Source organism: Arvicola amphibius, chromosome 5 (genome assembly GCF_903992535.2).
Source record: "Arvicola amphibius chromosome 5, mArvAmp1.2, whole genome shotgun sequence".
Classification (NCBI taxonomy): domain Eukaryota; kingdom Metazoa; phylum Chordata; class Mammalia; order Rodentia; family Cricetidae; genus Arvicola; species Arvicola amphibius.
The window spans coordinates 140113758-140183924 of record NC_052051.1 but is presented as its reverse complement, the minus strand read 5'-3'; the positions used below and the strand labels follow the sequence as shown (position 1 = coordinate 140183924).

The 70167-nt window shown below is 44.5% G+C and overlaps 3 protein-coding genes across 5 annotated transcripts in view; all 3 read left to right on the top strand.

Annotated features, from left to right (window-relative positions):
* Window positions 1–9927: 9927 nt before the first annotated feature.
* On the top strand, window positions 9928–29536 carry Lman1 (lectin, mannose binding 1). Of its 3 annotated transcripts, none has more exons than XM_038329869.1 (14): window positions 9928–10199; window positions 13918–14072; window positions 14152–14259; window positions 14945–15006; window positions 15784–15883; window positions 17364–17487; window positions 18167–18225; window positions 18596–18728; window positions 19933–20126; window positions 20226–20296; window positions 23147–23297; window positions 26052–26173; window positions 26432–26481; window positions 27582–29536. In XM_038329869.1, the coding sequence occupies exons 1-13, from the start codon at window positions 9962–9964 to the stop codon at window positions 26466–26468; spliced, it is 1554 nt and encodes a 517-aa protein (XP_038185797.1). In that variant the 5' UTR covers window positions 9928–9961; the 3' UTR covers window positions 26469–26481; window positions 27582–29536. The 3 variants fall into 3 exon arrangements, with proteins under 3 accessions (XP_038185797.1, XP_038185796.1, XP_038185795.1); XM_038329868.1 differs by having other exon boundaries at window positions 26432–26494; XM_038329867.1 differs by having other exon boundaries at window positions 26432–29536.
* A 6878-nt stretch (window positions 29537–36414) lies between these two features.
* Cplx4 (complexin 4) lies at window positions 36415–50502 on the top strand. The gene is made up of 3 exons (XM_038332214.1): window positions 36415–36581; window positions 39368–39455; window positions 50275–50502. The coding sequence occupies exons 1-3, from the start codon at window positions 36415–36417 to the stop codon at window positions 50500–50502; spliced, it is 483 nt and encodes a 160-aa protein (XP_038188142.1).
* A 17047-nt stretch (window positions 50503–67549) lies between these two features.
* Window positions 67550–70167, top strand: part of Rax (retina and anterior neural fold homeobox) — a 3780-nt gene continuing 1162 nt past the window's right edge. The window contains exons 1-2 of the mRNA XM_038329230.1: window positions 67550–67838; window positions 68083–68336. Of these exons, the coding sequence (XP_038185158.1) occupies window positions 67550–67838; window positions 68083–68336 (543 nt within the window). The remainder of the gene's footprint in view (window positions 67839–68082; window positions 68337–70167) is intronic.

Genomic DNA, 70167 nt, shown 5'->3' with positions numbered 1-70167 from the left:
AAAGCCTGAAAGCATTAGGAACGAACCTTCACCTACCTTTGCGGGAGGCTGGCCAGGAAAAGATCTCTCTGGTAACAGTAGACAAAAGGCGCCTGAATGAGGGAATGGATGGATGGATGAATGAATGAACTAATTAAACTTATAGATTCCCTTCTGACATATTCCTGGTGTTTTAGGTATAGCCTCGTACATCTGAGATTTACTCCAGGAATTGAAGTTATTATCAGATTTATAAATGTGGAGCGCTTTGTTGTGGACTCCTGGATTGTGTCCGAAGCCAGCAGACAAGCCACTGCAGGTGAGCTCGGCCTCCCGAGCAGATCCGATGGCTGTCTGTGCTCCCAAGTTTACTGCCTGCCCTAGAGTTCTAAATCTGTTTACAAACACTCAGAGAAAGAACAGATTGCCCCCTTCTCTCTGCCAGTTCCATTTCCCAGTGTAAACACCCTTCCAACGCCTCAGAGGTGGGTACACAAGCTTTCCCTCATCCCAGCCCTGAGGAGCACACGTGTGTCTCCTCACCCATGTGTTTTCAACAAACAAGTCTTCTCCATGTTCCTCTATGAAATTGGCATCTCTGTTTTCCTTTATTTTCTTTTGCATTTATTTACTTAGTGTGTGTGTGTGTGTGTGTGTGTGTGTGTGTGTGTGTGTGTGTGAATATGTATACCATACTGCTCATGTAGACATTAGAGGATAATTTTCAGAAGTCAGTTCTCTCTACTGCGTGAGTCCCAGAAATCAAACTCCGTGTTTCAGGTTCAGCAGTGTTTTACTTGCTCAGCTGTCTGACCAGCCCCCTCATTTTAACGTTTTACGGTTAGGCCAATGACTGCATGTTTTTCTGGATCTTCTCTGGACTGCCGCTTCTTGTTCAGTAATCCTATTTGGGTCTCAACTCCCCAGAAGCTTTGAGCTTTGCTGAACCAGACGTCTTTCCTTTTTCCTTTCCTATTAGTCAACACTTAAGGCTCGTTCCTGCCTTGGCCAACTTTTCGTCATCACAACACATACGTGAGGTAATTAACTTACCAAGAGAAAAACACAATTTCTCTCATCGTCGCTGGCATTTCAGGACACAAACAATTGTTCCCCTCCTTCTGGGCTTGCAGAGAGAGGCACACCGTGGTGGAAGTATGTGGCACACAACACTATACAGATTCGGCATAGCAGTGGAGAGAGCTTGCTGCTCTGGCAGAGGACTGGAGTTCTGCCCCCTAGCACCCATATCAGGAGTCTCAGAGCTGCCTGGGTGTAACTCTAGCTCCAGGAGACTGAACGGCCCTTCCTGGCCTCAGCAACTACTCGGACTCATGTGCACACGCCCACACACACCTACAGCTAAACAAAAATAAAATACAGCTTCTTTAAGAGGAAGCAAGAATGAGGCCCCGCTTTCTCCTTCAAACACATGCCCTCATTAGCTGGAAAAACAACCCCTAGACCTCACCCCCCAAAAGATTCCAGCACCTCCCAATGCCAAAAGGCGGAGCGCTAAACAGCAGGCACCTGGCCCTGAGAGACACTTCAGACCCAAACCACAGCAGTCCCTTCATCATTAGCATAGTTTACTCCATAAACATTCCATTTAGATGCCACAAGATCTAAAACCTAGGCGAGGTGGATGATGTGCGAACTCAGAAAGAGCACGTGAGGCTGGGACTGCAGTGTGGTGTAGCAGCGGCCAGAGAAGGGGTGTGAAGGTCTCACAGCAGTCAAGGGTAGCTTAGGGTGCAGAAAGGAAGACTGGAGTAGGTGCAGAGTTAACCTTGCCAGGGGTGGGAACAGCGGTGTTAGGGAGGAGTAGAGGGAGCACTCAAGAAACAGAGGGTGTTGTTTTCTGCTCCACCTCTTGGGGTTCCCTTCGCGGTGGCAGCTTTTAGTCTCCCCCTTCGTCTGTGGTGGCATCTCCTGGGCTCACTCACCCGCACCCAGCCACCTTTACCAACCTGACCTAAAAGTCTCACGCCACTCATCTTAATTTTCAATCTCCCCTGGGCTAATGGAGACTCTGGTAGAGAACACTCACTCCTTCTGCCTTCCTTTTCCAAGTCCCTTGGGCCACTCTCCTGGCCTGGGATGGTAAGTAAGGTGTTCAGCAGAGTAAACCAGGTTGTAGGTTTCAGAAAGTGCTGAAGACGAGATTTAGCAAGACACTTGACAAAACTCGTAAAGCTTGACCTGGATTGAGCCCACCGTAGCCTAAGTGGAGCCCTATAAGCCTGGCCTAGTGGAGCAGTGATAATTATCTCCATTCCTTAAATGTCTTTTTTCTCTCTGCTGGCTTTTGGAGGCATTTATTCTCTAACACTGAACTACTCAATAGCCGTCTAATTGTTGTGTCCATTTCCTTGGCTCCGCTGGGTGGGAGAGCCAGTTATCTTTCCCAGTTCATTAGCAGACTGGCCTTTGCATCAGCAGCCCCACCATTGGGGGGTTGCCTTGGAGACAAAGCTTCCTGTGGGTAATCCAAGATTATACAGCTCTTTGTCCCACATGTGACCCATAATTACTTGCTAAATTAGAATGGTTTTCTGGAAATCACAGGCAGAGGTTAATATGTTCTTCCAGAACTGGTCAAGCTAAGATGACACTGAATTCAGAGGGGATTCAAGCCACGTGATCCCTGAAGGCGTCTCTTTGAGTCAGAAGATGAACTCGCCCACTAGGAAGCAGGGCGCCCCATAAAGGCCCTGTCACTCATGCAGCCTCCCCCGCCTGCTTTTCTGGTTGTGGTTTAATCTCATGACAATTCATTATGTCAATATTGAGCAGACTCATTCCGCAGCCAGAGTCTGCATCCATTTGTCTTTGACTGATGCTTCACGCTTCGGCCCATAGCTCTCCGGTAACTGCCAGTTCACTTCGTGTTCGCACCGTTGTAATTAATGTCCCGAACTGGGACAAGCTAGGAACTAATAGAAAACACAGAAGGAGAACATGTTGGGCAAAAAATGTCTGGGCACTAGCATGTCCGCCCTAAGATTTTATAGGGAAGGTGGGGGGTAGAACTCTCCACTGAGAGACCCTTCAAACACTTTTTGTTGTGTAAATAAATACCACACTAGTGAATGCAAACGTAGGATGAGAATGATCATGAACATACATGGAACATTCTTAGATGTTTACCCACTTAGACTGTCAGGGAAGCTACTGGGGAGAGTTCTAGAGTTCTAGAAGGAAGATAAAAATGCTACCTTAGAACTTTAAATGAGCCGTTCTCACCACTAGAACCTCAAATTTGGAATAGTACAGGGCCAGGGATTTCATAGTCACCCATGCAAAAGGCATTTAAAAATCCCAACTGGTAGAATTTTGTGGGTCACTTATGTAAACTATCATATCATCAGCAAACAGTGAGAGTTTGACTTCTTCATTTCCAATTAGTATCCCCATGATCTCCTTTTGTTGTCTTATTGCTTTAGCTAGATCTTCAGGTACTATGTTGCATAGCTATGGAGAGACAGTGGAATACTACACAGTGGAAAAAAAAGTAATGACAACTTGAAATTTGTAACCCTCATGTTCCCAGTTTACTCAGGAGATCTTGTCTTTTTCTGCTTCTATATAGATCCATGTAAGTCTCTCAATTGTTGTCTAGGTTCTCTGGGATTGTGAATTGTAGGCTGGTTATCTTTGCTTTATGTCTAAAAGCCACATATAAGTGAGTACATATGATATTTGTCTTTCTGGGTCTGGGTTACCTCACTCAATATGATGTTTTCTAGATCCATCCATTTGCCTGCAAATTTCAAGACATTTTTTTCTGCAGTGTAGTACTCCATTGTGTAAATGGACCACATTTTCCTTAGCCATTCTTTGGTCGAGGGCCATTCAGGTTGTTTCCAGGTTCTGACTATGACAAACAATGCTGCTATGAACATAGTTGAGCACATGTCCTTGTGGTATGATTGAGCATCCTTTGGGAATATACCCAAAAGTGGTATTGCTGGGTCTTGAGGAAGGTTGTTTCTTAATTTTCTGAGAGATCGTCATACTGATATCAGACAGAGGACTTATCTCCAAAATATACAGAGAACTCAAGAAATTGGTCATCAAAAGAACAAATAATCCAATAAAAAAATGGAGTACAGACTTAAACAGAGAACTCTCAACAGAGAAATCTAAAATGGCTGAAAAACACTTAAGGAAATGCTCAACATAATTAGTCATCAGAGAAATGCAAATTAAAACAACTCTGAGATTCCATCTTACACCTGTAAGAATGGCCAAGATCAAAAACACTGATGACAACATATGCCGAAGAGGATGTGGAGTATGGGGTATACTCCTGCATTGCTGGTGGGAGTGCAAATTGGTACAGCTGCTTTGGTTGGTAGATTTTTAAAATAAAACTGCTTTTATTTCACTAGGAGTTGTAGGTCTGTTTAACTTGTTTATCTGATCTTGATTTAACTTTGGTAGGTATTTTATATCAAGAATATTCCTTTTCTTTTAATTTTCCAATTTGGTGGAGTAGATGTTTTTAAAGTATATCTTATTGATTCTCTAGATTTCCTTGGTGTCTGTTGCTATGCCCCCCTTTTGTCTCTAATTTTATTACTTTGGATCCTCTCTATCTGCCTATTAGTTAATTTGGCTAAGGGATTATATATCATATTGATTTTTCTCAAAGAACTATTTTGATTCTTTGCTTTTGTTTTCGGTGGTGGTGGTGGATTTTTTGCTTGTTTTTTGTTGTCGCTTTGGTTTTGGTTTGTTTGTATTTTATTGATTTAAGTCCTGAGTTTGATAATGTCTTGGCATCTATTCCTTTCTAAGGAACTCTAGCATAGCCATAAGGCTATTTTGCAGACCTTGCCTTGAGTGCTCCAGCTATACTGCATTTCTCAGAGCCTTCTGTAGTAGGGTTGCTGGACTATCATGGGTATATGTTGTTCTGATTAATACCATGTCTGTATACTTGTGTGCAGACATCTAGGTATTCTGGTTTAGGATGATTGTAATTCTAGGTGCTCATATCTCATCTTGTTTTGCTGTATGGGTGTTCCATTTCTTGGTTTCTGTTGCCCTGTTTCTTAGGAAGTTGTGAGTTGCCAGGTAGGAAATGCTTCTGCGATTCTGCCAGGTGTGGCCACTGGGGTTCTGGGTAGATTGTTTCTCTAGGTATTGGTTTCCAAGAAGAATGTTTTTCTGGGTATTGGGTTCCAGGTAGAATGCTTTTCGAGGTATTGGTAGAAATGAGGATGAGCTAGGACTGGAGGTTTAGGGAGTCCAGAGGATGAAGCATAGAAGTATGCTACCAGGATCTGCTTAGTCCCTTGGGAATGGAGGTAGAGAAGGAGAGGCCACACCAGGCAGTCTGAGATGACAATGGGAGATTGGTTTTGTGGGGAGAGGAGGGAGACTGAAGACCTAAAGATCACCTACCCTGCTTCGCTTGGTCAATGGGTTCCTGGAGTTGGTGACTGAGACAAAGGGGTAGGGTGGTAGAGAAGTATGTAGGAGAAAATCTGAGTGATTCACTGGAGATGGGAACAGAGAGGAAGGGAGACTGGAGCCGGTGGTCTGCTGTAGAACTGGGGATGAGACTGGGGGATTGGATTTGGAGGAGAGAAGGAGGAGCGAAGGTCTGAGGATTGCCTACCTGCTTCCATGATGACCAGCTTCCCTCCAGTAAGAGGGATTGTTGCCTGGTGATATAAACCTATTTGTGACTTGTGAGGTTATAGGTTCTCTAGAGGAACAGATCACTGCCACTCTCCTAAACCAAGTATAATTCCTAACTACATTCTAAATATTTATTCTTTTTCCAAAATACTTATTCTTTTTTAGTGTTTTTTTCTTATTTATTGATTTTATTGAGCTATATATTTTTCTCCACTCCTCTCCCCTCCCCTCTACCCTTTCCCATGGTCCCATGCTCCCAATTTACTCAGGAGCTCTTGCCTTTTTCTACTTCCCATGTAGATTATATCCATGTATATCTCTCTTAAGGTCCTCTTTGTTGTCTAGGTTCTCTGGAATTGTGAACTAAATGCTCATTCTTATACACACAGATAAGTATGACTCTTAGCCCTCATCAAACGTGGAAACTATTACAGAAACCCATTACTGGTCAGAATGCAAAACAAACAAACAAACAAACACCTGGAAAACAGACCGTGTTTTCCACAACCCCAAGTGTTACTTCTACAATGCAACCATTATATCCAAGACTCAGGTTATACTGCAGATATTGTAAGATACAGAGGACTAGGATGCCTTTTGTGAGATTGTGACTTCTGTCCATGAAAATCTCAACAATGTGATCACCTAAATAGGACCTGCATGAGGACATCTCCAGGCAACGCTCCAATACAGATGAGGGATAGCTCACATAGTCCCAAGCCTAGATGAAAAGCCATGGCTTCTGAGAAAGGGAGAATCATTCTTCTCCAGCACTGAGCCAACTGATAAATTATATAATCCCAAACAGTCAGTCATAAATACATCTACGTATGAACAACACTAAGTGGACTCACTAGGTTATACACATACAAATAGGTATATATATATAGGTAAAAGCAATAACATGAACAAAAGAAGTCAGTTATTTAAGGGGAGGACACAGGGGAGAGGAATGGTGTAAATACAGTACTCATGTATAAATTTTTTTAAAAAAGAAAAGCTTAAATGAAAGAAAAGAAAGTGCCAGGAATAGCTTATGCTCAAGAACACAGCAGAGGACTTACATGACTAGACACATACCACAGCCTGTGCAACACTCTGCACTTAAGACACAATCACGGGGGCTCAGAGAGATGACTCAGAGGTTAAGAACACTAGCTGCTCTTCCAGGGTCCTGAGTTCAATTCCCAGCAACCACATGGTGGGCTTACAATCATCTATAGGAGGATCTGATGCCCTCTTCTGGCATGCAGGCATTCGTGCAGACAGATCACTCATATGTTTAAAAAAAAAAAAAAAAAAAAAAAAGAATGCTTGGCAAGCCGCAATCACTGGCACAGTGATAAACAAACTGACCCGTGGAACTAGAGTCCAAAAATACAGTCATATGAGTCTGTCACCTGGCATTTGACAGAAACCACACCAAAGACCAGCAAGGAAAGGAAGATATTTTTACAAATGTTGCTCAGTCAACTGAATATGCACGTAGAAAATGCGCGTCCCTACAGAAAATCAATTTATAAAGAAATTTATAAACCAATTTATAAATAGAAAACCTTGACTAATTAAAGGAGGGTCTGTGTGACAAACTCATGTATATTAAAATTATAAACTTTTATTGATTAAAAGACAATATTTAAGAAAATTATCTAAGACAACATATATCCAAAGAATGACATCCAAAAGAAAGACCTTCTGTAAGTGAGTGAGAGAGAGTCAGGAGCTCACGTTCTAATAGGCTCCTGGTAGGACGTCAGTCAGTACAAATGCTTTGCAAAACCTGGGTGGCTTCTGTGTCCCAGCAACTCTGCTTCTACAGACGCACAAGGTAGAACTGTGTCCCCTTGCTTTTCCTTTTTAAGTTGAATGCCGGTTACCTAAGATACATTTGCTATGGGCGATCCTTTAGGCAGTGTTCTTAGGACCTAGAACATTAAAAAAAAATTGCAGCCTTACAGCATATAACTTATGTTTTGGTTCCTGAAAATTACAAATTATGGCTTGCATTCTTTTTTTGTTTTTAGATTTATTTGTGTGCGTGCGTGTGTGTGTGTGTGTGTGTGTGTGTGTGTGTGTGTGTGTGTAGGAGTGTTTTGTCTGCATGTGTGTATGATGTATGTGTCTGGTTCCCATAGGGGCCAGAAGAAGTCATAGGATCCCTGGAACTGCAGTTACCATTGTTGTGAGTCACCATGTGGATTTTGGGAACTAGCCCTGGTCCTCTGCAAAAGCAACAAGTGCTCTGAACCACTGAGGATTTCTCTGGCTCAGTTTGCATTTCTTGTACTTGGAATTTGGATCTCTCGCTGCATTAAGTTTAAAACTATTATAGCAGTAAGTTTAAAATACTCTGTGTATTTGTGGCCTAAGATAGAATGAGTTTTAATACTGAGTACTTTAATAACAGAATTGTTGAAATTAAAACCCGTCTCCGCTCTTACTGTGTGACACTGGGAAAATTTTGAGCACTTCATGCCTCCCTTCTTTCATCGTAAAGTGATGGCGCTAACAACAGCGCCCATTTTCAATACAGAGGATTGGGTGCAGCTCCAGCCACACTGTAAGGGCTCAGTAAGAGTTTGCCAGTTTTTATTAACTTCATAACTGCTCCATAAATACTTAAAGAGCACTGTGCAAATCTGAGTGATGGTTTCCAGAGATTAAAGACTGAAGAGGGAGAAGATGTGGAATTAAGACCCCAGAACATTCAGGGCAATGACTCACACAGCCCAAGCATGCACAGTTACAAATGTTTGTTACTGGTGTATCCAAGAGGGGACTAAAGAAGCTTATTTCTCTAGTAGATGAGAACTGTGTTTCCATCTAAATGATGGGTAGAAAACCTTATATGTGGCTACGTTCAGAATGAAGGTTTGATTGGTGCTCTAGAAAGAGAGTTACTAGTATTAGCTAGGGAGTCTGAAGAGGAGAAACCAAGAGGTCAAAAAAATACAGTCAAGCCGGGAGGTAGTGGCACTCAGAGAGGCAGAGGCAGGTGAATCTTTGTGAGTTTGAGACCAGCCTGGTCTAAAGAGTGAGTTTCAGGACAGCCAGAGATACACAGAGAAATCCTATCTAGAAAAAACAAAAACAAAACAAACAAAAGCAAAAAACAAACAAACAAAAATCGATCAGACAGACCTAAGAGTGTGTGCCCTTAAAAGCCCAGATAAACTAGAATTGCATGTAAAATTATTTTGCTGTTTCTCGGATTTGTTTTTTTTTTAAATCATAGTAAAATAAAACTCTAGATGACTATGAATATGCTAACAATACAGATGCTACAAAAATGTAAGGACCTGGTTTAACCCCAAGAACGGAATACACATAAACAGGAGAGAACCTGCTCCGTAAAGTTGTCACCTAACCTCCATGTGTGTGCTGTATGTGATGCCCACGCACACACATTACATACACACAAAATAATAAAAATAAAATAAAGCTGGGTGGTGGGGGCTCACGACTTTAATCTCAGCACTCAGGAGGCAGGGGCAGGCAAATCTCTGTGAGTTCGAGGCCAGCCTGGTTTACAGAGCTAATTCCAGGACAGCTAGGGCTGTTACACAGAGAAACCCTGTTTCGAAAAACCATAAAATAAAATAAAATGCAAATTATTCGTCAACTCTATTCATGGCATATAAGCTTGTAACAAAACTACCAAGTTTATATGAATGCACTGTTGTCATGGTTTCAAAAATTTGGAAAGTCTTTGAAATCACTTTTTGAGAAATGAGAGTTGATTTGATACAAAGCCCCCTGATTTAAGCACCTAAAAGATCCTAAGGCTTTTGTGAGATGTTCTCAGTGGGCTGAGACTGTTAGTATTCTTGATCCCGCCTTGTTTCTGGAAAGTTCACAAAAGGAAAGCCAGCCACTAAATAATGAGTGCCTTTATTCTAAATATAGTTTATTATGGGCTGGCTCCACAAGTCTTAGGGCTTCCAAGGTTTTTCTAAGTCACAGAAGGGAGACCGCTACTCTGGAGCTTGGAAAAACTGGTAGCAGGAAAAAGTGGGAATCACCTTCCCAACAGGCACTCTACAGCTTGGGACCCCTAGCACCTCAAGGTCCGATCTCGGCCCCCCACCCCCTCTTCTCCCCCGCCCCACGCGGCTGGAGTAGTGAGCTCCCAGTCTTGCCCCACCCCTTCCGTAGCCCCGCCCACAGATGCTCTGTCCTCAATGGGCCCCGGGATAGAGGAGGCCAGGGGCGGGGCTCACCCTTTGCCCTCGGGTCTCCCAGGTTCCACCAATCAGAGAGCGCCCTGTTGGCCATCCGCCGCTCCAGCGCCCCTCCCTCTCCCGCCGATCACTGCGTCCCCAAATCCAAGATGGCGGGGTCCAGACGGAGGGGTTCCCAGGCTGGAGCGCGGCCGTTCCTTTGCGCCCTGCTGCTGTCTTTCAGCCGATTCGTCGGGAGCGATGGCACGGGAGGCGACGCTGCGGCCCCCGGCGCCGCGGGCACCCAAGCCGAGTTGCCGCACCGCCGTTTCGAATACAAATACAGCTTTAAAGGGCCGCATCTGGTGCAGAGCGATGGGACTGTGCCCTTCTGGGCCCACGCGGGGAGTAAGCTGGGGCCGGGCCGGGCCGGGAGTCGGGGGCTGGGTTCCCTCCTTGCTTTCCGTCCATCTCCCCAATGCCCTGCAGGGCCGAGGGTCAGCTCCAGCTCTGCCCGACCCATGCGCTGGGCAGGACTCCCAAGGCAGCCCCTACTCCAGGTCCCCAGCACGCAGGTTCCCCGCGCGCCCCCAGTCTTCTCACCCAACTTGTCCACCCACTTCCCAGTCTTCCCTTTCTTAATCTCATCAGCACTTTGTTTGATTCGGAGGTGTTTTGTTACTTTCTGTACTCAAACCAACTTCTGGGTGTCACGTTACAGTATACCCTGATGCCACGTCTCAAGGGTGCACTTTGCCTGGCCATACCAATTGAGACCAGTGCCAGCAACCTCCTTCTGCATGCTTGTCTTAGCGAGTTAGCAGTGACCAGGTTTGTACCTTATTTCCCGAATGCTTCAAGATAGCATAGAGTCTTAGAGTGGTGTTTAGGTCTTTGGATGTCGTTCTTAAAGTGTTGTGCTTACACCGTAGAATCGCCTCTCAGTTGACGGTGTGTGTGGTCTTTGATCTTCACACTGTAAACTTCATGTTCGTGTCTTTGTTTAGTTAGTGCAGGAGATAGAGTTTTGTATTGATGGCTTCTGAACTTGGGACTAAGGATAGTCATAGCTTCTCAAAATGAGGTGGTTTCTGCTTCAGACTTTTCTCACTCTGACCCAGATGACAGGACTGTGAGCACCGCTCAGTGAAACGAAAACGGTGCCACACTTTAGTGCTGATGTGTCACAGCTGACCGAAGAGTATCGGCAGCACTTGTCCCATAAGCTCCTCTGTGACTCCGACACATCCAGGGAGTAAACACCGTCTACTTTTGTGTGTAATTAAGGAATCATTTATAGAAGGCCTTTTTATAATGTCACGAGATTGTCCAGTGGCTGAAACAAAACACTTCGTTGCTGGAAAGTAATTGCTAAATAGAAAGCACCCTTCCAGGAAGGGCCATTTTCCTCAAATTAATGTGCAATTATCAGGTGTAAATTTCATTGCACTTAATGACCAAGTCATTATGTAGTTGAAACAGGGCGCAATGCAATTAAGCTGTTACTCAGTTCGTTTATTATAAGCCTTCTGGGCTCGTGGTATCAAGATAGCATCGCCCCGCGTAAACGCAAAGATGATGGCGCAGGATTCCAAGCACAGGTTTTCAGATCTTCTCTTTCTGTTTTTAAGACGTTTGGAAATGGCGGTGAATTTGTGGGCGCCTCTCCGTCACCTGTCTGCTGTCCTCCGTCTCTTCCACCGCAGTCACGCATCAGCAGATGCAGAGCGGTCACCAGCTACCGAAATTAGCTATCACCACCCTTCACAGAGTCACAAGCAACAGTCTTGTGTCTAGTCTGCTGTGAAAGAGGTCGGGCTAAAGGGCTGGGACTGGAGCCTCGTGGGTAGGATGCTTGCCCGGCGTGCACCAAGCCCTGGGTTCACTCCATAGCACCCCGTAAGCCGGGTGTAGTGGTTCACACTTGATCCCAGTGCTAACGACACTGGGGATGGAAGCAAGAAGATCAGAAGTTCAAGGTCATCCGTGGCTGAGTTTAACTTCAGTTTGGGTGAAAGATAGGGTGTACAAGGGGAGGGTGCCGTCTGTTGTATCCCAGTGCAAGTGGGTGGCCAAAGTATTTTACTGTTTTCAGTCATGACTTGATCTGTTTACTGACTGACACTCGGGGGTATGGATGGCATGGAAATCCATTGCTTTTCGTGGTTTCTGTAATTTTTCATCTTACGCTATTAATGCTGTTGGTCATTTTTCTCCCTTCTCATTTCTTCTTGCAATCTATCATTTGAAACCAGAAAAATGAAGAAACTTAGGATTTAGTTTAAATACAGCCCATTACATTCAGCCCTAATTAGGATCACCCTTTTCTCTTTTTTAAATCTTACGTCCTTTTGTACTGTCGGTACATATCCTTAGGTTCACAAGGGCAAGAAATGATGATAATCTGTAACCATTCATAACTCTCAAAGCTCTCCTCTTCATTCTCCTATTTGAGCTGTAGTAGGTAGCCAGGCACCTCCTGTATAGATGGAGCAAGAAACCACAGAGAGACGAAGGTTCTGGGACATTTTCTCAAATCTTTGGTTTCTCTGTGCAGGCCTTTTTCCATAGTGTTCTCCCCACCTGTGAGTGTTTGAGCCAATGAGTCCACTAAAGTATCCTAGCTCTCTTTACCTCCCTATAAAGTGGAGTCCTCACAGTCAGAACGGTTACAGTCTGAAAGAGTATGTTGTAATTGTTCAAAATGTAGGCCTTTTCACGTACCTTGGTAATTAGCCAATAGTAAGAGGATTGAAGGATTTATAGGCATGTTTGGTTTTTTGTGGCTCAGTTTATTGGATTTTGCAGAGCTTGTGTTTGATCTTTTACAGACTGGGTGTGCTCAGCAGTCTGTCTGTCTATGCTGCTTTTCCGGTGTCACCAGATGAGTCCTAACGGTTCCAGTCAGTGATGTTGGTTTTGTTTTCTGGCTTTGAGGTCCCGGGAGTCAAACACAGAGCCCTTGAGTGATAAGACATGCTTTTTCATTGATCCATGTGCCAACTCCTTAATGTATTTTAAAATTGAAGCCTGCGTATTGGTTGTTTTAGATATGATACTGTTGCACACTCAGTATATCGTATAGATGTAACTTTTAGATGATCTGGAAAACCCCAAAAGTTGCTTGCCTTGCTTTGCTGTGATTGTTTGAAACCAAGCCAGCTATATCCCTGTGCTGTACCTACGTGTGCATCCACATGCATTGTATACCAATGACACTCTGGAGATCCGGCAGCCACAAGTGCCTGGACTGGGACTTGAGCCGGCTACTCTTGAGAATCCCTTGTTTTCTCTGAGAGTCCACCAGAGTTAAAGAATTGCTTTATTTAGTTGGCCCTCTTCCTAGGAAAATGTATATATGCAGGATATTTTGCATATGATTTTGCAATGTTTAGAGAAGTTGTCAGGCCTGCCCCTTTCATTTTATAGATGAACATAAATGATGAAACTAAGAGAATACGGGAATGATTTGTTCAAAATCACAGCTGAACTTGATCCCTAGTGGTTGGTTCTCATGGTTTTTTTCTAATGTTATAACTGTGTATATACAGTTTGTAGTATATAACTGGTGAAACACGTGGACTTTTAATATTGGGGAAAATTTTATTAAAAATAGATTAGGAAAATCAAGTAAACAGCTTCCCTTTTTAATAAAAATTCATACAATATATTCTGACCACTGTTTACCCTCCCTAGATCCTTCTCACCTCCTCACCCATCCGTCTCTGTGCCTTTCTCTCTTTAGAAAACTAATGAAAAAACACAAACCAGAATTTAAAAAAAAGAATAAAAAAAAATCACAAGAAACATATACACAGAAACAAAACCCATAAAAACACAAAATTGGAAACCATAATATAAAAACAAAAGTTTGAAGTCTTGGTCTCTGTTTTTTTTACTGTGTAATATGGGGATGTAGGCTTGCAGGTGCATTTCTCTGTTCAAAGACAAAAGAGATACTGCTCCTTTAGCATTTCAAAGTCATAACTGTCAGCCTGAAACCATGTCTAACAAAGATTCTTGTGTATAATAAGAAGGTAAAATTTCTTCTTTGCAGCTCAGCGGTGATGCGTTGAATTCTGCATAATTATAACTGGAAGCTTTCCTTTTCTGATTTTTGCCATAGATGCTATTCCAAGTTCAGATCAGATTCGAATAGCACCATCATTAAAAAGCCAGCGAGGTTCAGTGTGGACAAAAACGAAAGCAGCCTTCGAGAACTGGGAGGTGGAAGTGACATTTCGCGTGACCGGAAGAGGACGAATTGGAGCTGATGGCCTAGTATGCCCGTTTCTGTTGTTGAGCCAGTCTAGCTGCATAAGCCACTGGTTCCTAACTGCCCCCTCTTACGTATTTTCAGGCAATTTGGTATACAGAAAATCAAGGTTTGGACGGCCCTGTGTTTGGATCAGCTGATATGTGGAATGGTGTTGGAGTGTTTTTTGATTCTTTTGACAATGATGGAAAGGTATATTTTTTGTTAAAACTGTTAGCCATTTTCCGTTTAATATATTTTTTGCAGAGTTAGGCTGTGGGAAGGTAGCTTGCCTGACACCTTAAATTTAATAATAAAGAACGTGGTTGATAGTCTGAGCATGGTCGTTAGTCTTGGTCGCAGAGAATCTCACAACTGAAAGCTGTGCAGACACGATTTTTCCCACACTAATTTACAGTCATTGTGGAGACGTAGCTCTGAGAACCTGTCAGTGATTCACACCCTGTGTGTGCTTAGTAACTGAAAACACCAGCATGAATCTTTAGATGGGGGGCAGTGAAGCCAATAGTGTTTAGGAAGCCATGGCGGTACTCAGGTGCTGGGTGTGACTGACCCTCACCCTCAGCTCTCCTGTGTTAATTACTTTTTGGTCAGATCGTTCTGATGACATCTGAAAAGCAAAACATACTTAGATGCTGAAGCATTAACCTGTGGCTTGGATGCTTTAAGGCTGGTCTTCCCTTTGGCTAGTTGTTACTGATTTCCAGAGGTTGCTGTCAGCAATTTAAAGAAATTTTGATGATGCATTGAAAGGTTAGGCCACAGTATTTCAGATTTTTAAGAGTCCTGGAATCTTAGCAGATGAGTTTTCATAGCACATGAAGAATGATGAAATTTACTATGAAACATACTAAAATATTTTCTCTTTATGTTTTAGAAAAATAATCCTGCTATAGTAGTTATAGGCAACAATGGAAAAATTAATTATGACCATCAAAAGTAAGTGGGATTTTGCCTTGTTTCTCATTTCAACTTTTCTTTGGCCACCTCATGAAATCTATTGCTTCAAATCTCAACACTCTCCAAACAAAATAAGATGGTTTGTTTCTTGAACTGTTATATTGTAACTCACTGGAAAGTTCTACTTTTCCTTTCCGGTCTTGAAGTTCTTTCTGTGAACCAAGCTTTCCATGTTCATTGAAAGAGATCTTTCAAAAAATAGATTTAGCTTTCACCCAACTAACGAGTCCCCAGGCATTAAACGGGTCACCATTTTCAACACTAATGTCACTTTACGACTGTCGGTGCCTTACAGCGTTCCAGGTGTTGAGCTCTGTCCTGTCTCGGTGGTGCTATGGTGGTGGTTCTTTGCCATCCCTGGTGGACTGGTCTAAACTAGAGGTGCCTGGCCGGTTCCTTTAGATTCGGCTTCAGCTGGCTCTGGTGGAGGTGACAGACGCCAGGAGTTACTGGGGATGCAGCTCAGTTGTAGAGCCCTTGCCTAGCATGTGTGAGACTCTAGGTCCAGTTCCCAATACCACAGAAATAAACAATGAAATCCCCGAGTGATTTGAATGCCGTCCTCTCTCCTAGTAGCACATCCTCCTCCCTTCAGCACCCAGTGGCCTTGGGACTTCCCCTCCAGTGTCTCCAGAGTTCTGACAGGAAAGGCCCTGGCTGACAGGGGCCATCATAAGCTTCGTTGTAACTGATATTTTTGAATCTTCCTGAGTCTTAAATACTAAAAGCCTTCTTTTCTTCTCCCTCCCCCTGCAGTGATGGTGCCCCTCAAGCTTTAGCAAGTTGTCAGAGGGACTTTCGTAATAAACCCTATCCCGTCCGGGCCAAGATTACCTATTACCAGAAAACGCTGACGGTGAGTGACAGTGACCAGATAAGCAACACTCTAGCATGACTTTTCTTTTGAGTTCTTGACAGAAGTTAATGTACTTAAACATGGATATCCGCACATCTGTATGCGTTGCCCTGAGAACAGAATTAAGTGTGTCATCTGGTATGTTACTTTCTGTAGTGAGCTTTGTCAGTTTCTGTTTGGTCAGAGGAGATTTAAGCACCAGCTTGAAGATATCGTAAGAACATATCCAAGTCTTCAGGATACCAATATGAGTAAGACAAAGACCTTTCTCCTTGAAGAGCTTGCAGGCCCTCGAGGAAACACTAGTGTCACTGTGCTGTGTGTCAAGGGCTAAGGAATTGAGATAGCGTTAAGGAATTGTGACCTTGGAAACTGGACCGTGAGAAATGACCCTGGGAAAAGTCCAAAAGTGATTCAGTTGAGATGCACCTCAGAGCAGGACCGGAAATATGTGTATGTTCCAAGGCACGGAAAGCAGATAGGGTCTCAAAGAAGCAGAACATTTGAGAGAGCAAGTGGTTTGCTGAAGTGTGAAGACAGAGACATCCCGGAAGTGGGGTGGAAGGCCTGACAGTGACCCTCCTGTGAGGAAGCTTTAAGAGAGCTGGTGTTCTCAGCAGGAAGTGGAATTGTGGTGTAGGCAGTTTTAACCAGTGACTTAGCCTGGCGCTTTGTGCTTTAAATGCAGCTTCGCAAAGGGCTAGGCTCTCTGGAGAAACTGAACGTGGGAGGTTTTAAGTAACTCAGACAGAACTACAGTTTGAACTGCTTCGCCCTCTCCACGGGGCTGCGCTCACTACCAGACCTGAGGTGACAGGTGCCTAAAGGAAGACAGAGGAGAGATGAGCAACACTGTCATTTGCTAACCCAGGATAACCAGAGCATTTGAATTCCTGCTGTGATCTCTTCAGAATGACCATGACTCCCTAAGGCTCTGCAAGAGAGGAACTTACTTCACTGTAGAAAGATTGTTAAACTATCAACATTTTCTCTTTTTGAGCCTTTGACAAATGATGGGTTAAAAAAATGAAGTGAATGATCTTACTGTGTAATGGTGGTTAGTAAGTGAGTTTATCGCAAATTATCCTGTGTAGGGCTGGGGAGTGGATAAAGACGGCTCAGTGTAAATCTGAGAGGTGGAGCTCAAATCCCGGAAACTATGTAAAAACTGAGAAGGGGTGTGGCCACCTGGAATCCCACCACTCAAGAGCCAGGGCAAGATGGCTTGCATGTCTAGAGAATCACTGAGCTCTGGGATCAATTTAGGGACCCTGATTCAGTAAATAAAGGGGAAAGTGGTTGAGGAAGATACCCGGTATCAACTTCAGGTCTCCACGTGCGCACCCACATACAAACACAAACACACACAATATCCACATACAAAAAGAATTATAACAATAGAAGGAAGCAAGAGTAAATACTATCACAAAATGCTAAAATTTATTTTGAAATAATCTACAACTGTAGTATGTCTTCCCAGGTCATGATCAATAATGGCTTTACACCAGATAAAAATGATTATGAATTTTGTGCCAAAGTGGAAAATATGATTATCCCCCCACAAGGGCATTTTGGGATATCTGCGGCAACAGGAGGTCTTGCAGGTAAATCTCACCATCTTTTCATATTGAAAGCCTGTGAATGATTCTTACTGTTGATAGTATGTGTAAGGAATATTGACTCGATTCCATTTCACTTCCCCATCTCGTTGGAGCCTTCCCATGGCCCATTCCTCCAGTCTTTGGCTGTGTTGGCTGCATGGATGTATGTAAATCACAACATTCATTTAGGCACATTTTGTAGTGAAGGGGACATATTTCAAGTTGAGGATATAAAAAGTTAATTCCTAAGTGTTTTAGGACCCTTAAAAATTGCTGTATCATATACAAATGACTTTGGAAACCTAAGGAAATATTATTAGGGCAAACCTTAAATGAAAATAATTGCTGTTATTTTCCATGTATGTTGATAAATGAAGTTCCTCCACACCAATACTGCTTTGTACTCAATGACACATTACCATATGAAATCCTTCCCAGACTGTAGCTTGTTCTGTACAACCCAAGCAAAGAGGGAACAGGGCTTTTTCCATTCAGGAGCATCCTTCGCTGTCAGGCACTCCCCATTCACTCCAGTTAGACCCTGCTGCACTGCTGACCTAGGGTTAGGTTTCGAGTAGTTCTGAAGTCAGGCTTCCATAAGTAATATATACCTGCCAAGTAAACTCACAACTATGAACAATTACTTACAGCATTTCTTGAAACTTTTTTTTTTAATTTGTAGATGACCATGATGTTCTTTCTTTCTTGACTTTCCAACTAACTGAGCCTGGAAAAGAGCCAGTAAGTATACTTTTTTCCAAGCAGTTAATTTCCAGTTTTCAGTGGTGTTGCCCAAACTGTAGGTTTTGAGTAGACTGACGTCAGTCTGGGTCCTGTATGAGTTCCTGAACCTCTGTAGCATGCTTGATGCTTGTTCAGTGGCAGCTTCTGGATTTTGTCAGGATTAAGTGAGACCAGTGTGTGTGTAGTAAATGCTCACTATGGCAGTCGTTACTGTGATTTTTGGTATTGTTAAAACCAAGAACAAATTAGCTGTAGTTTAGGTAAGGGACAGCCTTCAAGCCAGTGATGCTGTAGTGAGCTTGAGAAAGACAGATGCCAAATGTCTCACCAGTTCCCTTTCCTATGACCTCTTCTTCCTCTGAAAAAGCCTACGCCAGAAAAAGACATCTCAGAAAAAGAAAAGGAAAAGTACCAAGAGGAATTTGAGCACTTCCAGCAAGAACTGGACAAGAAGAAGGAGGAATTCCAGAAAGACCACCCTGACCTCCAGGGGCAGCCAGGTGAGTTGTGGCTGGGCCGGCTCTGCGGGGACACCTGGGTGTGCACTGTCTGCTTTATCTCTGCTGTCTCAGCACACTCAGAATTGCTGGGAACAGCAGGAAAGCAAGTCCTGAGTCTTTCAGGGCCTGAGAGTGTGGCTTGTAAGGTGCGCATGAAGAGCACCATAGCTTTGTGAGTGAGCATGAGCCCCTGTGTTGGAGCCCGGTGAGGGTGGCATTGACATGTTCACCACTGTGTTCTGTGAACCAAACAAATGAAAAACAAGAGACAGTGCTGGCCTCATGGATGACTGCTAAGTAAAACTATTAAAGGGGGGGGGAGCTCTCTTTCTCCTTTATGTGTTACACAATGGCTTTATTGAAAAGTTTGGACAGTTTTATGCACGTATACAATGTATTAGAATTATATTGCTCCATTTCCTTTGTTACCTTCCTTTCCCTCTGAACCCTTTCTTTCTGGCTAGTCCAGTAGAGACCATAACATTGAAGAAAATGACACCCTCTTTCCCAGTACCTCCCTTACTACTGAGAACCCTGGACTTTAATGATGGGAACTTTAAGTGCTAGTGTAAGCCAAAAAATACTAAGGCCTTATATGTTGTTACATTGTCAAAAATGTAACAGTGTCAAGGCCAAACTGACTGCTTCCTATCTGCTAGTTTTATATCTGGCCTGTTCCCCACTTGAATGATAGAGACTGTGCTGGGTAAAGCCTGTGTCTAGCATCTGCATGCTGTGTGACGCACAGTTCTCAGTGGTATAACTGGCATGTCATTTGTGAGCATACCCTGAAACTGCTTGAAGTAGGGGTACAGTTGGTTGTTCTCCACCTAAGCATCACTGTGTCCGTGCCTGGAATGTTTTTTTTTTTCCACCCCAGAAAGTTCTTTGATTCTGTAAACCCATTCTCCGCATAGCCTGTCATTATTTTGATTTCTGTTACTCCCGATTAGTTCTCCCTTGTAAAATTACACAATATATATAAAACAGAAAATTATTTTAAGTGAAAAGGTTCAAATAGTAATTTGTAATATTCATTTAGTAATTACTAAAATAGTAATTTAGTTATGACTGAACTGTTGGAAGTTTGTATCCCGTATTAGTAATGTTCTGGTTTTGGAATGTGTCAGCACTTGGCCTCTTAGTGTTTCAAAGCTACAGGTGTGGAGGATTGTAATGATTGTAATTTGCCACTGCTTTACAGCGGATGACATATTCGAGAGCATAGGAGATCGCGAGCTCAGACAGGTCTTTGAGGGACAGAATCGTATCCACCTGGAAATCAAACAACTTAACAGGCAGCTGGATATGATCCTTGATGAACAGAGGAGATACGTCTCTTCCCTGACAGAGGAGATCTCCAGGAGAGGAACAGGGACCCCAGGGCAGCCGGGGCAGGTAAACTTTCCAACGCAGCACCCCGCCAGAGACAGTCAGAACAGTGCTGTGCTCACATGACCTGTAGGTGCTAAGCTGTTTTGTCTTGCTTCCCTCCAGGTCTCTCAGCAGGAACTGGATACCGTTGTGAAGACCCAGCATGAGATTTTGAGACAAGTGAATGAGATGAAGTAAGTACACAACAGTCACGTGTGACATCTTGTCCCTTGTCCTAAACAAGCTGTGTGCCTGCTGTCCTGTGTCAGTGTCCTTCAGGGGGGTAGGCTGCAAATGTCTAAATTTTAAAAACTATTATAAGCTGAAGAGTGGGGGGGGGGGGGAATGCCAGTATTAGTGTCTTTAAAAACAAAGAGGTTTGCTGTGGTGAGTGGAGACCAGGTGCGTGCCTGTCTTTGGAAATTAGGGGACTGGAGTGAGCTGTCGCAGCTCTGAGAAATGCTGGGGGTGGAAGGACATTTACTGTGGCAGGCCTGGAAAGCAGGCATGCTTGCCCAGGAACAACTTCTGATGCCATCTTCTGCCCGTGACAGGCTGGGCAGAGCTGGAATAGACAGTGTGAACAGTTGAATGACATATCTCTAATGACAATGGCTGACTCACACAGATAGCCAACCTTCTCAGTGTCTGTGATGGAGAACACAGCCCATATTGTGTTTTCGTAAGCTAATGTGTCAGTGTGTTCCCACCCAGTACAACCCCTGACAGGAGGTGTCAAAGTGAGTCTTTTAAGGGCCGAACAACCATACAGGACCAGGTTAAACAGAAGATTAGAAACTACAAGGACTCGACTGATGGCTGGAAATTTGTAGTTTGCTCCTTAGCATTGCATTTAAGAAACATTTTTGTTGTTGGTTCACAATTCCAAAGTGAATACTTACCTTGTTCAAATAGTTTAGCTAAATGAATAGATTTATTTTAGAAGTCTACTGGGTTATATAATGTAGTACTTTTTATTTTGATACTATTTTTCAAAAGATTTATTTATTGATGTAATTGGGTGGTTTTACCTATATGTATGTCCATACCATATGCATACAGTAACTTCAGAGACCAGAAAATGGTGTTAGATTTCATGGAACTGAGGTTAGAGATGGTTGTGAGCCATTATGGGAGCTAGGGATGAAACTCCAGCCCTCTGGAAGAGCAGCTGGTGCTCTTAACCAGAGCCATCTCTCAAGCCCCTTGTTTTCTTGAATTTGAACGTTAAATGCTGTAAATTGATACATTAAGCTTCCACGTATCTTTCACCCATCTTTTAATGTTAATATTTTGTATAACCAACATGTAATTGTAAGAACCAGGAAATTAACATTCATACTATATGATCAACTAAACAAATGACCTAGTGGGCCCTCCATCATTAGTGAGCTGCATGCGTGCGCGCGCGCGCGCGCGCGCACACACACACACACACACACACACACACTGTATGTATTACCCCTTTCAGACCTGCTACCTCCTGCTCCCACCTCATCTGCTTATCACTAGGGCGTTAAACCCACAGATAGGAAGTGAGCGCCATGTCTAGAAAGAGCCTTATTCAGACAGGCTTATGGTTGAAGGTATTTTCAGGGAATGGAAAGAACAGAGTAGGAGATAAAGTCAGAAAGGTGCAGAGACTCTTAGTGATTTATCTATGGGGGAAATCACCAGACTTGAATGGATTTCCTACTGTCTGTGGTGGACACACGGTTGGCTTACCATTCACAAAGCTTTGAAAGTACCACTAGCTAAAGTACCTTCATCAGTTTTGGGTACATTCATCCCTTTATGTAAACAAGTCTGTTACGTTTCTTACATTAGTAGAGTGCTTATCATTTTTTACTGTCGGCTGTCACTCACATCCACAGGGCTCAGTGGCAGTCAGTGTGTAAGAATGGTGCATAGGATCAGTGACTGTCACACATTCCTTCATAATTGAGTCTACAGTGCTGCTTGTTGACTGGCTTCCTGGTGACGTCTGGGCTCGTACCTGAGGGCCATCTGATAGGAGCACAGAGATGTAGAGGCACAGTTCGTGTCAGGAGTCTCTAAGACCAACAGAATCTCTGGTTTGCCAGAGGCACTCAGAGAATGCAGGAAGCTACTGTGAATCTGGCCATGGTTTGTTACAAGAGCAATAGGGTCATCAAGGAAAGGTGGGTACGGAGGAGAGTGCAGGAACACCGGAAGCTCCCTCTGCCCCTCCCAGCAGTCGCCCACTGCACACAGGGCTTCAGGGCTTGAATTACAAGTTTTTACTTTACCATGATCTGAAAGTGATAAGCATGCATTAAAAACTGTACTACCGATTTTGAGCTTTCTTCCCTGGGCTGTGATATGGTTATTGGAATGACATGGCTAATGGCTATGGCAGGCCGTGGTGTCTAACCTCAAGTTTCAGTCAGCCACTCTGTTGTGAGGGTCAGCAAGCAAACCTCTGCTGAGCTATGTGCTGAGCCAAAGTGTCCTTCATGTGCTAGAATTTTCCCTAGAGAACATTCACGTAGGTAGGGGTCCGTGAGCTGACCTTCAGTACATTTCCAGTCCCTCTGGAGGTCAGTCCTTTGAGGTTCCGGGTGAACAGACAGGCATGCTCACTGCAGTGTTTGTGCAGACTGTCCAGACCTCCCTTGTGTCTCAGAGTCAGCCAGGGACTCAGGTTATCTCCTGGGAGCTGGCGTTACCTCAGGTCCAGCTGCACTCTTCTAAGTACACATTCTTTCCTGAGGCTCTGTTTCCCCCTTTTCATTTCCTCTCCCTCCCGTCCCCTCATGTCCTCTCCTTTTAGGCAGGGTCTCTCTGTGTAGCCCAAGCTGGGCTTGAGCTCCCAGTCCTCTGCCTCAGTCTCTCAAGTATGGAGATTATGGGTATGTGCTACTATGTCTGGCTTCCGGTTCTATATTTGTTTCTTTGGGTTTTTGTTTTATTTTTTTTTAACCATCTGGTGTGTTGAGCTTAAAAGGGAGTAACCATTTGAAATGTGTAACTGGAAACAAAAACCAAAACCCTTGTGATTTCAAAGGGCTTTTGTGTCCCAGGAACTCTATGAGTGAGACGGTGCGGCTGGTCAGTGGCATACAGCACCCTGGGTCGGCGGGCGTCTATGAGAGCACTCAGCACTTCATGGACATCAAAGAGCACCTTCATGTCGTGAAGAGAGACATCGACAGCCTGGCACAGCGCAGCATGGTAAGGTGGTCCCCTGTGCCATGGTTTTGAGCTATGCTCATGTTCTGTCCTAACTGTCCCATAGGTTCTGAAAGCCTCTGGATTTGGATTTCCTAGGTAGAAAGCAGATTCAGTGTCTGCACTTGTCATTGCTTACTAGGCAGGAGCAACAATGAGGGTTTGGGGTATGGGATTTATATTACCAGGCAATGAAAATATTTGTACTCCCATTTTAATATCCTCTGTAATCCATGTTTTTGAACTTGCTTGAGAATTTATACATGTATATGAGGTGGACTTTTTCTTTTTTTAATTGATTTTTTTTTTTTTTTAGTATAATATAGTCTGATAATAGTTTCCCCTCTCCGAACTCCTCCAAGATGCTTCATTTGGTAACAAGAAATGTCCAGTTGGGGCTCTGTCTTCCCAGTTATTTGTCAAGCACATTTAGATCACCTTTGTATTTTTATATATCTTAGGAGGCTGCTACTGTACTGGGTTTCTATATAAACCCTTCAGGTGGCCCTTAGTATCTTAGACACTTCAGGACTTTCATCCTGAGAGTGTTACATTTTGTCAGAGGCTTTGTTTGCATCTTATGAAATATCATGTTGTTTTTGTTAATGTCATTCCATTCCCATTTGTGTTTCCACAGATTTCATTAGTGGACTTTTTTCATATTCTTTATAAGGACTCCAAATAAATTCACAGTAGCCATTTTGAAGTCCTTGTCTTGTGTTTCAGCTATATTGCATTTCTTAGGGCCTGCTCTAGTAGGTTTGCCAGGCTCTAGTGGAGACATACTTTCCTGTGTGGTAATGTGTTTTTATGCTGCTGTCTAGGCATCTGAGTTTGGGGTGATTGGAATTCTAGGTGTTGTCTTTGCTGGGTGAGTTTTCTGGTCCTTGGTTTCTGTTGCGCTCTTTGGATCTTAGAAGTATGTGGTCGCAATGAGTTGTCTGGTAAGGAGTGCTTCTGGGGTCCCTGGCTGCTGTAGCCACTGGGTATCCTCAGTAAACTTGTTTCTAGGTGTTGGGAGTGACCTGCAGGAATGGGGATAGACAGCTGGGACTGAGAAGGTGACAGGAGGGAGGAAAGATGGGTTTACTAAGAGTATCTCTGGGGTCTGCAGCAAATGGAGGAAGGGAGGGAAGGCTAGCCCCTGACGGTAGCCTGCTGCATTGCTGGGAATGAGACTGGGAGATTTGAATTGGAGGGCTAGGAGAGTGAAGATCACTTTCCTGATTCTCTGTGGGAGTGGTCACTGGGGTTCCAGGGAGAGGGAAGCTAAGTTGTTAGCCAATGAGACAAAGGATGGGATGAGGAAGGGAGGCTGTAAGACATAAGGTGTTTTGATCAGACCCATTCCCTACTCCCTCCCCTCCTACCACTGCTACTCCCCCACCATGTGCTCATTAAACCCCAGACAACTTAGTGCTGCCTGTGTATCCATGAGGGCCACTCCCCCCCCCCCCCAGAGCACTGGCAGTGCATCAGGGGTCACATCCCTGAAGAGAGCTGACTCCCTCCCCCTGACAGCCGTCAGTAGCCAGTAGGAGTTAAGCTGGTGTAGGGCTTCATTAGCCCCTCCCACCCTAGTACTGGGATTTTAGCTGACTTGGTTTTGTATATTCTTGTGAGTCTGTGTTTTTAAAAGCATATTTCTTTGGCATATGTTCTCCCAAGGTTCTGACCTAAAATTTTATTGCTACTTTATTATTATGTCACATCAGTTAAGTTTTCTGAGATTAGATAGAGTTAAATTAAATAAGATTATCTTGAGTGCTTTCCTTGCTGGTGGCCTTGTACAACACGTATATGGTTGGTCCTAATCAAGCTCAGAAGAAGCAGAAGATCCGATCCCTTGAGATACGTTACATTTATGTCAGCGATAATAACACTAACATGACTTTCTCAAAATCATTAGTAGAGGGAAAACACTCTAGTCTTCAATTTCCAATCTCATTTCCATTATATCTGGACTCTGCCTTTCTTAACCATTTCTATGTTCACTCCTTGAACCATTTTTGCAAATCTTACTTACTACTTTTCATGTTGGCCCAGCTTTCATCCAAATTGTTACATTTTAGTTTTGTTTAAAGATTTTTTTTTTCTCTTTGTTGCAGTGGCCAACTTGGTGCTGTGGGTGGGTATGTCCTAAAAACTGTGCCTTGTAGATACAGCCGGATTGGGAACAGCCAATCCTAGAAGCCACTATATGGGTGACATCCTTGTCCCTGATGTTTAATTAGCCTCTTAAGATACTTTGTCTTTTGGAGACAGAAGATGGACAGTTTTCAGAAGTCAGTCAGGTTTGATGTGAGATTGCAAAGGCAGGAAACAAAATTCTGTTGGAGTAGTTTGTTGGTGGGGTGCATGTAATTTATCGTACTGGAACATTACTGAGCATGAGGTCTGCACTGTTGATTATGCCAGTACAGACTTGTGAACTGGAAGCATCCAGAGCAGTAGGAGTTTGTGGGAGCCCTGTTCTCTAGAGCCTTGAAGGGCACTGAAATCGTGGTTTGTAGTGAAGTTGGGGCGGGGGTAGGTGGCACCAAGTTGGCACAGAGGTATCCTTCTTATGTCTGTTGCTCTTTGAAAGAAAAAGAATTTTTAAAAGATAGTAAAAGTTAAATAGGTAGAAAATATTTAGGGGAATGAGTAAATGAAATACTTGTTTATTTAACAGACTGTGCGTTCTGTAATATTACACATTATATCTTTCCAGGCCATCAATTTGGCTAACTATAATACAGACTGTTTGCTTTGCAGCCATCTAATGACAAACCAAAATGCCCAGAACTGCCACCATTTCCGTCATGCCTATCCACAGTGCACTTTGTGATATTTGTAGTGGTGCAAACAGTGTTGTTCATTGGCTACATCATGTACAGGTGAGTCTTGATGACATTTGACCCATGCTTGGGGATAAAATACTTGTGGAATTAACTAGGACCTTAATGCAGCTTTCACTAGCAGACAATTCAGGGCAAAGCAAACTTGTTCACTAGTCTCTTGGGTGTGCATGTTTAGAGGTGTTTATCTCAGTATTTTCTACTTCAGGGGGCATTGATAGTTTAATTTAAACAATCCTATTTCTTTCCCAAGTTAAGTATATAGAGCATATGTTGATTTTCCTTTTCTTTTTGTAGGACTCAGCAAGAAGCAGCTGCCAAAAAATTCTTTTGACCTTCATTTTCCTGTATGTACATCATGTATGTATGAATGTGCAAATGTTGTCTTTTCGAGGGGATTTAGTATTTAAATTGCTCCATAGTCTAAGTTATTAAATTTTGTATAACATTCATTTTTCAGTAAAAATAAATCTTCAGGACAACCACATTTTGTTCATAGTGCTACATGTCCTTACATGTCAGCAGGCTTCTGGAGGCAGAGTGTAACCACTGAAGAGAATAGTCAAGACATAAAACAGGGGCAGCCACTGGCTGTGGGCATTTCCTCTCCAGCTCCGCTACCGGAGGGTTCTATATTTATATAAACACTTGCCTTTTTTCCCAGAATATGAGGTCTAAACAAGAGCACCCTGTTCATGTGAGTCTTGTAACCAAAGTCGTTTTTAGAAGTGAGAATTCCCAACACAGGAGTGAGTTCTAGAGCCCTTTGGTCCCAACACATCTCCCTCTGGGATCAGTGATTTGTCTGAGAGCTTGAGGCCAGATGCCGGGGGTTGAAGCATTTAGTGAAACGACTTCCCCCTCGATCGTGGATGTGTATTTCACTTTTAAAGAAAATTTTTGTGGGAAGTGAATAACTACTTTTTGCCTACATAACTTAGGTGAGAACAGTCTTATGATGATGATTTTTAATGGATATTTTGCCTGTTGGTATAATCATTTGTGATGGCCATTGTCTTGAATATCTTTGTTCCAATAATGTCAATTTGGTATTACAGAAGTAATTTTTATATTTTTAATTTGTGGAATTTATTTCTCCCAATCTGTCAGACATGTAGTTAGCTCTGATTACATGTTCTACAACTATTTTAAATTCACAGGAGTTACAATACATTCTGGTTTATATTACTCTGGTTTGTGACTTTCAAATGTAAATTGAGGGGGCTATAGCCAAGCAGCTCTGAGCTATTTGAAAACAAATTTGTAAAGTAAATACTTCCCTGTTTCTCCTTTAGATGCTAGATATAAGGATGCCTTGAAGGTCCATTGGTGAATTAACCAGGAAACATTAGGCTGGCAAGAGCTGATAGCAGCGCACAGCTAGTTGTAGGTACTGAGGAACCGCCTGTGACGTGTTCAAGTGCAGATTTCACTTTTGTTTTCACAGCTGGGCTAGGACTTCCGCTGGCTTCAAGACAATTTACCTCTTATTAAAGTAATGGTCTCGTTTGCTATGGGATCCAGAACAACACTGTTTAAGATATGCAACTAAATTGTTCTAAGCCTTCGTAAGTTTTCCCTCAAATGTTATTTGCAGATTGGGCTAACAGCCTAAACTCTATGTGGAGACTGTATGACGAGCACTCGGTGCTGTGGCACCGTGTGTGCAGTCTCGCCTTGCCTTTTCTGCTGGCGTTCCTCCCAGATCTCAGACCGTGCCCTCGCAGTGGCTGCAGAAACTGCAGCACGTGCGCCTCTCACTTCCCCTCTGCAGCTGACGTTCTCAAAGTCACGCTCCACAGTGTCATCTTCCAGAATTTACTTACATTTTTAAAAAAACTTTCAGGAAAAAAAAAAGCCAAATTGTAGGCATTGGGGTATCTTCTTGAGATAAAAGGCTGCCAAAGCCAACATTACAAAGTCCACAGTCGTGTGTGCCTGAACGTTAAAGGAACCCCAGGTCAGGGCAGCGTACACTTTTCAGGCTCAAATCCAGGGGAAAAGCGCTGATCATTCCTGACGTGATTGCAGCTAGCCCTTATAGCAGGAGCAGGAATCGTTTTGCTTGTTAATTGCTTAAAAATCACTCAGCAAGATTGTTCACACAGTATGTCTGTCTTTGTTTTCCTCAAGATCATTAAATCTGAATCTTCTGAGCAAAACCCTGCTCTGGGGGAAATTATCACTGCCAGAGTTCCTTCGTTCTGTAGTGTTCTGTGTAACTGGAATAGTTCACTTCTCACACCAGCAAGTATTTTACAGGTGCCTTGGATTAAAACAAAATTTATTTTAAAACGTTAATGTAATTTTATGATACCACTTTTAAAAGAAATTTCAATTATGTAATTGCTGATAGATTTTGTGTAATGCGCTGTTTCTGTTACAATTATTTGAATGCTTTCATTAGCGTAAAACTTCCCATGAAGTCATAGACAATAACAGTGTTTTGTCACGTATTGAAGGCACATCAGTCTTCAGGACGTGGCCTGTGGACCAGCCACTCAGTTCCTGGAGTGCTTATGAGGAGTACAGATTCCAAGGCTCCACTCCAATCGAGCCACGTCACTAATCACGTGGGGCTTCAGAGTGTCCGTTCCACAGACACCACAGACATAGCACACTGACAGCTGAGAACCACTAAAGTGAGGAGTAGGGAAAGGCGTGTGTGTGGTGGGTCTTCGTTGGCTCGAAGCTGAGCTACCCACGTTTTCGCTGTCATTGAGATCAGCAACTCTGCTGGTTCTTCTGTGCTTGTTACTGTTTGTTTTGTTAAAGTTCTTTGTTCATCAGAAACTACAAACTAACCAGGTCAGGTTGTTAGCTGACCTCTTGGCGCTTCAGTGATGACTTTGAACCTTGTAGAATCATCTTTGGCTCATGGCGAAGCATAAGCGTGCTCATCAGGAAGCCTGCCGCTGGAGCTGTGGCCTTCTGATTGTCTCCAGGTTTTATCTCAGAGAGCTGCACATGTTGATAACTTGAGGACAATGGAAAAGACTTGAATCAGGGCTCGCTCACCTGCTGCTCTGCTGAGAATAGGTCTCTAAAGAACTGATTGGGCGCCGGGGTCTGAGGCCCTCGCAGTGCCCATGTGCTGGCTGGAGAAAGGTGATGAGCAAATTAGTCATTGGGAATTTTGTATGCGAAAGATTTAGGGTGAGATCAGCTCTTGCAACTTTTTAAAATCTCTATGTTGCCTGTTTTAAGATATTTCCTTTATGATGTTAAAGTTTAAAAGGGTCTTCTATCCACTGTCAGTTTCAATTTATATAACATTTTGTCAAGGTTTTTTTTTTTGTTGTTTGTTTGTTTTTGTTTTGCTTTTCTGATTGTTACTTGATGCTAGCTGGAATTCAGGAAATGTCAATGACCTTATTCAAATAAAAGAAATATTTTAGTAAATTGACTTTTTCCTTCATTGATTTGATGTTGGGGCCTAAGTAGCTCTTTTCCAAATAGGCCCTGTTTTACAGCTGTATTTTATTTATCTGTGCTCTGCACCCTGCTGTTCTGTTTCCAGTTGCCCGCAAGCAGCTTTAAGAGAAGATAGGTTGTTCATTCGGCTTGTAATAGCTAGCTAGGACACATCATTTTGAGGAAGTCATGGCAGGCACTTGAAGCAGCTAGCCACATCCAGTCAGGAGCAAGGGGAAAATGACGTATGACTGCTTACTCATGCTCACCCCTGCCCTACGCTGAAGTCAGGAGATGATACCACCCAAAATGAACAGCCCTTCCGCCCCCATGAACACAGTGAAAACAGTCTCTGCAGGAAAGCCCAAAGGTCAGACATCAGCAATTTCTCTTACTGAGATGCTCTACCCAGGTTATTATTCTAGATTGTGTCGAGCTGACAATTAAACTGACCATCACAGCTGTCCCAGGTGGCCTGCCATCTGTGGCTTCAGCTCATGGAGAGATACAGTGGATAGCGATGGATAAATGTTTACCTTTGCCAGTGATGAGAAATACGTATTAGTCGAAACAAGGTATTTGGTGTTTTTACCATTTAATAATTAAATGCCGAAGGCTAGGAATGTAGAGCACTGATAGAACGCTCAGTTAGCACTTGTGGGGCACTTGGTTCGATCCCCAGGACTACACAACGCATATAAACATGATCTAAAGCTGCTGTAAGTGTAGGTAGTTTGGCTGGAATATTCAGTTACTTCTAATTCAGAGCAATGCCAAAAAATTAGCCACCAATGGTGGGAGTTTATTATAATTCTAGCACTGGGAAGGTAGAGAAGATTGAGGTGAAAGACCAAATGGATTTATGCTATTTGGATGTGGTACCTTTCTAAAATTGAATTCCTAATGAGATTATAGTTAAATCCTTAGGTCAGATGCCATAAATTTTTTAAGCTGAGTAAGTCACAACTAATCAATATTTCTACAGGTGAGCCATTAAATCAAGATTAGACATGATTTTAAAACAACAAAATAAAAAGGCAACATGCCAGCCCAGGAAGCAGGTAGACTAACTGCAGATTTTCACCTCCCCCCTTCAGAGCCAATCCTCCAGTCTCACCCCTAACAGACTCCTGAGGGCATGAGAGGAACAGAATTGACCCCACCCTCCTTCCTGTGGCATGCAATGGCATGGGGGAAGGAAAAAATGCCCTCACTCTGCCCCGTGCTATCTGTGGCAGGCAAGAGTGCTATTTCTGGTGTCACAAAAGTGAGAGCACTAGCCTTGCCCTTCATCAGCTGTAGCACACAGGACAGCAGGCCCTGCACCCCACCTAGACAGCACACTAGAGCTGACCCTTTTGTCAGGGTGTGCAGGTGAGCCAGCTCTGTGGGCGTGAGAGTAGGAGAGCTGACACCTTCCCCCATCTCCCCCATTTCCGTTGGGAGAGGGCCCTGCACCTCACCTGGGCACAACAGTAGAGCTGGCCCTGCTGATGTGAGTGTGGGTGACCTGGATCTGAGAACCTGAGAGCAGGAGAACTGGCCCTGCTCCTTGCACTGGGTCAGGCAGCTGAGGCAGCACTGGAGAGCTCATCCAGGTAGTGACAATGGGGGAGAATTGTCAAGCTGACCAACCCAGTTACCACCCAGGCCCACCCCAGCATCCACCAACCTATGAACTGTTGGAGCAAGTGAAGCAGACAGACCTACAGATCCAAAACAGCAAACTCTCCATGACACAGGACAATAGGATACCCGAGAGAAGCCCCAGTCAGAGCCCATTATCTGTAGTGTAACAGAAGTCAGAGGCCTCCAATGACTCTAGTAATGAACACTTGCAAGGATAGATGAATGGACTCAAGGGTAAACTGACTCAATGGGCAGGCCACACTAGAGCTTCCATGACAAGATTCTTATTCTTGTGCTTCTCTTTCTTTTTCTTTCTTGCTTTTTTTTTAATGTTTGCTTTGGTTTTTGTTTTTTCTTTTAAATTTGGTTTTGTTTGGGGGTGAGGTTGCACAAGGGCAGAAGACAGATGTGAGGGGATGGGAAGATGAGAAGGGACAGAATGCATGGTGTGAAATCCACAAAGAAACAGTAAAGTTAAAGGATGGGGGCAACAGGAACCAAGAAACAAAGCACGCATTCAACAAAGACAAGCCCAGATATCAGCACCTAAAATCACACTCATCCCAAACCCGGGTGCCTGGATACAGGTGTAAATAGTAACAGGTGCCATAACAGACAGGATAGTAAGTCTCCACTAGAACACAGCAACTCTATTACAGTAGGCCTGATAATTGCAGCATAGTTAAAGCACAGATAAATACCTTAAAAATGACTATTATGAATGTAATAGAGATCCTTAAAGAGGAAATTAATAAATCCTCCCTTTTTTAAAAATCTATGAAAATACCGTGGGAACAAATGAAGGACCACTCAAGACCTGAAAGTAGAAATAAAAAAATCAACAAAGAAAACTGAAACAGAGGGGAAACTGGAAATGAAAGGTTTAGGAACAGAAACTTCAGAGGCAAGCCTCACCAACAGAACACAAGACATAGAAGAAAATCATATATATATATATATATATATATATATATATATATATTCAATGAAACAAAGAATTGGTTCTTTGAGAAAAAGCAATAAGATTAAAACCCTTAACCAAATAAACTGGAAGGCAAAGAGAGGGAGATGATCCAAATTTTAAAAAATTAGAGATGAGAAAGGAGACACACAACACACACCAAGGAAATCCAGAGAATCATAAGGACATACCTTAAAAACCTCTACTTCACCCACATTGGAAAATCTAAAAGAAATGAGTTTTTTTTTTTTTTCTGGTTTTTTGAGACAGGGTTTCCCTATAGTTTCTAGAGCCTGTCCTGGAACTAGCTCTTGTAGACCAGGCTGGCCTCGAACTCAGAGATCTGCCTGCCTCTGCCTCCCGAGTGCTGGGATTAAAGGCGTGCACCACCACCGCCCGGCCAGAAATGAGTATTTTTGACATATAACACTTACCAAAGTTAAATCAAAATGAAATAAGCAATATAAACAGATCTATACTACCAAAATAGAAGCAGTCATTAAAAGTCTCCCAACCAGAAAAACCCCAGGACCAGATAGTTTTAGCTCAGAATTCTAACAGACTTTCAAAGAAAAGTTAATGCCAGTATTCCTGAAATTATTACACAAGATAGAAACGGTAAAAACCTTGCCCAGTTCATTTTATAGGGCCACAGTTAGACTGATACTCAGACCACATAAAGACCCCACAAAGAAAAACAATTGTAGATCAAGTTCCCTTATGAGCATAGATGCAGAAATTCTCAATAAAATACTTGCAAACTGCAGCTGGAGAGATGACTTAAGAGCACTGGCAGTTGTTCCAGAGGTCCTAGGTTCAATTCCCAGCAACCACATGGTACCAGGCTCACAATCATTTCTGGTGGCATCTAATGCTCTCTTCTGGCATAAAGGCATACATGCAGATAAAGCACTCAGACACAAATCTTTTTAAAAAAAGTTTAAAAAGTGCAAACTAAATCCAAGAACACATCAAAATATGTTCGGCATCCTTTTCATCAGGGAAATGCAAATCAAAACTACTTTGAGATTTCATCTTACATCAGTCAGAATGGTCAAAATCAGTAAAACGAGTAACAGCTCATATTGACGAGGATATGGAGTAAGGGGAACATCCATTCGTTGCTGGTGGGAGTGCAAACTTGTACAGCCACTATGAAAATCAGTGTAGCGGTTCCTCGGGAAGTCAGAAATCAACCTCAAGGCCCAGCTACACCACTCTTGGGCATATACCCAAGGGATGCTTCATCCTACCAGAAGGCATTTATTCAATCATGTTCATTGCTTCTCTATTTATAATAGCCTGAAATTGGAAATAACCTAGCTATCTCTCAACATATGAATAGATAAATATGGTACATTTACACAATGGAATATTAATCGGCTGTTAAAAAGAAATCATGAAATTCACAGGTGAATGGGTGGAACTAGAAAAAAAAATCACTCTGAGTGAAGTAACCTAAGACTCAGAAAGACAAATATGATATGCATTCACTTATATATTAGCTGTTGAGTCAATGATAAACAAGCTACAATTCATAGAACCACAGAGATTAGGTATGGAGTAAGGGACTATAGTGGACAAATAGCTCTCCCAAGGAAAGGGAAAAAGAATAGAAAGTTATGGATGGATGGATGGATGGATGGATGGATGGTTGGATGGGGTACTGGGATGGAGGATCAAATGTGGGGGGGGTAGGTAAGAGGGGGACGAGGGAGGAAATATAGGAGCAGACAGCGAAAATTAAAGCCACTTGAGGGGTACTATGAAAACCTAATACATCAGAAGCTTTCTAGAATGTAAGGCCTCACAGGCTTAGGGACCCAGGGACAGAAGGAGCCATGGGAACAGCAATACCTATCTGTCTCACTTTATGCATCCTGTATAATTTATTTCCCTTTCCTGGAGGAACAGAATATTCTCCAACCATCTCTACAAAGATCCTGCAGACAGCAGAACATAGTCACTGGGTGTCAAATAAAATCACTGCTGCAATACAGCCAGTGGGAGTGCCGGCTGGGGAGCAAGTCAGAATTCCATATCCCAAAGCAAAGCGCTGGAAAGGGATATCCCATTTCCACACTGGTGAGAGGACACCTAAGAGTTTTTGCAAGGCTGGGTGTGAGCACACACACACATACACGCACACACACACACACACACACAAAGACAGAGAGAGAGGGAGAGAGAGAGAGATAAAGAGACAGACAGAGAGACAGAGAAAGAGAGAAAGAAGGAGAAAATGTTTAACAGGCTAGTTTGGAGCTTAGAATGGATGCCTTCTTCATTAACAGTATTAACACATGGGTTTTAATTTTCATTGTTTTGGACTTTTGTTTTGCTAAGGTATAGTACCTACTGTCTGATTCAGACCCATCAGATCCAAATTGGCTGCTGGCATAGCTCTGGGGCTTCACTCTCTGACCATACCTTTCACAGAGGACAGAACTTCAGCAGGCTGTCCTTTGCTATAGAAGACTAAAGTGTTTGGATGTGCAATTCTTTCTACGAGAGGATTTCTCTGCACTTAACTGTAAAAGGGGAAAACCCCACAAGGTCTAAAGGTTAAGACTTAGAATTTACAGCCTTAAAGGCTCTGGGAGACCATCCAGGGAGATGAAATACATAGCTTACCTTTAGCAGGAGTTCAGAGATAGTGCTTGAGTGTGCTAAGTTCCCAGCAACCTCTCTGAAAACAAAAGTGGGGGCAAGGGTTAATACTTGTCTTCAGTGAATTTCTAATTCACTCCACGTTATCTGTTTTGGTCTTTAATGCCAAAGCTATTTGAGCAGCGTTTAAAACAGATTAGTAGAAGGGAAAATAGGCCGTGAAATATATACAGTAAACATGAAAAAAAACTACCAAAACCCAGGTTATCTATTTCTGTGTCTCTTAGGAGTAGTGTCCTGTGTCTGGAGGATTGTTGTTCGTATTGAGAAAATAATGAACATTAATTACAAATAAGGTTCCTGTCCATCCCCCTCCCCCAGCTCTTTAACCAGAAACATTTGAACATAGATTAAAGCAGTGTTTCTCAACCTTCCTAATGCTGCGACCCTTTAATACAGTTCTTCATGTGCTAACACCCAACCATAAAATTATTTTTGTTGCTACTTCATAACTGTCATTTTGCTACTGTTATGAATTGTAATGTAAATACCTGGTGTGCAGGATATCTGATATGTGACCCCTGTCAAAGGGTCGTCCAACTCCGCCCCCCATAGGGGTCGCGCCCCCCAGGTTGAGAACTGCTAGAGTAATGGCTTAGCTGAAGAAAGCCATAGCCAGAGAGCATGCACTGTTACAACACAGTGTGGAGGCTGTCGCCGAGTTAAAGCACATCACCCAGGAAGAGCACTGTGTCTAAAGAAAAAAAGAGCGGCAATGCACACCGAGGGCTTGACTCACCTGAGGTCTGTCTCTTAGAGTGTCAAAACCAGCTTCTCGGGAAGATGAATGGCACTTCCAGGCAGCAGCAGCAGAAGCTAGCAACTCTCCCTGGGTGAATTAAAAACCATGGCTCACCCCTTGAACCCTCTTGCCTGGTTTGTGTATTCTGTGTGAGACACTAGTCCTCGTGAAGCAGAACCAAACTAAGTGGAACCCCAAAGCAACGCTGGCCTGAGGCTTAGAGTCCAGTGAGATCAGATATGGATCAAAAGCATTATTTTTGCTTAATAAAGCATTCTGGGGGTTTGAATCTCCCTGGACTGTCTCCAACAGGATGCTGTACTCCAGGGCTGGGATGTGGAAATCCACAGCAGCCATCCAATCACTTGGCTCCAATTAATATAATTGAAATGGGCCTCTTGATGAAGCCCTGTTGTCTATATAATTTGAACTTCAGGGAATGGGAGCCTTGCTCAAAGGCAGTATTCTGGCCTGACGTGTGCAAGGTCCTGCGCTCAATCTCCAGCTATGGCCAAGAAACAAAATAAAATTTAGACGCCTAAGGAAAGCAGAGCAGGGAATGGGTGGGGCTTCTGCCCCGTAAAATTAGCTGAGTGTATTAATCATAAGGCAGAAGGTTGAATCTGACTGTGGGTTTTAGTAATCGGAACCATCTGCCTCCATGCTAAGAGTTCACCCTCTAATCCAGCTTACGGCTAGCAAAAGCACTCTCTCTACCACTGTGCCCTTGGACAGAGGAGGCTGCGCAAATCCTGCGCTCCCAAATGTGTGGCCGTGGTTGAGAACATTTGGAGGTTTTGCTTTGGTCTGCTTTGTTTACTGTCAGGCTTTGACTGGGTTGCAGTTCTCTCAGGCAGAGAAGCCATGGCTTTCTTTGTCAAAAGCATGATAAGTAACCAGGTAAAGAATTTAGGATTTGGAGGTGGGTCTGAAGAAAAGAAAGAAGAAGGAGGGACCTCGGACCCCGCGGCAGCTCAAGGGATGACTAGAGAGGAATATGAGGAGTACCAGAAGCAGATGATTGAAGAGAAGTGAGTACCGGGGCATCGATCCCCTGTAGAGCAGCTCCACCCTGACCGTGAGCCTCCTCCCGGGGCCCAGGCTCCACCCTGACCGTGAGCCTCCTCCCGGGGCCCAGGCTCCACCAGGAATGCGAGCCTCCTCCCGGGACCCAGGCTGGTGGCTCTTGGCTTCCAAGGATGCTTTTCCTTTGACCTTTACCTCTAGCCCGCAGAACAATTGGTTCTGCCTAAGGAGCCCCCTGCAGCTTCACTGCCTCTGCATGCTACTGATAGAGATGGACGCAACGCTAAGAGAGTCTGTCCACCATGCTTAACGCAGCTTAACACTTCCTGGTTTAGGCATGTTTGTAATTGGCCTTGCTTTAATTGGTCAAGTAAAAAAAAAAAGGTGTGTCTTTTTAATCTTTCAGATTAAAGGTCTTGGGTTGCACAGGTGTGGGCATTTGGGGACATCACCAAATGGTACACTTGAAAGTTCGGGAAATTGAGTTGCATGCAGTATTTTCTTCAAAAGAAAAATAGAGGGAGTATAAATAAATACGTAACTCAGGATAATAATATGCACGCTGAAGTGTTCTGGGGAGGTGTTCTGATATTTGCAACTTTAAATATATCAAAAAGTAAGAAGAAATGGATAGAACGGTAAGTATGTGTTTCGAAACATGGGATTCGAAATGGAGAAGCTAGGTCATCGAAATGTGGCTTTCAATCTAAGGTTCTTTCAGGTTTCCTGTATGTTTGAAAGTTCCCCTAATAAAATATTGAGTGGGAAGGATCTGCTTCCTACCCACACGGTGGGGCATTAACCTCTGGGATAAATCACTGTTTCCTAATTCTCTAAAACTTAGAAGGTTAAACAGAATGTTGTCTCAAGACTATTCCAGAACATTCTGAAGGTAGAATTGAGTCAAGACCACTTGAGTCCCAGGCACATTTAGTCTGATTGTTTGCTTCAGATGTAGCTTATCTTCAAAGTGAGCCTTTTGTGTAATGCTTGGAATTACTTCGCATCTTCAAGTTAAAAAAAAAAAGGCAATTTTCATCTAAAAAAAATTGAAAACAGGATTTTTTTTCCCTGCAAATAGTGCTTTGTGCAAAGATGCCCCAGAGTCTATAAGCAGAACACTTACCAGGCCTGCCTTTGGCACACAGGGAGACCCAAATGGCTACTAACTGGGGCCACAAGCACTCTTTCCATTCCTTGCCATTGTCCTGTTCCCATGGTGCTGCTTTTCTGTCTCCTTACTTGAAGACTAAGAGCACAGAGCAGTGGAAAGGGCCAGCCAATTGCTTTCAAGTTCCCTTGTTATCCTTCAAACCATGATTCAAGTCTCAGTCTTTCTCGGTCTCAATCCCAGCTTCCCAAAGAAACTTCTTTTATCCAACTTGGTCCATTTCAATACAGCCAGTTGACAGTGCCTTTGGGAAAATTCAGCATTAATCATGTACTTCTGGGGGTAACTAGGGAAGGAAGCAATTCTTGTGAGCTTTGCACGCATTTCCCAAAGCTGTATGCTTTTGTATAGGTCATCATGACCTAGGAAATCCATTTCAAATTGGCCTAATCATGGGTCCAATTAGGTCAGTGGTTCTCAACCTTCCTAATGCTGTGATCCTTTAATACAGTTCCTTATTGTGATCCCCAACCATAAAAGTCATTGCTACTTCATAACTGTAATGCTTCTACTGTTATGAATCAAAATGTAAATGTCTGATATGCAGGATGTCTCATATGTTGGGAGCTGTGAACCCCCAGATCCTGAATTTCTTGAAAACAACGAGTTATGATGCAGCTGCTCTGAGCACGAGACCCTCAGGAGTTCCTGATGGCAGGAGAGTGGTTTCTGGTGGGTTTGGCTGGGGCATGGCTATCAGTTAAGGATCCCTATATAAGCTGCCCCTGGATACAATAAAGGGGGCATCCTTGGGGCATTCTGTTTTAAGGATGACCTGTGGGTCTGTCTGTGTGTCCTTGTGTGTTTAAATCTCCAGACCCTTGCCCGGCTCGCGAATGGTCCTGTAGAGCAGGCGCTGCAATACAGGAGAAGTACCGTACTGTCACGTAGTACAGATGGGCGGTACATGACCCCCGAAGAAGTCGGGACCCACAGGATGAGAACCTCTGAATTAGGTCGTCCATTGAGCAGGTGCCCAGACTGGTGTGATGCGAATCGAAGCTGAGTCATTTGCAGATAGTGCTTCTGACTAGGGAAGCTAACACTGCCTGAACACTGTCACCGGGGCCTGGCATCAGTGACAATGATGGAAACAACCTGGCATACCTGGCATCATGTCTCCAAACACCACTGGCACCTCCAAAGAATGTCTTGGTCCTGGAGTAGGACACCTTGCTTTGTTGTTGTTTGGTTGGTTGGTTGTTTGGTTGATGATTTTTGTTTGTTTGTTTTGCTTCTCTAAGTGTCCAAGGAGAGTTAGAAACACAGTCTCCCTAGGTTCTGAGGTGGCAGAGGAGGAGCACGTGAGGAATCTGTCCTCCCTGCAGTTGATGCTGAGGCTTAGGGTCCAGGACCATGCGGCCCATCTACAGCCATCCCTCTGATGCTCTTTGCCTACTTCATGAAGACAGGCCCAGGCCCTGGTTGCCTGAGGACCTAGAGGTCCAGAGTGCTGCAGTGTCGTGATGATAGCAAGAGAGAAGCAGATACTGGGGATTTGGAGGGGGGAGTCTACATTTTTCCAAATGACCCAAGGTCCTGCTCCCTGAGTACCAGCCGGAATATATGGGTTTCTCTATCTCCTATGACCCTGTCTCCTATTTTTTACCTGTTTCTTAGGATGGAGAGAGATGCTGCATTTACTCAGAAAAAGGCAGAGAGGGCATGCCTCCGAGTCCACCTCAGGGACAAATACAGGCTCCCGAAGGTAAGAAGGGTCTCATTGTGCCTTAATAAAAAAAAAAAAAATGGAGAATGTTTGATTATCAGCAAGATCACATTGATGAATAAGCGTATTCCTAATTTGTAAATGTGCTATTGTAAAAAGAGCACTGACTAGGAGTTCATGTAAATAGCCTAATTTCTATAAATTTCCTGTTAGACTCAAAAAACACGACTTCTGATAAATGATGATCGTGTATGTGTGTATGTGTGTGGGGGAGACTCATGTGCGTGCATTTGTGTGTATGAATGTGGGCATGCACGTGAGATGGCTCAACTGTGGCCAGAAGACAACACTGGAACTGGTCCTTATTTGAAACAGCGTCTCCTTGTTATTATAGAACGCTTATACATCCATACGCAATGAGGACAATGTCATAGCTGACACTTGTTAAGTTCTTCTAGGTGTTGGGCAGTGTATTTCACATGTATCAATTCATTACCTCTATCTTATAGCAGAAGATACAGGCACAGGCAAAGAAAAGTCTTCATACCCTCAGTCAGGGTCTTACTCCCTTAGCTTCCTGCCTCTCTTGAAAAAGGACAACTGGTCTCTCACTTTGGAAGATGATAGAGTAGTGGGGACTCTCACCTGGCACCATCTGCTCCCACCTCAAACCTTTTGAACAGTTGCTGTGGTCCAGTGTGTCCCTGGCTAGTGGAGAGAGCCTGTATTGACATGCTATGGCACATGGCTCAGATATGCATTCCAGGATTTGTTTCCAAGTGGCAGAGGGCCCAGCACTTGGCTATTCCCACTCATCTTTTGTGTTCCCACCCAACCTTAGTACTTCCCGAGGCACTACCCGGTTCTGTGAACTGCCCTGCCTTCTCCCCATGCAGGGACATTCAAGATGACATTCTGAAAGTACATTGTCTATTACAGACTGCCATAGGTGCAGAACGACCAACATAAAAGTCCTCCTAAGTGCATCCAAAGATGAGCCATGACCACATCTGCATGAGTCAAAAAGTATAAAAAGAAATCTTTCCTTCAAAGGGTCCTTTGGAGGTCCCCGGAAAAGCTAGTTCCAGAGAAAGTGTAAGCACTAGTCAAAGCAAAGCCCCACTGCAAGGTCAAAACTGCTCAGGCCAGCAGGTTAGAGTCCATCCCATGGCAGATCCCCAAGATGCCCGCAGAACAAAGCTGTGCTCCCAGCAAGAGAAGAAAATGCCAATGAAATTGAAATTCATTTTCCCAGACGTCTAGTGAGTCAGGACAAATGCCCCTGCCTCATTCAGCTCTACTTTCCTACACTGTGCCTCCAGTGCACAATGCTTGGATACGTCCCCTTTGCTTGACTGTTTCAGTTTCTAGTCTGTGCACATGTATGTGTGCATATGTGCCACAGGTTTGTGTGTATGCATATGTGCTATGGGTCTGTGTGTATGCATATGTGCCACGGGTTTGTGTGTACTCATATGTGCTATGGGTCTGTGTGTATGCATATGTGCCACGGGTTTGTGTGTACTCATATGTGCTATGGGTCTGTGTGTATGCATATGTGCCATGGGTCTGTGTGGAGGTCTAAGGATAACCTCGCTTGCTGCTTGTCACCTCCACTTGTTTAAGACAGTGTCTCACTTATCTCCACAGATGCCAGGCTAGCTGGTTTGTGAGCTTGCAGAAAGTGTCCTGTCTCCACCTCCCAGCTCACCACAGGAGTATTGGTTGCCTGGCATACACACCTGCATCCAGCTTTCCATGGGCTCTAGGGGTCTGAACCCACATCCTCACACTGGTGTGGCAAGTGCTTTAGCCACGGAGCCAATACTCCGGGCGAGCTCCTGATTGTTTTCATGAGTCCTGCAAAGGAGGTCATCTAACTGCATGCTGTCACCTCCCTAAAAATCCAAGGAAAAAAGACTTCCATAGCTTGGAAGAGTTAAGGGAGCTCAGGAAAACTATGTCTGAGTATGCCTAGTGAGTTACAAAACAGGTTGTGCCCCAGGCTTCCTGACCACAAGCAAGAATGAAACACAAAAGGATTTGAACTCAGGTCCCTGTACCTATGGTATTAGCGTCTGTTCTTCCAGCCCCTAAACAATTGAGGGTAATTTTTGAACTCTCTTTTAAAACAACACTAAAACATTCAGGTAACCTGCACCTCCCTACTACCTGACTCTTTTGGGGACAAGTCACTGAATCCCACTCCCATGAGCACCAGAGGTTCCTCTGCCTTCATAAGCTCTGATAGTCTGCAAAGGCCTCCCTGGCTGCCTTAGCTCCAAATACACAGATGAGGATTTCACTCAAGAACACCCACTGCTCATCGGCAAGCTGCCTTCGGCTCCCTGTGGTGTTTTTAGATTATGGTTGCGGTTTGTAGAATTGATTCTATACAGTGTTTAAAGAAATTCCCAATAGTGTGAGAAACACTGAAATCGCTGCTGTGATAGATAGGATTGCCTGCTTTTTGTAAAGTATGTAGAATTGGAATCCAGCATGGCTCTCTGTGAAAACAGGACTTAAAACTGCAATTTAAAAAAAGAATCAATCAGGTCATATTTCACTTAGTCTATGTAGCACCAGATGTAAATGACTTCCTGTAGGGGCCAAACGTACCGGCAAATGCCGGCGGTACCGGCGGTTGTAGGAGTTAGAGAATAACCACGATAGTCCTTTTATAATTAATCAGTTTTAATACAAGGGGAGATAAGGGAACTTACAGAACCAAGGGTCCAGCGGAGCAGGGGAGAGCAAAAACGGGGCTCCTTCCGGCGCCCCGATCCTATTTAAGGGGAATGCTACTCCGCTGGGGCAGCCACGCCCCCTGAACGCAGGGATTGGGCCAGCTGCCCCAACAACTTCCCCAACCTCAACCCATGGCACCTTGGATATGCCATATAGCCACACTCTTAGGGGCCTCCTCTGCCTCCTGAGTTACATACCCCCTTTCCCACTCACTGATGAGACTCAGGGAGCAAGAGTTACAAGAGCCCGAGATGGTCAAATGCAGCTCTGGAGACAGACCTAGATCAGCACTGGAACAATGGCTTGCTGTTTCCAAGTATGGCAGCTCTGGATGGTGCCACCTACAGGCTTGACCACGGAGCTCACCCCAGAGTCTGGTTACATAGACGATCCCCATGCCAGGTGCCCCCTAGTGGTAGTCATCTGAAGGGCTCTCCCTTTTTTATAAGCAGAGCCCTGGCCTGGGTGATAGCAGCATAAGGACTCTGCAAAACAACTGTCTGGATGGCAGTTTCCCTTCTGAACGCCCATCTCTTTGCTGTCGAGGATGAGAGCGTGCGTTTTAAATCTTCCTGAGGCATACTGGGGGAGAGTCCTAGCAACAACTCTCTCCGTTTTAACAGCTAGGATGGTATGATTCTGCAGTGACATTAATTGGGCGTGAACTGACAGAACTAGAATTTTAAACTGCAAGAGAAAATGGGGGAATGAGGTAGGGGTGCTACAAAGGCCACCCTTTTGTTCCAACATCGTCTCCAGTCAACTTGTCCCAGTGGCCACCCTGCTGGGCTTGACACACTACAGGCAAATCCTCCTATTTTTCCTTGGACCATGCCTCAAAGCCCTTTTCACTGGCACCTTTGGCACATTCCCAGAATACCACAGTCAGAATCTGAGCTGGAGACCTGTAGACGCTGCACTTAAAAGCCAGAGGCCCCGGACTGCCAACAAGAGTCACTCCCTTGCCATTTGCCCTCCAGTCACTGGCTGTCTGATAGGGAGCTCCCAAGGCCCCTAGGAACCTAGTCACTGCATGCTTCCTATGCAAGACCATCTGAGGAACACGCCGTCATGGACAGCCCCCAACAAATCACTAAGTTCTCTTCCTAGACTGGATCTGGGTTCCAGGATGGCCACCTGGCTTCAGCTCCTTGGCACCCACACCTGAGATGTGTGTGTGTGTGTGTGTGTGTGTGTGTGTGTGTGTGTATTTTACTTCCAGAGAAGCACGTGCCATGGGTGCACACTCAATACACAATCCTGAAGGACACGTAAATGGAGATGTTTATGAGAGATTGCAAAGCCTACTGGGACAATTATTCTTCATTTGGTGCTCTTCCGTGCCCCCATCTCCTCATGCGCTCTCTAAACTGTCTCCCCCACAGTGCTAGACTTCAGAACTGAGCGGGTGGGCTAACAAGGAAATTGGCCCCAGGCAGAGAACGGCTGGACTCTCGTGAACTCCCAGCAGCCACCCCTCCCACACAACTTTTGTAGTGCATGCAGCCCTGTGTCATCTGATAACATCTACGCAAGGTCACCAGTCAGAGCAGAGTGTTAGCAGTCCATAGGGAACTGGACAAATTCGACACGTCCCAGGCTCTCCGCTCACAATACCCTAGGGTCACCAACACCGCGGTTACATAACTGCAGGAGTCAGTTTAGACCTGTTCCCTTGACCAAAACCAAACAAGGAACAAACCTGAGAAAAAATGCCTTCCTGTCAGATTTAATGAGGGCGGCTGTGTCGCATTTAGGAATTAGAACCGTGTTTTCTAAAGAGGTTACTTGCCTGGTGTTTCTTAGGAAAGAGGGTTTCACTCTGTTACTGGCTGGGAAAAACAATAGTGATTCTTAAAACTGGAGCAGCATAGGCTTTTGGGTGGCCATTGTTAACGGCAGTGGTTAGATAAATAATAGATGCAATAACCACGTTGCAGCTCTCGAAGGGATGCATGTTGCAGTTCTCGATGTATATGTACATCTATACCAGTTGTCATGATGCTCATCGTTGCACACACTGCCTGTGTTGGGATCCTCTGGTTTTTGGCTAGAGATCACTGGAGCATTTACGATGCCGTGTGTCATCCATGCTCATGTCAGGTGGGATCCCCTCTACCACTTAGTTATCCCTCGCCCTGCACCTTCAGTGTCTCTTTCTCTATGAACTCATGGAGAGAAATGCCTCCATCCCATCTAAAACAGGCAGGCAGCACGTTTCCCCTGAACATGCCTTCCCTGGCTTGGTTCCTGCCTGCAGGCTCCATCTTCCTTTAACTCGGTGGCTCTCAAACTTCCTAATGCTGTGAGCTTTTAATACGCAGAGAGAAAGAGAAAGAGAGAGCGAGAGAATATACTACTCCTGATTGAATGATTGTGATTGGGCTAACAGAAAGAGAAAAGAATACCCCATACCCAAAGAACAATATATTAGAACCATCAGAAAGAACCTGCCATAAGAAGTATATAAATACATTTTCATGCAAAAAATAGGACTGGATTGGGCACCACAGTGTTGTACACAACAAAGGGCTACTTTATATTATAATTAAAATGTCATATTTTTCTAATTCAGTAAGTCACATGTTTTACATAAATCTACAAGAGTCTTTCTAAAAGTAAGTGAACCCTGTCCCCAGTCGACTCAGATTGTACATGTAAGTCAGGGCAAATTAATAAGAGAAAAGAGTTCCACAGTGTGCCCCAATCCTATTAACAGAATTGTCAATCTGGGTCAGTCACTGGAGAGCATGCTGTCCCCCTGCTGAGCTGGGAGACTTAGTTACACCTGGTGTTTGTCTGCCCCATGAAGGGCGTTGCTCATTATGCAAGTCTCTCAACAGGACAGTCTTTAAATGTGTCATATTGAAATCTCCACTAGAATTTATTTTAAAGTCTGCTTCGTCTTAAAAAATTATAATAATAAAGATGGCTCGAGGCTTCTACAGCAGTCTTTTCTCAGGGAGGCCTTGTGAAGTCCCCTTCTCTTGCTTCCCTTCTCCCCCTCCTCCCCTCCCCTCTGCCTGCCCTGGTTCCCTTTGCTCCTCCTCCCCAGTCCCCTGAGCAGCAGCAGACTGGACGTCCAGGGGGACACGACATCTTGAGACACAAAGAGGCAGGATTTTCTTATGCACAGCAGTTTTCTCACTGAAGCCTTCAGATGCCTATCGGTGTCAGATAAAATACCAACTCAGAGAGGCAGAGCAGCTCCTCAGGATTACACAGTCTGTACATGGATGGTGAGAACCTAAACTGACCCAACCCTACAGACCAGACTGTCCTGCCGGGCCACTCTGGACTAACAGTCACAAAAAGACATCCCTAACAAGGAAAATGATGGCCTGTGTTGCTGGTCTTGTTGGGTATTTCAGGTTGGTCTTGAATTGTTGGCAATCCTTCTGTACTCAGCCCTCCAAGTGCTGGAATTATAGGCATAAACCATCAAATCCACAGGAACTGATGCTTTTTCTTTCTTTTTTTTTTTTTTTTTTTTTTTTTTTGGTTTTTCGAGACAGGGTTTCCCTGTAGTTTCTAGAGCCTGTCCTGGAGCTAGCTCTTGTAGACCAGGCTGGTCTGGAACTCACAGAGATCTGCCTGCCTCTGCCTCCCAAGTGCTGGGATTAAAGGCGTGTGCCACCACCGCCTGGCCAGGAACTGATGCTTTTGCAAGCATCTGCCTTATAGGACCTGTGGCAAGAAATGATCAGTGAAGGTGATGATGGCATATATCAGGAAACATCTACCCATCCAGCTGTTTGATATATCACACACCCAAAATAAGCAGACAAGTCTCAAATGGAACCAGATCCCCCTCATGTCAAACAGGTATTGGCTTAGTCACACTCAGCTTCATGAAGGCAGAACCATCTACAAAGAATGACATTACCTCATCTCAAGTGTGATCAGAAATAAAGGGGCAAAACCCAGAGAAAAGGAAATTGGAGATCGAGGGTTAGGCTCACTCTTGGGCAAAAGGTCAGGGGTCAGTCCCTAAGAATGAAGCATGGCCCCTGTGTCCTCTGGTTGTATACTGACTTTCTTGTCAACCCCTTTAGACTTAAGGGTCCTGTCCCCTCCCGGGGCTGCTTCCAGCCCCACAGCAATCCTGGCTCTCATCTATACTTGTACTTGTGTAAAGGGGGCTGTAACGGGCATGACTGCCTCTCCTGGAGTGTGAACAGTGTCAGGATGTTCGTGGTCTCCCAGCCTACGTTTTGTCACTGGGCAGTAGGAAGTCTGGATAAAACAGTCATGATCCAGGAGTAGACAAGGTCCCAGCAGCAGGCCATTCCCTAGGGGAGGTGGAAACAAAGCTTCGTTGTCTGCTCCATCCACCCTGCCCACTCTCCTGTTTGCATGGCCTTGGCTCCTGTCTGAGCTCTCTCACCCTTTGCTTTAGTCTGCCCAAGGACCCTTTCAGCAGGAGCTTAAACACAGCTTCTTGCCTTTCTCTGAAGTATGCCTAACCACAGCTACCCTTTTTCCAGAGCTGGGAACCTGGGGCAGGGAGTTTTCACGGCAAGTCTTATTTGGTATACTCTGAGTGACCCTCCCACTCAGCTTTGGACATGGAAAATAAGGTGCCCCAGGTAACAGTGTGATTGATAGATTTGGGACTTGACCCCAGGTCTTCTGGCTTCCCTTCAGCCTCTGGAATACTGTAGGCCACCTTGCAGGAAGACAGTTGGAGGCTACAGATTTCACAAATGACACCCACTCAGCCAGCCCTGGCTCTAGGACCAGCTCAGTGATCATCCAACAATCCCATTCGATATGAGCTTCAGTTTATATAGAAGGAAAGAAAGTTCTGAAAGGTTGGGTATGGTGGTGCAGCTCACACATCCTGTAAGTGGGTAGCTTGCAGTCTCATCGGGCAACTGGACTCTTCAGCCAATGACTTGACCCCCAATGCGAGTATAAGGATTAGTGGGTAGCTTTGAGGACAGAACTCGTCAGTGATGAGGGTGCTGTAGGAAATAACAGGTATGATCTGCGTCCCCATATCAGATTCTGCTGAACTCAGAAGAAAGGTGAGCAAGCTGCATCCACCTTCACAAACTGTAAAGCGGCGGGCCTCAGGCTTGAGTAGTAGCACCAGAAATACCGGGGCTAGATCAAATTTAGTCTGCCCTAAGTGTCTGGATCAGCAGCTCTGGGTAGGACCCCAGAATTCACTTTTAGGAAGGTCTCAGTGATGCTGTTGCTGCCAGAGGGGGTCCTATTGGAAGAGCAACTTTTGTGGAAGTCGGGTGATGGAGATCCCTCCTCCACCTTGTCAGGCAGGGTGGATCCCAACAGTCCGTCTTCCCTGGACAAGTGCATGAGGGACGAAGCCATTAAGACACATTCTTGGATGCTTACAAGGAATGCTTTGTGCTAGGTTATCCAGGCAGATGGAGCTGCGAGATTCCTGTCCTTTGTAGGAGTGTGGGTTCGGTGTTTCACTGGCTGGCTGGCACAAATACACTTCCCCCTGCCTTCCAGGGTGGAACTCTAGGCCCACAGTGGTCACTCTGCCCAGAGGCATTCTTTCCAGAGTCCAAGCTGCTGCTGCCAGGTACAGAGATTTTACTCCGGATCACAGGGGAAGGGCCAAGACCCCCAGGATTGTCTTTTAAATCATTTACATTTGATTAGGGGTGCGATGTTCCTGTTTTGCAGGAACTCAAAGAGAATTGAATGAAGTCTTTTTCTCACTACTCCACCAGAAATGCCCAGAGGATAATCTACAAGGAAAGCGAATAGGTAAATAAAAACAAATGGAAATGCAGAATTGGCGGGGAGCCCCCTGGGGATTTACTAATTACTCTCACAATGCTTTGAGTAGGAACTAATTAATCTCTTAAGCACTGGGAGGGGCTAAGTCACCTGCCAAGTGCAGGACTGGGCTACATCATCTCCAGAGGCTGAGTTGGAAGTTTATAGAGAGGGCCAACATAAGGATCATCTCCCCCAAAGCATCCAGCACATGCCTCCCAAGCTCATTCTGGAGCCAGACTCGCCCTCACTCTACTTGGATCCAGATAACTGGGACCCGAGGGAAAGGTTGCTGGGCTCTACATCCCCAAGGCTCCCTTCAGAGGTGCGGGATGACTTCAGCCACCATGTCCCTCCAAGCCCATCTAGAGATAGAGGATAGTGCATGTGTTATCCTAATGTACCTCCCAGATCTTGTGACAACTGGTTTCTGATCATCTCTGCTAGGCACCCAGGCGAGGGGCGCTTTCAGCTCCCTTAGGTAGTGACTTTATCAAGGAGCTCAGCGGATACTAATCTGTCTTAATTCAAATCAGTGTGACCTGATTAAAAGTCATATGTCACCATGAGTGATTTGATGAGCGTTAATAGAAAATATAAGGCTGAACAAAACCTACAGGGTGGGCGCTAACATAGGCCTTTTCTATCATCACCGTTTTAATAGCCTTTACTTCCCTTCTGTAGTCCTGAAATAAAGTTCACTGTACGTTACAACCTGATAGAAAACTGGCTGAGATCTGTCATCTGGGACGCAAGCTACTCTGAACCGTTCCCAAGGGAACTTTGATTTTCTTTAGTTTTTTACCCATTACTAAGAACTCTGCAGCATAAAGACAGCACACTAGAAAATCCTGCTGCATCCAGGTTACTTGGCAATAGAGCCAGTCACGCAGAGTGCCAACAAAGAACCAGCCTATAACACACCTGATTCTGTGTCCCTGAGGGGGGGCCCAGGACAGCAGCAGGGAAGGAAGGAGCAATGGTTTTAAGCAGGAGTTGCCGCTAAAATATAAAAGGTCATGGGCGGTCACTGACAACTCAAATGCCACCCCTAGAGTGAGGGTCAGCCAAACTCGCAAGTCATGGCATGAGGCTGACAGGCTGTGCAGAATTTGTAGTGCTGCTCTGAGAAAGAGCTGGGACGGACCCCCAGCTTCTGTGTGCAGACCGAGAGGGCTTCTGGGGCTGGAGATGTGGCTCATGGTTAGGAGCATCGGTTGCTCTTCCAGAACACCTGTGCTCAGTTCCCAGCACCCACCTGGCATGGTGACTCAGAACAGTCTGTAGCTTTGGTTCCTGGGGATCCAATGTCCTGTTCTGGCTTCCAGGGGCACCGTGGCATGCATGTGTCTGTGGAGGCCACATGGTGGCTCAAAAACATCTGTAACTGCAGTCCCAGGCACCGCATGTGCATGATCCAAATACATGAGACAAAAACCCACACACGTAAAATAAAAATAGAGTCAGAGAGAAGGGGGGGAATGCTAGAGCGCTTCTGGACTTCCATGTATGGGGACCGTTCGCCAGGGTTTCTGATCCAGTAGGTCTGGGATAAGTAAGATCACAGAATTTCTAACAGTCTCCTAGATTATGCCAGTGCTGTTTGCTCTGGGAGCACAGAAGGAAAATGCAATAGCAGTATGATGTTTTTTACTCTTTTTGGCTCTTTTGAGGGACCTGCCACCCAGCTCCCAAATAAATAACACAAGGGGCTTATTCTTAGTTATGAATGCCCGGCCTTAGCTTGGCTTGTTTCTTGCTGGCTTTTCTTAGATTATCTTATATTACCCCACCTACCTCTCCCTTGGGCTTTTCCGGTTCTCCTACTTCTGTAAATCTTGCTCTTATGCCATGGATTGCTGTGTAGCTGGATGTCTGGCTCCGATGCCCTCCTCCTTCTCTGACCTTCTCCTTAACCTTCCTCTCAGATCTCTCCTGTATATTCTCTCTGCCTGCCAGCCTGGCCTCTCCTTTCTCCTGCCTCTCTGTTGGCCGGTCAGAGCTTTATTAGACCATCAGGTGTTCCAGACAGTCAAAGCAGAACAGCTCACAGAGTTAAACAAATGCAACATAAACAAAAGCAACAACCTTAACATAATATTCCCAACAGGAAAACTTTGGGCATAGAAGGATCTGGTCAGAGGGAAGGACCTTCCACCATGGAGCTGCCGTCTCTGCCGCTGCCTCCAGGTTCAGGGCCACAACACAACAGCCAAGCCTGTTGCTGCCATCGCTCATTCCTGACAGGCCTTTATTTTTATGCTGCATTTACAGTTTGTTCAGCTAGTTATCCAGTTGGCCAGTTTCAGAGTTATTTCTCTGTATTATTTTTTTTTCTTATTTTTTCACACAGAGCGAAATGGATGAGACACAAATCCAACTGGCTGGGGACGATGTGGACTTGCCAGAAGATCTCCGAAAGATGGTAGATGAAGACCAAGACGAGGAAGAGGAGAAGGATTCTATCCTTGGGCAGCTGCAGAACCTCCAGAACATGGACCTGGATGCCATTAAAGAAAAGGCACAAGCCACCTTCACAGAAATCAAGCAGTCAGCGGAACAGAAGTGTTCTGTCATGTGAGGGGTGGTGGGGTGGTGGAAGGAGAGAGGGAGGGCACCTGCAGGAAGACAGGTCTCCTGGGGGTGGGGGATGACAATAATGCATCATAACATAGCAAATATGTGTAGGGAAATCGTGATGAGAAAGGAATCTACCAACACGTAGGCAACAATTCAGTCAGTCTTGATGTCTCGGGCAGAACACTACCCAGCCCTTGCTGCAAGGAACACACTTTCCTTTCAGTGATAGCCACGAGTTACTAGGAAATACCAGCTGTGAATAATTTGCAGAGCCATCTGGTTTAAGATCTGTAGGACAGCAAGAAGGAGGCCAACCAAAGCAAGTGGCTTTTCCTCTCCAGCTTTCTTCCTTAGTGGGCAGGGTCTCATGATGTCCAATCATAAGAGTGGTGCCAGTTACCTACAGAGAAAGGCCTGGGGAAAAGGGTGGTCACCTCGTACCAAGGCTACAGGCAACAGCAAAATGAAACATCACACCACCTCTTACTCCCAGCATCCTTGATATCCATGTTTTTCCTTAAATTTGCCTCTTAGACACAGTGCAAGTCACTTCGCCTCTGTGACCAGATATCTGACATAAATAAACACAGTAAAGAAAAAGAAAGACTTATTTGATCTCACAGTTCAGAAGGTCCAGTCCGTGGTTGCTTGGTTCCATGGGATTGAGGAGGGAGGAGAGAGGATGGAGTGGAGAACCACCTAAGGTTTCCAAAACCTCAACAAAAATATCACTAAAGGGACACTTTATATAGACAAGCCAAAATTTCCCAATAACCGTTTGTCATTGTCCCAGTGAAGATTACTGGCTGGAGGAAAAGCCCCCAACCCATGATCCTTTTAGGGAACATTGCTCGTCTAAGCTATAGCAGACGTGATTTCAGCAAGTGACAGTGGTGGCTAGGGATGTGGTCAAGAACTAAAAGTCATCAGCAGATGCAGAATGACCTTGAAAGAGGCAAAGTTCAAGGTCGAGGGATGCTAGAATAGCTATCGCTACCTGTGAGTGGCGCATGGTTCCTTCTGTCTGAACTGTGATAGTAGTGGGAGCCCTGGCTAGACAAACAGTACTGAAGAAGTAAGAACTTCCGTCAAACTACCGTTTGGCTTCCCCCTCCCTGTCTCTTTTCCTGTTGTTCTAAATTCTACCCTTCAGCCTGCCTTCTAAGACATTACACTGACATTCTGAGCTAGATTTCTGGGTTGACATCAGTGTCTTTTTTCTAATATCCACTCTTCCAAAGACAATGAATCAAAGATTTGGCTCCAATACACTTGGAGCAGTGTAGCCAAGACCAACCAAAACAAAACAAAAGGAGCTTTTTAGTGAATCTCTTCATAGGACATGAATAAGGGTAGGTAGAGAACAATTTTATCAAGGAGAAATTCTCTGTTAGAGGGTCATAAGATGAAAACATGGGTATATACCTGGATTCATGGATACAGTGTGTAAGATGCAGTTTCATATTATAAAAGCATGCAAATTTATCCAAGTAGTGAAGTTCAGAACTGATTGCAATGTTTAGCTCTGCTCAGAAATTCCTGGGGAATATTGGTGTTTGAGGCTGATTCACCTTGTAACCAGCCACAGCCACTCACACACTCTAAAACCACGCCCATCTCCTATCAGAATTAGTATGAGTTGTGATTCATTTTATATAAGAAACTTTAAAATATAGTTCTAAATGGCATGCTCATATGATGTCTGTCTCTGTCCTATAATCAATAGGGTGGTGGGTAGGCTGGGCTGGGTGAGAGGTTTTGTGTCAGCCTGAGATTTGTACATTTTGTTGGGTTATAAAGCATATGTCTAATTACTCAATATGACAGCTGCAGGCTGGCACAAAGATTTGCTTTCTTATAAAATATGAAGGCAACATGCCCAAGAACGTCACTAAATTGCCACTTCATCTTGACAGTCCAAACTACCTCAGGACCATTTGGTCATTGTCCCAGTGGAGCTGCATACTCTGCGGAGGACGGACCATGATGCCACATGAGTGACAGTGTGCCACAGCACCATACCACGCTGCCACGACATGCCATACCACATCAGCGTAATACCGCATCACACCACAACATGGCACCACTACAATGTGCCATGCCACAACACCACAACATCGCACCATATCACAGCACGGCATCACACAACCCGTAATAGAATCATCACATCATACCACCCTACACTAAAGTATTCGTGTTGAGTATCAGCAGGACAGACGACACGCACCAACTTTGACCATACCCCAGCATATCATGCCAGATCACACTTGCCAGGCCTCCTTAGACTTAGTCCCCAGGGAAAGGTAAGTACGCTATCTGCCCATTCCACAGCCTCACAATGTGGGGCAATCAGACGCCATAGGGAGTCAAGTCAAAGCAGGAACTCATTTTATTACTGTGTCAGCTTATATAGGTTAAGTGACATTCAAACTCGAGCCAAGCTTTTCTCTGTCCTACAGGCCTCGTGGTACAGGCCCTGAGATAATTTTGGCCCAACAACACTACCCCAGTCAGCACCAGATCCCATGTACATGGGTTGGGGTGGGGAGGATGTGTATATTAGGTTCAAGGCTTCTTAAACTTTTGCTTGTGATCTCTTTTACTTGAGAATTTTTACACACACTGGTGTTTATATATAAATAAATATTCACTAACAATAAATCATAAAACATTGAACTAATTTTAAATATAATTTTAGCATTTATTAAAATAAAAACATGTATATTCCAAGAAGATGGGTGTACCTATTTATTTATACATAAAATAGCTATGTGCTGAATATGTGATACTGTAGGACATTATCATCAACATTTTTCAGAGTTGATCAATATTTTATTTTAGGCCAAAAGTTTTGACACATGACACATGTCTATAATCCCAGAACATGGGGGTTAGAGTCAGGGTGATCATGAATTAAAGTCTAGCCTTGGCTACACAGGGAGTTAAAAGCCAGTGTGGACTACATGAGAAACTGTCTCAAGAAAAAAGAAACCTCATTTTTAAAAAAATAAGGAATATTCAATGCTGAGGATGCCACTTTGTATAAACATGCAGTATAAAATGATTGGTGTATAATAAAGCCATGTCAAAATTTGTTGGAAATTATCTCCTATTCCCAAGCCAAGTTTCATTTAGCAACTTATTATGAGACTCAAATCAGAAATGCAGATGCAGGGTTTTTTGGTTTGTTTGTTTGTTTTGCATGTGTACGCATATGTGTTGTGTGTCCATGTACATATGCATATTCACATGCATGTTCCAGATGCATGTGGAGGCCAGATGTTGACTCTGGGTGTCTTTCCCTCAGTTGTTCTCCACCTTATCTACTGGACTGAGTGTTTCATTTGAATCCAGAACCCTCTAGCTTGTCTAAGTTAGCTAGCAAATCTGGCCATGATTTCAGGCAGACTGCCTCATCCACATGGCCTGTGTGGTGGTTGGCACCTTCTAATAGGAGCCCAGTTGACAAGGCTATTTCAGGAGGAAGTTGGCTCTTGCCTTTCGCCAGATTACCCCTCTCATACCGCAGAGTTTTCTTGTCCTCTTGCTCACATCTCACAGTCAGTCCGTGCTCTCAACAGAGTCATCGTCACCAGGTGTAAAGGCCTCCTGGAAGGTGTTAGAAGTACAATACTGATGTGGTATTCCCCTCTGTACACTGTAAATATGTTTTTATTATAATTGGTTAATAAAGAAGCTGCTTTGGCCTATGGCAGGACAGAATAGAGCTAGGTGGGAAAACAAAACTGAATGCAGAGAGAAAGAAGGCAGAGTCAGAGAGACGCCATGTAGCTGCCTAAGAAGAAAGGTGTGAGGTAACAAACCATGAGCCTCATGGTAAAATATAAAATAATAGAAATAGGTTAATTTAAGATGTAAGAGCTAGCTAGAAATATACCTGAGCCATAGGCCAAACAGTGTTGTAGTTAATATATAGTTTTGTGTGATTATTCAGATCTGAGTGGCCAGGAAATGAAAGTGTAGTCTACATTTACATGATACAGCCCCACACAGCCACAGCATATAGTCCTGGAAAGCCTCAACCAGAGTTTCCTTCCCCCAGATGGAAACACAGTTCTGGAAGGCATCACTAGAACACTTAAGAAGAGAGCCCCTAAAGGTCCTTCACCTCCTTAAGTCTAAGGCTAGTTCTTATTTTTTCTCAAAAAAACCCCCACTCTTGTCATTTTTAATTCTGGTAAAATATATACAGCATAAAATACGCCATCTTCTGGGTGACTGACCCTACACACATTCACAAATTTGCTTAATTAAACACTACCACTATGCACCCATTTGCAGAACTGTAGGCAGAGGCCGCTTGTTTGTTCCTGGCCGCCAAGACCTGAAGCAATCACACAGAAACTGTATTAATTACAACACTGCTTGGCAAATTAGCGCATGCATATTTCTAGCTAACTTTTACCTCTTGTATTAACCCATTTTTATCAATCTATGTATCACCACAAGTCTCATGCTTTACTGCTAAGTTTCTGTTTCTGTGGCATCTGTCTCCTTCAGCAGCTACATGGCATCTCCTTGACTCAGCCTACTTTCTCTACTATCTCTGCTTTGAATTCCCACCTTGCTCTATTCTGCACTACAATAGGCCCCTAGAAGATTCTTTATTAACCAATGGTAATAAAGCATATTTACAGCATACAGAGGGGAACCCACATCACAGCACCTTTTAATCATTCCAGTTGAAATTCTGTACCCCAGAAAACCTTTCTCATGACTACCTTGCTGTGGGTTCTAATTCATTTTTCCATGAATATATTTTAGTTCTTCGAGGGATAGTCTCAATATGTAGCCCACGAGGGATAGTCTCAATATGTAGCCCAGACTGGACTTTAATTCATCATCATTTTCCTCCTCCTTCCACTGCTGTCCCAGGGCTTTGCTTACAGTCTCAGGCCACATGTCCAGCTAGTTTCTGTGAACTTGACTCTTTGAAGAATTTCACATGAGCAGAAGAGTGCAGTACCTGTGTTTCGAAACCGCCTTGTCTTACTGATCATGCCTTCTTCAAGGTTTGTCCATGCTGTGGCATACGCCCTTTTGTTTTTGTATGTTATAGATTTAGTATTTCTCGTGTGTGTGTGTGTGTGTGTGTGTGTGTGTGTGTGGCCCGAAGATAACTTGCAGGAATCAGTTTTCCCCTTTCACGACGTGGATTGGAAGAGTTGCTGAGATTTCCCTCACTCTTAAAAACTGAGTAATATTCTATGTTCCTGTGTGGTGTTTTGTGCTGGAGAACACTTCATACCCCTCTAAACTGTGACTTTTGCAAATAACGTCCTAAGAATGTGGGTGTCCATGTGTCTCCTTGAATGCCTGCTGTCAGTTCCTCCGTGTGTGTTTGTGTATGTTGTGTGTGTGTGCTTACATATGTAGGCCAGACATAAAACTTGGGTATCATCCCTCAGAACTCTATCTGGTTCAATGTTTTGTTTTATTTTTATTTACTTTGAGGTGATGTCATTCATAGCTTGAAACTCTCTGATTGGCTAGACTGTCTTGCCACGAAGGCCTCAGAGTCCCCAGTGCTGGAAGGACAAATGTCTAACAAAATACCTGCTTTATTATATGGATTCTGAGGACTAAATCCTGAGCCTTATGCTTGTATGACAAATATTTTACCAACTGGGCTATTTTCCAAGCCACTCATTTCTGTTTTGAGTACATCTGCACAAACAGAATAATGGACAGGTTTTCAACACTAGAAAGAGAAGTGGTATAAAAATGTGGAATCACAGATTAAATTCAGATTCAGAAACTTTCTAAAATTATCTTAAAAAAAAACTTGACTATGAAAAATTTAAACCTAATCCAAAATCGAACAGTGTAACAAAGCCACAGGTTCTGAACTCTTGCTTCTTAACACTAAAGCGCTGTTGGCCTTGGAAAACTGTATTTACACAGCTCCATTTAGATCTAAAGAGGATCATCCTTAGGCTGTGTGATTTCTAAGCTATGGAAAGATGGAGTGTGTATGCCAACTGATGTTTGCTTGCTTTTGTAAGTCATTTCAGAAACCTGTCGGACGTCCAAGCTGCATTTCACTAAAGATCCTTCATTTAACTTACAAGGCCTTCAGTGAGTGCCCGAACTCCTCCACTTGAATGAAGACACTCCTGAGCAGCCTCTGAGACGCTATTGAGAGCATCTGGGCCTAAGTCTGGGCCTAATTAGCTTCATCAGGACATATAGGATCAGCACTTTTAGGGCTTAAGGGGTCAAAGGAGAAAGCACAAGAAAATGGACCAAAAAAAATCGTCCACAAAATTGCAGTAAACCAAGTAAGTTAACTACCCAAATAGAGCCCCATAGAGTTGTCAGAGTCACTAAGGACAAAGAATGGCATCCCCTGAGATGGCATGGTCTTACAGCAAGGTGGTAGTGGCCCTGCAAGGGAAGCCCTGTCGCCTCTGTTACAAAGGTTCACATCAAAGGCTGTGAGGGAAACCTCAGCCAGCACTAAAGCTAACAAGACAAGAGTAGACCGAATTGATGCCCTTTGAAAGTGATCAGATGGTTCCTGCGGGCTCTTTGAGGGAGAAAGCAAAGAAGTCTGACATTTTCAAACACACAGGAAACAATATTTTAGAAAACTCCAGATAACTGAGTATAAGAATGTAAAAAAAAGTATATTTGTGTCATTAGTAAAAAATATATATCTGCATCATTAGCAGCTGTGTGAAATAGACACATTGCTTAATAGTTTCCTCACATATAAAATAGAGTTCCTCATAACCGCATTAAACCATCTGTCACATAGGCAACATGGGTGCAGGGATCTAACTGATGAGGTCTTTATTTTCATATAGCATAGATTCCAATGAGAGTCAGGCATCAGACTGGTATATCCACAACATGGAGCACAGGTTTGAAGGGTGGTTGACGCTATAGAAAAAATAGAATGACAATAAAGAACATAAGAAAATTAGAGAGAGGACTCCTCTGGGAAAGAGAATGGTTAGTGCAAAAATCCTGCGGCAGGGAGGATGTGGGAGGCCCTAAGTGTCAAATGAGATAATTCCAGATCTGGGAAAGGGCTGGTCTCACAGAGCAGTGAAGGGGTTTTGCTTTGATCCCAAGTATAACAGTTGGTTTGAGTTTTAATCAAGGAATTTATTCATCTGTCTTATTTTTTTTATTTGTTTTTGTCTTGAGACATGGTCTTACTATACTGCTCTGACTGATCTGGAACTTGTGTCTGAGGTCGACCTTGAACTATTTTGCCTTTCGAAATAGGTAAATTCTGATTTGTGCTACAATATAGCTAAACCTCGAAGACATTATGCTATGTGACATAAGTCAACCATGGAAAGACAAATACGATATAATTCCTCTCACATGATTTTTTTTTTTTTTTTTTGGTTTTTTGAGACAGGTTTTCTCTGCAGCTTTAGAGCCTGTCCTGGAGCTAGCTCTTGTAGACCAGGCTGGTTTCGAACTCACAGAGATCCGCCTGCCTCTGCCTCCCGAGTGCTGGGATTAAAGGCGTGCGCCACCACCGCCCGGCTCACATGATTTATTTAGAGTCAAATTATAGAAGCAGAAGGTAGGAGGGTGGCTGCTAGGCACTGGGCTGAGAGGACAGTGGGGTATTATTATTTAGTGGGCCCGGAATTGGGGAAAATGAAAAGGTTGAGGAGCTGGAAAGTGGAGATGGCCGCACAAAAGTGTGTGTGTACTTAACACCAACGAACTATGGACTTAAAATGGTCGAGATGGTGCAGTTGATGTCATTACATGTTTACAAAGAAAGAGGTAAAAGACAGCGTTGATGTTTGAATGTTTGCATTTGTGATGGGCTCATACACTAGCTGCGTCCTGAGTCTGTCTTCACGCTTCAAGTTAAACAAATAAAGTTGAATGTGTTCGCCTCTTGTCTGAAAAGGGACCCTGGGGGAATAAAGTCTGAGTACGTTCCTGAGTGTCCGATCAGAGAATGGCAGTGAGTGGAACAGGCTTCCCAAACCAAGAAGGAAGGACAAAAACCCAGCCGTAGGTGTGGTCAGGGCTACTGCAAACCAGCCCGATGTCCTCGGATTTGCCTTCTTAGTGCTCTAAGAGGATTGCTGAGCTCTGGGATCATCATCCCCTCAAGATAAATGTCTCTAGTGCTTCCCCCAGACACTCTGAATTCAATTAGTTTAATTAGAAAACAAGCAAAGAGGCATTACCTTAATGTAGCTTTGCTCCCGGCAGCCCCGAAAGGTCCATTTCTTTGGTAGATATTTGAATTCCTCCCTTTTATTCACATGTTCTGAGAGAATATAAATTTATACTTTCAAAGAACATTCTTATGTATCAGATCATGCTTTTGTTCTACTTTTAAAACATATTAATAGATATCTCTGATTTCTTCATTCTTTAGAGGGACAGGAACTGTGATGTGCTAGCAAGTGGTGGGGCACCCTGATTTTGGATGTTTGCCCATTTCTGAGGTAAAAATGCTTATCTTGAACTACTAATGTGACATCCGAACTCAGAAAAACTTGCCTCCACCTCACACAGGACAGGGGGCACTGGTTCCAAAACACTAATGCCATGTAAAACTATTGCCAGGAGAATTTTTATTACACAGAAACTCCTTGGTCTTACATGAGTTATAAAAGCCAGCTCAGAACTAAAACAATTGAGTTGGTAAATAATCGAGGTGTAGTGTGAATGATTATCTAATTGTGTTTGCACAACAGATCTATACCTTGAGGACTCAATACAGATATGCTCTCGAGCTATGAGCTATCTCAGGGAGAGCCTGAGTCCATTGGAATTATTGGAGACTTTGGGTCTCAAGCCTCCTACTCTAACCCTGACTACCAAGTTCGAAATCACCTTGGTAAATCATTTCATTTTCACATCTAAACAGGAAGGTGCCAGATGGGAGAGAACAGAGCAAGAGAATCACCAGGGTGTCCCATCTACCTAGCATGGCATCCACATAGTGTGGTCTGAAATACAGGTGTTTAGATGAGAAATTAGCTCTAATTGATCCTGGTTCTGAAATGACTGCACCTGGGAAGCCATGGGAAGTGGCAGAGCAGGACAAGTTTCTTGCTTCTTGCCAGGTGGTCTGCAGAAACCTATGGCCTTTGTTTTTGCTTAAGGAAAAAGTTTGAGGCAGGGTGTTAACTCATCTGGGCAACACTGCATCTACCAATTGCCTTTTGCTCTGATGATGCTGCTCCCTTACGTACCGTTCTGCTCTGTGTGAGCCAGAACTCCATGGAGTGCTTCTCTGATTGACTCAGGATGATTTGGGCACAATTATGTGTAGGGATTATTATTCATTTCAATGTCCTTATGCCAACATTCAGTTTAAAATGTTAATAGAGATATAAGACGCATGTTTATCACTCATACTAAGGTAATACATTCCTGAAAGCAGCCAAGAAGAGTCACTATTAGTTGATTTCGACTGACTGACTGTAAGCCCTGACTTGATTATTTCATCTTGTTTGAGATCTCACTTGGGCTACTCCAATGTCTATTGTGTGGTGGTTTCAGTGGAAATGAATCCCATTTCCATAGAGAGTCCATAGGGAGTGGCACTATTAGTAGGTGTTGACTTGTTGGAGGAAATGTCCCATTGGGGAGTGAGCTTTGGGGTTTCAGAAGTTCAAGTCAGGCCCAGTGTCTCTCTCGCTCTTCCTGCTGTTTATGGATTCAGATTTAGAACTCTCAGCTACCTCTCCAGCACCGTGTCTGCCTGTGTGCAGCCATGCTTCCCCGCCATGCACCACCTCCGAACTGTAAGTCAGCATCAATGAAATGTTTACTTTTATAAGCGTTGCTGTGGTCATGGTGTCTCTTCACAGCAATAGAAACCCTAAGATACTATTGGATGCTGGGAGTACAATGGTAAAAATAAAACACTGCAGGTCCCCAAGGGGCAGCAGTGGGCAGAAGGCCACAAGGGGCAGCGGGTCCCAGGCAGGGAGCCGCATGGCACGTGAGAGACCTTGGCAGGTCAGCCGGCCCCACAAGGAGCCACAGTGGCTAAGAGACAGAGACAGATAGGTATGCCATGCAGAGTGAGGTTGGATATTTATTTAGTGGGTTATGGAAAGGCAGGGGGGAAGGGGAGAGGGAGGAAAAAGGAGATGTAGAAGCGGGGGAGAAAAGCTACCTCTTTGGGAGAGAGCTCACAGGCTGGAAGCAGAAGGAAGATCCACTTGCCTCAGAGAAAGGGGAAGGGAGTGGGACAGGACAGACCATTACGGGGAGCCTCCTGATTTGATGATGTTTTTCTGGCTGCTGCTTCTTTCTATCTACTACTCAATATTTATTCTTCTGCTTTGCTATATACTTAACTCACTAATCTGAAATGAGAAGCACACAGCTATTGCAGCTCATCACCATTAAATATCATAAATATGCTATTACATGTAGCATATTGTCAAAAATACATACTAGAGTTCAGGTTGCATATCCATAACTTAATCTGAACTATGAAAATGCTGCAAAACCTGAAGCTTTCTGACTGCCAATATGAGGTCACAACGGCAAATTGCAGTCAAGATACATCACATTAAAACTATTTTGTGTGTCTAACATTATATAAAATATACATGAATTTCCTGATTAGACTTGGGTCTTGTCCCAAGTTATCTCATAATGTATATGCTACGTTCTTAAATTGGAAAAAAAAATCCAAAATTTAAAATATTCTTGTTTGAAGCATTTTGATGGGGGTTGCTCAGTCCCTGTCGATAATCATGCCATTGAAGGCAACTATTTAGAAATATTTTGATGTTTAAAAATATGTTGTCATAACCCACTGAGAGTGATATTGAGCCCTTGGCATAGGTAGAATTCAGTAAACTTCTTGAGACAGAGTCTTGGATAATTGAATAAAATATTTTGTTATTCCAAATTGGATCTGCCATCATTAAAAATGCCTTGAAATAACAAATAACCCACCGTATCTTCCTCACACCCATATTTCTCTAAGGTATATTATTCCTATTTTCCCTGACTCCTAATTTTCTTACTTTAATACCTTGCCTTAATTACTTTTCTATTATTATGATAAAACCCCATGTCTCTGGCAACTTATCAAAAAGGCATTTATTTAGCTTATGTTATGAGGGGGTAAGAGTCCATGATGATGGAACAAAGGAACAGCTGGTACATTACATCTTGATCCAAGAGTGGGAGACAAAGGGAGAGTCCTGAGAATCAAATGAGTCCTTTGAAACCTCAAAGCTCACCACCATTGGCACAGCGCCTCCAACAAGGCCACACAGCCTAATCCATCCCAAACAGTTCCACCAAGTGGGGACCAAGTCTTCAAATATAGGAGCCTGTGGGGGACATTCTCATCTAGTTTCATACCTTGGTCCCATAGGTGTATGGCCATATCACAATGCAAAATGCAGTTACTTCCACTTCAAATGTACCCATAGTCTTTTGCAGTCTTAAGATTGTCCAAAGTTTTTTCTGAGAGTGAAGACAGTCCCATAATCGTAAATGCAAAAAGCAAACAAAGTACATAACTTCCAACACAGAATAGCACAGAATATGCATTATTATTCTAAAAGAGAGGAATAGGGGCAGAGTGAGGAAATACTGGATCAAACCAAGACTGAAACCCAGCAGAACAGGTTATAAATCCTGTAGCTCCACATCTCATGTCAAAGGGCTTAGATGGCTCTGCTCTTCCGGTTCTGCTGCTTGTGAGATACATCTCTCTCAGACTGGTTCCACTCTCTGTACGCAGCTCGTGTAAAACATTTTGGGGTCTCCAGCACAACCCAGACATCGCTTTCAACAGCTTCATACAACGGCTTCTCAGAGCCTCATGTCCTCTCAGATCCCCCCATCATTCAAAGCTGGCCCTGCCATGTATTTCCTGGCCTCAGTGTCCCTGAATAACCACAGATGAAGATTCCACAACCCTGTTCCCATGCATCCCTTCATGACTCCAAAGGCAAGATCGTTGTGGGTGATGTTGCCAAGTTTGGCTTCCCGATAGGGATGAAGCTTTGGCTCTTCCATCACATTTGCAGAAGCCTTTCTTTGTCATTTTCTAGGAGCAGAAAAGTCCTCAGCTTCCCCTTTCTACAAGTTGGAAGCTTATCTGAATGGGGTCTTGCCCTGAGGGAATTCCCCCCTTTATTCCAGTTTGGAACAGGCCTTTCATTAATTTTCTTGTCTCTTTCAGCATGAGTCTTCACTCCAAGACTAAATTTCTGGTGCCCCTTTTCTCTTTTAACTATGTATTTTGTATTTGGTTTTTGATTGATCACTAGTAACCACACAACAGGATCAATATTGAGCTTTTTTTGAAATCTCCACTGGATAAACTATTCCATTCCTTTTCAATTTAGGCAAATTCTTATAATAAAGGTAGAAACACAATCACATTCTTTGCCAAAATATCACAAGAATGGTCTTTAGCCCAGTTGCTGATACTGAATCTGAATTCTCCCAATCTGGACCTCCATGATCCACATACCTCTCAGCACTACTGTCTTCTAAGATCCTACCAAGATGGACGTGTTTAGAGCATTCGATTGCTTTGCTAGTCCGAAGTCCCAAAGGCTTCCACATTCCTCCAAAATACCCCATGGTCATGTCAGCCACAGCAATAGCCCACTCCCGATACCAACTTCTGTCTTAGCTCGTTTTCTATTAATGTGATAAAACATAGTCTTTCAAAGCAACTTTTAAAAGAAAGTATTTAGCTTTACTTACTGTATCAGGGCTTTAGAGTCCATGAAGGAGGAGCAAAAGAAAGAACAGCTAAGAGCTCATCTTGATCTATAAGCAGGAGGCACACATACACACACACACACACACACACACACACACACAGAGAGAGAGAGAGAGAGAGAGAGAGAGAGAGAGAGAGAATAGTGTGAGTCTTTTGACACCTCAAAATCCAGTTCTAGTGACATACCTCCTCCAACAAAGCCACACCTCCTAACCCTTTAAAAACAATTCCACCAAGTGGAGACCGAGTACACAAATATTTATATAAGCCTATAGAAAGCCATTCCCACTCAAACTACCTTAATACTAGTCTTCTTAGCCCCCACAAGTATGCACATACCCACTGGAAGGCTGTGCACATGGGTGGCTAGACTCACAACTGAATCAGACACCTGAGATCAGGGTTTTTGCTCCACCTGGAATAAATTCTGTGGCATTGAACAGGTGACTGTCTGTAACTTTTTGCTTCCTTCTCTGTAAAAGCAGATACAAAAAAAGTGACTAAACCATAGGGTTATTGTCAGGCCTAAACTAATCCATGTAAAGCATTAAAAAAATATGACATATAACTGCGAGACTATACAGTATTCAGTAACCAATAGCTCTTATCATATATAGTTTAGCTTGTTAATTGAATTTGTTAAACTTCATTGTGTATGTGTGTGTGTATAATGACATCCTAAGTCGTACCTTTGCATTGGCTAATGTTAAAGTGAAGTTACTCTCCCTAGACATATATTAGGTAGTGGGGAAAGGTGTTTCCTGGGTGTCGTATGACAGAGGTTGGAGTGTTCTAGAATTAAATGTATCTACTGAAGAGCTGATCTACATGTAGGTGATTGAGTTGGCTTTACACCTTCTGTGACTTTTTTTTTTAACCCAAACACATAACAGTGCTGAGAGAAAAAATTACGGAGATGGGACAGGATGGCCTTGATTCCCTGCTCCAGGCTAGAGAAGGCCCTCTACCACACCCATCTCCCTAGAGACCTGGTGTGTGTCACTTTAACGTACTGGTGTGTGTCACTTTAATGTACTTGGCCTTGTTGGAGGAAGTACATCACTGTGAGGGTGGACTTTAGCTCTCCTAGGCTCAAGCCATGCCCATTGTCCTCCCAGTGTCCCAGTTCATTTCCTGTTGCTTTTGTTTCCAGATGTAGAATTCTCAGCTCCTTTTCCAGCGCCATGTCTGTCTGCGCGCTCCTGCCATGATGATAACGGACTAAACCTCTGAACTGTACGCCACCCCAATTATATATTTTCCTTTACACGAGTTGCTGTGGTCATGGTGTCTCTTCACATCAGTAGAAACTCTAAGACACATGTTGGATACTCCCAGAAAATGAACCCCATACATATACCCAGGATAGTAGCATCCATTGGCACCAGACCACACATGCCACCCCCAACACACACACACACACACACACACACACTCACACACACATCTACCAATGCTATTTCTGAAAACCATCAAGATGAACAGAACACTGTGGCTTAGTCAGCCACAGATGGGGGCAGGGAAGAGGGAGCTTTCACTGATCCTTCTAATGAATCAATGAATTAAACAAAGGGGTAGTTCAGAAGCCAGACTCCCCACTTTTGCTGAAGCAGAACTAGCTTAACTGCTGGAAAACACAGCTCCAGCTAGGAGAATTAGGGACGTGTCTGTCTATTCATTTTCTCTAATCGAGTTCTTGGGAAATACACATGTAGATTAGCTCCTAACAATGACCCCCAGCTGATTGCTTGGAGTACCCTCCACCGTGCCTGACTGGCTCTTTATGTCCCACACAAAGGAGGATCCCAGCCCTCAAGCCTCATCAGGACTTCGAAAGACCTGCCTGCCTTTCTCCAGAAACTCTGATAAACAGGATAAACAGTAAATAAAAGCTCACCTCACCTGAAGATACCTGTAGAGCTGGCTAGTTCCAGCAGGAATTAACTTTAGAAAGAGAGTAAAGAACCCACTGGGCAGCTTTGGGGGCAGGTTAAGGAACGAGGCAACTTTGCTCTGCTGTAATTACAGAGATACATTTACTATGGGCGGGGGGGGGGGGTGTTTACAGAAAAATGCATCTGTACAAAGGGAAAAAACATATACCAATGAATTATTCTGGCAGCTAGCTGCCCTCTGCCTGAGTACCTCAGCCACTTTACCTAACCAGCTAGGGTACCGCTAAGGATCAGTGCCTCGCTTCAGAGGCTTCCCCAAGGCTCCAATCTCACAGAACTGGCGACTCAAGGGCCACCCTCTAGGACTCGGATATCATTTCTTTCTAAACTAAATGACCCCACCCCCACCTCAGTCTCAGAGATACAGGATTCTGGAGCCAGGTGTTGGCAAGGGACCAAAGATGGGCTGCAAGTCAGGAGGCACTTTGATTCAATTAAAAACTTCACACGGCAATAATAACCACAAGCTAGATGCGGCCAGAAACTTCAGGTTGAGGAATCAGCTGCTTGGCATTCTAGTCCTGTCTCTCAATTGGATGTCTCATTTTGAGCATCATTTCCTCTCCAGGAAGACTTGCCCCTTTCACTCACACGATGTCTAGGATCCCATCGCAGGAAAAACGTACAGGGTTTGAAAACGCCAAAGTGCTATTTATTTTCATTAATTTAGCTGAGGTGTGCATTGTAAATTTAACAGGTGCGAGGGTTTGAACATTATTAGGCAAGTGCTCTCTACCCTGAGTGACATCTTCAGCCCTAAGAGGTTTTTCTTAAAATTCAGACTTTCTGAGCCAAGCCAGAACTTCGGTTTCAACCCACTCACAACTAATTTGTGTGCTGTGTTTCTTTTCTTTTTAAAAAACTTTACTAGAAAGAGGACTGTTAGAGAAATTAGTAACTCATATGCAAAACCTCAGAGGAGCTGGGATTTCCCCCTTGCTTATTCGTTTGTCTTGCCTCACAGCCTGGAAATTAAACTCCTCGAAGCCGGCTGTGCGGGTGTGTGGGACGTGTGTGACCTCATTCAGGATAGCGTTGTCCCTGCAGAAGGAACCAGAAAGGGAAGGGTAAAGAAGTCTGCCTTGATGGAGACCTAAGAGCCTAGCAAGGTGGAATTGGGAGATGCCGGTCCCCAGCTCTTGAGGGTGGGGATCTTCTGCAGAAGGCTTTCACCACGTTCAGACTAACACTTTAGCAAAGTCAAGCACCAGCCGGGGTCTAACCCTCGACTTTGAAGGATGCAATGTTCACAGTTGCCCCTCAGCTATGAAGACCCTAGGAATCATCTTTGTGCTGAGCCTTTGAGTCGTTCTGGGTCACACAAGCCTCCAGGGGCCCCCAAGGGGAAGGAACTCAAGCGGATTAGGGCGCTAACCCTCAGGGAAGCGCTAGGACCTTCTCCCCAGCGAAGGTCCCCGTCCACCAGCTTTGCGTCAACTGCTTAACCAGCGGAAGCAGAAGAAGGCCAGGGTTGCACATCACTGGAACTCAGTTAAGGACCCTGCCCTTTTAGGATAGCTTATGAGAGGAACGTTGGTGTGTCTTCCGAGGGTCCTGGGACGTCTCATCATTGAAGTCATTGGTTCTGTGGCACAGAGTGTCCCGACACCGTTTGCGGTTCGCGCTGGAACGAAGGAGCTGCTCCGAGGGTACAGTAAGAAGTTAAAATAGACAGAAACAAAAGAAGCCTGCAGTCTGGAGCTTCAAAGACCAGGAGCATAGATGTAAAAACAAGGGGAAGAAGGGGCAAGATTCAAGTCGGGAGACCTGTGAACTAACTTTCATGGCCCAGGTATAGCCGGAAAGCCTTCAGTAGAGCCTGGAGTTCCCAAGAACCACACAGAGGCGGTCCAGAGTGGAAAGCTCTGGGAGGAGGTAGGCACCCAGAAAGAGGAGAGGTGAACCCCGGGAAGTCTGCCCCAGTGAGGCTAGTGCTGTCAAACTTTGTAGTCCTGGTACCTGGAAAATGTTTGTGGAATTGAACTAGATCAAAATATCAGATGGAGGGACATTCCGGGTGCAGGCCTGGGTGGCACGCCTAGGACCCTAGGCTCACCAGGGGAAAGACCCGCCCTCTGTAGAGGGAGGGGCTGAGGGAAAGGGCTGGGTCTGGAGAGGAGGAGGAGTCCCGGACCAGCAACACTGGTCTTTTGCTCTAGAGCTCCAGTTGCCCCGAGGCCAGGCCAAACTTCCAGCTGCTGCAGCACCCCGACTGACTGCTGACCCAGCGCTTGCCCATCTCCAGAGCCCAAGCCGGGTGCCCGCCGAGCTTGGCTTTGGTCCAGTTTTGCACGTTCTAGAAGTGCGCACTTGGAAAACACTGGCATCGAGCTTCAGTCCGCAAAGTGCACGCCCGCCTCCCCATGCACCTGCCCGGCTGCTCGCCAGCCATGGCCGACGGGAGCTTCTCGCTCGCTGGCCACCTGCTCCGCAGCCCGGGCGGGAGCACCTCGCGCTTGCACAGCATCGAGGCCATCCTGGGCTTTACCAAGGACGACGGGATCCTAGACCCCTTTCCTACAGAGAGGGATTCCAGGGGCGCAAAGGAACGAGATCCCAGGCTGGGCGCTCGGCCCGCCTGCCCCAAGGCGCCAGCGGGAAGCACTGAGTCTTCCCCACCGCCAGCCCCCGGGCTGGTCCCGGAATACGAAGGTGAGTGCACGGCCCCCGCTGTGAATCCCCTGAAGTGCTCGGCAAGATGAGAGTTCCTCTTCTTTGACCTTAGGTCAGCGGGTCTGCCCGATCCGAGATTAGAGAAGTCTTAGGGACCCCACATAGTTTCCATCGAGGACCTCCTCAGGACAGCTCCGGCGCCACTGGGACCCCTAGGGCCGCGGGGAGGCGACTGCGCCTCCTGGACGAGTGTCACTGACCCCCTGGGGCCTTGTTGCCCTAGCTTCTCGCCCCTGCTACCCTAAGGAGCAGGGAGAGACACGGCCGAGCCCAGGACTGCCTGTTGGGCCAGCAGCAGGTGACTCGAAGCTACCAGAGGAGGAACCTCCCAAGAAGAAGCACCGACGTAACCGCACAACGTTCACCACGTACCAACTGCACGAACTGGAGCGCGCCTTTGAGAAATCCCACTATCCGGACGTGTACAGTCGCGAAGAGCTGGCCGGCAAGGTTAACCTACCCGAGGTGCGGGTCCAGGTAAGTTCTAGGATTGATAGACCGGAACCTGGGAGGACCAAGGCTAAACTGCAATTATTTAGTGTGTTCCTTCCGTGCTTAGGCAGCCCCCGAGCCCAAGGAATATCTAAGATCGTCCACATTTCCCCCATGTACCACCCTTTGAGCTGTCTGGTTCTGTAAGATGTCCCCTTTGGGGGAGGGGACTCCCGGCTTTAAACTAAAAGGACTTGGCAGTCGCTTGGGAGATGAAGAGGTTGACAGCTCATTAGATGCAGTCGAAAAGGAGTTGCGGGTGTGCTGAAGGCAAAGGGAATGGAAGCATGAAAGCACCGGCCAGGGGGTCACTAGATTGAGAGCCCCCAACTGCCCCCACCCCGTCACCAACTGCGCACGTTTGTTCAAAACGAAAACTCCCTTCCCTTTTAAGCCGCCAGTTAAAATTTTAGACGGATTTAAGAAACTGGCTTTTCCTTCACTTTACACTGCCTTTTCCTTTTTTTTAATCGTACGAGAGTTTTCGCTTTAATTAAAGATGAACTTTTTTAAAAAAAAATCCCCATCATTAAAATATTTGGACGCTTTAAATATTTGCTAGTCATCTGTGAAAAATCTGGGAGGGCTTCCAAATTGAGAGAGTTTACAAAGGACCTGAAAGGGAGACAGTGAGAACAGATTCAATGTGTCTGAGAGTGGAACCAAGATGGGCTTTTTGTCCGTAGGATTTCCCAGCAACGGGGATTCTATGAACTTTCGTGGTTAGGCAGCCCGGGGGCCCAGGAGTGTCTATGGCAGAGAGCTCCCTAACCGTGATTTGCGATGAACTACCAAAGACAGTTCAGTTTCTCCTAGTTCTGCACTGCAAGTCTATAGTTTCCATTAAAAGTTGAACATTTCAGCATTTGCTGTCCAGAGAAGGGAAATAAGGAGAGAGAGAGAGAGAGAGAGAGAGAGAGAGAGAGAGAGAGAGAGAGAGAGAGAGAGAGAGAGAGGATGAAGACCGAGGGGAAACGCTTCATCCCAGTGTCCCCCAGCCCCAGCTCTTGTCTGGGGCTCTCTCCTCTCCAAGTTTGCCTATACACCTCTTGTTCAATGGTTTTACCTTCTCCACCAACGTATGGGATTCTGGAGAGCAGGGTCTGTAGCTTTCCTGAGATCAGCATGTAACTTCTCTCTCCATATAAGTAGATCATCAGAGGGTGTGACAGGACTAGGAGGGGCTCCTCCAGGATGAAGGGCAGCAGGAGAGAAGTAGGTAGCCAGCTATCCCAAGCTTCAGACACACAACCTTAGATCCAGTACTGCAACTAATTTTGTAGGGATGGCGCAGAGAAGTTCAAGAGGCAGGGAACCACCTCCCCTTCCCCCAGAAAATCTCCCTTCCTCTCTCTCTCCCTCCCTCCCCCCCCCCCTCTCGCCCCTGGTGGCCGGTGCCTTATGTGGAGAAACTTACATTTAGTTCTCTTTTTCTCCCTAATTCCATGGTCACACATGCTTGTTCCTCCTCCACTCCGGGCTGAGTTTTCATCTTCTCTGCTCTCCTGTTTATACCACTTTCCCCATCGGTCCAGGGCTCTACGTTCTCTTCATAAACTCAGCCCTAAGCACACCTTGTCCAAAGTTCTTTCCTAGCCTTCTCTAAAAGAAACCGCTTCTGTTTCGCCGGTGAGTGGAATGTGAGGGTAAAACTCCGCCGTGGCATCCTTCCTCACACGGGTATCAAATCAGTAGAGGAGGGTGCAGTGCAAGGAACCATAGCGTCCTTGGCAGGGACTTTCCCGTATGTGAAAAAAAGAAAGCAGTATCCCTTTTACACAACAATGACCCCACATATGACGAGAAATGGCAAAAT

What these genes read in the sequence shown, in the direction of transcription:
- Cplx4 (XM_038332214.1), top strand. Translation starts at nt 36,415, where the DNA reads ATGGCTTTCTTTGTCAAAAGCATGATAAGTAACCAGGTAAAGAATTTA. An exon ending in AAGCAGATGATTGAAGAGAA is followed by an intron (nt 36,582 to 39,367) that starts GTGAGTACCGGG and finishes CCTGTTTCTTAG; the next exon opens with GATGGAGAGAGATGCTGCAT. An exon ending in ACAAATACAGGCTCCCGAAG is followed by an intron (nt 39,456 to 50,274) that starts GTAAGAAGGGTC and finishes TTTTTCACACAG; the next exon opens with AGCGAAATGGATGAGACACA.
- Lman1 (XM_038329869.1), top strand. Translation starts at nt 9,962, where the DNA reads ATGGCGGGGTCCAGACGGAGGGGTTCCCAGGCTGGAGCGCGGCCGTTC. An exon ending in ATTAATTATGACCATCAAAA is followed by an intron (nt 15,007 to 15,783) that starts GTAAGTGGGATT and finishes CTCCCCCTGCAG; the next exon opens with TGATGGTGCCCCTCAAGCTT. An exon ending in ATTACCAGAAAACGCTGACG is followed by an intron (nt 15,884 to 17,363) that starts GTGAGTGACAGT and finishes ATGTCTTCCCAG; the next exon opens with GTCATGATCAATAATGGCTT.